The sequence below is a fragment of the Capricornis sumatraensis genome, chromosome 16 (assembly GCF_032405125.1).
Source record: "Capricornis sumatraensis isolate serow.1 chromosome 16, serow.2, whole genome shotgun sequence".
NCBI lineage: Eukaryota > Metazoa > Chordata > Mammalia > Artiodactyla > Bovidae > Capricornis > Capricornis sumatraensis.
This window is the reverse complement of record NC_091084.1, coordinates 67,461,447-67,533,535: the sequence shown is the minus strand read 5'-3', so window position 1 is coordinate 67,533,535 and position 72,089 is coordinate 67,461,447. Positions and strand designations below refer to the sequence as shown.

At 47.6% G+C, this 72,089-nt stretch overlaps 1 protein-coding gene across 1 annotated transcript; it reads right to left on the bottom strand.

The window, feature by feature from the left end:
- Positions 1-13,359: 13,359 nt before the first annotated feature.
- PRR5L (proline rich 5 like) lies at positions 13,360-68,606 on the bottom strand. The gene is made up of 8 exons (XM_068988807.1): positions 68,443-68,606; positions 66,290-66,370; positions 50,512-50,560; positions 36,837-36,894; positions 32,073-32,164; positions 27,469-27,609; positions 23,655-23,781; positions 13,360-14,542 (listed from the first exon to the last, which is right to left on the bottom strand). The coding sequence occupies exons 1-8, from the start codon at positions 68,604-68,606 to the stop codon at positions 14,148-14,150; spliced, it is 1,107 nt and encodes a 368-aa protein (XP_068844908.1). The 3' UTR covers positions 13,360-14,147.
- Positions 68,607-72,089: the final 3,483 nt, after the last annotated feature.

Genomic DNA, 72,089 nt, shown 5'->3' with positions numbered 1-72,089 from the left:
GAGCATTAGGGTAAAAAAGAGTTTATATAATCCACCAGGAAAAGCATTTCAAAACAAAAAAAGAATGTTAGAATAAGATTGCTAGGTTACAGAAGAAACTGGTTAATGTCGTGCAAGCTAATAAAGCCTTGACCCTTGGGGTTATCTTTCCTACCAAATGGAAAAATACAAATGAAAATGTGATTTTGCAGTATCTGCGGAGAGGGAATGGCAGCCCATTCCAGTATTCTTGCTGGAGAATCCCATGGGCGGAGGTGCCTGGAGGGCTACAGTCCACGGGGTCACAAAGAGTCGGACAGAACTGAGTGACTAAGGCTTAACGCTATGCTTGCAGTATCTGAGCTATGATCAAATAATAAATAGTAAAGTCAAACAGCAATACATTCACCCAGAAAATTCAATAATCTTCAGGTGAACTTGTTAAATAATTCCCCAGTGTGACTTTGAAAGAACATACAGCTCAATTTTTTGCCTTATTCAGTTTGGGGGATTCTTTTTTACAGAGGATAAGGACCGCAGAACATGGAGAGGGTGATTCCATTCATGTGGGTGAGAAAAAGTTCAGGAAGGAGAAGATATATTCAAAAACAAGAACCAGTTAATTCAGAAGGAGGAGAAAACTGACTGATACTCAGAATTCATGGGCCACTTCCTTGGATTTATCTTAGACACTAGCCACAATCACTTTCTCCTGCCTTTTAAGTAAGTGATTTGTCATCTTTGTAGCTATTTGGCTTACAAACTAGTCATTCCCTAATCATTCCTCTTAGAAGTTTGTTTTAAAAGTTTGCTACGTTTTCAATATTGTTCCTTTGTTTTTCATCTAAAAGTTCTGGTAGGTACTTAGTTTTAAAAAACATCAGAAGTATCCTCTGATTTTTATGGAACAATTGCCCATCTGGGGGATTAAACTTTGACTGTTAAAAGACATGAAGTGAAAGAGAAAACCATGGGTCCCAACCCGACCTCCATATTTTTCCATAACTTTCTTTTGCCTTTGGAGAGAGAGTTTAGGAATGAATCTCCGTTCTGGATTAACATCTGAAGTTCAGCAGCTTCTTCATTTCAGTTCAGTTCCTTCTACTAATTTCAAGTAAAATTAAAATTTGGTAATTCTTGTAGTCTTTCAATGGGTATCAAGTGAGATTCAGATTTTTTTTCTTCTTTGTACTTTTCTGTGTTTTTCCTTTCTGTAAACCAAGACCAAGTCTTTTTTTATTAAATTAATTTAAAAAAATTCACTTCCTTGATCAACTTTATCACTCTCAGTTACTGATATAACAATATCTATCATTTATTGGCTTTTTAAATTTTGAAAAAAAGTTTTATTTTTGAAATAATTTCATTTAGATATGTTTTACATAGCATAAACCCACCAATTTCTAGATATTTATACAGCAATATTCATAGAAGTATTATTCACAGTAGTCAAAAATGTGCTTAGTCGCTCAGACGTTTCCAACTCTTTGCAACCCCATGGACTGTAGCTTGCCAGACTTCTCTGTCCATCGGATTCTCCAGGCAAGAATCCTGAAGTGGGTTGCCATGCCTTCCTCTAGGGGATCTTCCCAACTCAGGAATCGAACCCAGGTCTCCTGTATCGCAGGCAGATTCTTTACCATCTGAGCCACCAACACAAATGTCCATTGAAGGAAGATAAACAAGATGTAATACATACATACACTGCAATATATCTAATCCTTCAAAACAAAAGAAATTTTGACACAAGCCACAACATAGATGAACTCTGAAGACATTATTCGGAGCAAAATCAGTCAGTCACAGAAGGACAAATATTGTATGATTCCACTTAAACAGGGAGCCCAGAACAGTCAAATACAGGAGATAGAAGATAGAGTGGTGGCTGCCAGGGGCTAGAGGAGAGAAATGAGGAATAATAATTGCTTAATTGGGTACAGAGTTTCAGCTGGGGAAGATGAAGATATTTTTGAGATAGATGGTGGTGATGGTTGTACAACAATGTGAGTGCTTACTTATTGCCACTGATCTATACACCTAAAAAAGATTAAAACAGCAAATTTTATGTATATTTAACCACAATAAAAAAAAATTGCAATGTCAGGTGTACAGTTACATTTTAGTAACTTTCCAGGTGGTACAATCATCATCATAAATCAGTTTTAGGACATATTTATCCCTGTGATAAGCCCACTGATGCCCATTTATCATTAATCCCCACTCCCATTTCCTACCCCAGGCAATCACTCATCTGCCTTCTATCTCTATAAATGTGTCTTTGTTGGACATTTCACATAAATGAATCATACAATAAACAGTCTCTTGTATCTGGCTTCTTTCACTTAGCCTGACATTTTTTGAAGTCTGCCCAAGATGTAGCCTGTGTCAGTAGTTGATTCCTTTTTTGTTGCCAAATAGAGCTTCACTGTGTGGGTATATCTCATTTTGCCTCAGCATTCATCAGTCTATAGATGTTTAGGTTTCCAGTTTTTGGCTATTACACCCAAGGCTGCTAGGAACATCCGTAACTTTACCTAACCCAGAGACAGCCTGAACCTTTTCTATGCCATTTGTATGCATACATGTGTGTGTATGTGAGCAGTATATAGTGTACACATGTGTGTGCACATATATATATTATTTTTTCTCTAATCTTGCAAGGTAGGCATAATTAGTTGCATTTTGTGAAAGGAAAGAGAGCTCAAGTAAGTTGCCCAAAGTCACCAGCTAGTATTGCTGGGCAGAGAAAAAGGTCTGTGTGGCTACAGGGGCAGTAGGCAGACAGAGGAGAAGGAGACAGAGACTATAAACCGGGCCCTGGTTTTCCTGTGGACCTCATTCTCTCCCTGCGCTCACCAGCTCTGAGAGGAACGTGATGGGGAAGCGCCTCAGGGCGCCTCTTGCACACTGGTGGGCAGCCTCACAGAGGGAACTTCCCCCCACGGGGCCACCCAGCTAGCTCTCATCTTTCTCAATCACTGTTCTTTGGTTCAGTAATTTAGGTTACACGTTACAAAGGGTGGAAGAAGAGTTTATCAGAGTATAGTTAAAAGCTAGGTCTCTGGAGCTGGACCACCTAGGTTCGCGTTCTGGTGTGGCCCCTTACTAGCTCTGTGGCCTTGGACAGGCTGCTCAGCCTCTCTGTGCCTCAGCTTGAAGTGAAGTCAAGTGAAAGTCGCTCAGTCGTGTCCGACTCTTTGCAACCCCATGGACTGCATAGTCCATGGAAATCTCCAGTCCCAAATACTGGAGTGGGTAGACGTTCCCTTCTCCAGGGAATCTTCCCAACCCAGGGATCGAACCCAGGTCTCCCACATTGCAGGTGGATTCTTTACCAGCTGAACCACAGGGAAGCCCAAGAATACTGGAGTGGGTGCCTCAGCTTAAAACGTGAATAATAATGTGTCTCCACTGCATTGTTAAGAGGTTTAAAAGAGAGAATATAGAAAGGGTTGAGTGTTACGCTAGCACTTGGTCATAGTTAGCCTTAACTGAATATTAAATGTTGTTCTTACAATTACTTGTTACAGAATTATTCTTGGGGGGGGGGGGGTGGTTCCCAGAAGCTTGGAAGATTCTTAGGGCCCCTGTGTCACCTGACTCCCCATCACCTCAGCACATGATGCTCCAAACATCAGCCTGTCTTCTCTGTAGGCTTTTCCAGTTACTCCTGCTGCTGCTGCTGCTGCCAAGTCGCTTCAGTCGTGTCCGACTCTGTGCGACCCCAGAGACAGCAGCCCACCAGGCTCCTCTGTCCCTGGGATTCTCCAGGCAAGAACACTGGAGTGGGTTGCCATTTCCTTCTCCAATGCATGAAAGTGAAAAGTGAAAGTGAAGTCGCTCAGTCATCTCCGACTCTTAGCGACCCCATGGACTGAAGCCCACCAGGCTCCTCCATCCATGGGATTTTCCAGGCAAGAGTACTGGAGTGGGGTGCCATTGCCTTCTCCGCCAGTTACTCCTACCCAGGAAGAAAGAGGACAGGCAGCTGATGACAATATTCCCTGAGAGAAAACACTCCCATCAGCTCAAAGGCAGAGAGACCTCAGCCCGCGACTGAGCACTTTAGGAAATGCTTCATCTCCTGGTTTCCCTTCAGATTCTTCCCTCCCGCCCCGATGATGGGCCCATCTGTCCCCACTCTCTCTCTGGGTTCCCCCAGTCCCTTCTGCACGAGCCTGCCGCCCATGCTTCCCTCCAAGCATCTTTGCATTTTGAGGGAAGAACAGAGCTAGAGATGAGTTGGGGAGGATTACCTGAGGTTTTCCTGCTCTGGTTCCCACTACCCGCATATGTGTAGATTCAGAAACAAGTCTCTCCTTTACCCTGAGAACTGCTGAGCCTCCTCTTCAATTGCAAGGGAAGTATTTAACAGTTAAATCTGAAACCATGTGAGATGGCACGCCTTAGCAGCCGCCTATCGACTGAATCAAGGATGGATACATGCTTGAAATAGACCCGATTCTTGAGAATTTGGACTGAGAAATTCAAAGAAATCAGACTGCGGGAGTCTGTGAACTGGAAGGCCTCTGTACCTTTCCAGGGTCATGTGTAACAGAAGAGGGGAGCATTTACACAGAAGCTTGTGTGTGCGGGAGTGCGTGTATGAGTTAAGCAGACTCCCTTAGGATCTTAGTTCTTGAAAGGTTCCAGTCTACCCTTCCAGGAATCCCCACAGAATATCCTCCACTTAGGTTACAATGTACTCCTGTGCTTTCAGTGACCCTCTCCAACTGCATACAAGCTTGTTCAAACAAGCATACCATAGGCAATATTGTACTTAGAAAGCAGAGCAGTGATTTAAAAGCTCTCTGGCAAGAGGTCAGACCAAACTACATTTGAATCTCATCTCTCTCATTTTCTGGTTATATGATCCTAGGCAAACTGCTCAATCTCTCTGCACTTCACTATCCTCATCTAATGAGGATGATAACTTTTCTTCATGAAACTTCTCAGAGGATTATACAAAACAATGACTGTAAAATACTTAGGGTGGTACATAGCATATAGTTGATCAATAAATGATTATTTTATTATATGTATATTGTTATTATATCTTTATTGACATTTTATCATTATGAAAGTTGCACGATTCAAATTAGCAACACCACATTTCTTTTGCTACCATTTACATAGTATATGTTTCCAACCTTTCAATCATTCTCTGTTCAAACATTTAAAGTGTGTCTCTTAAAACAGAATATTGTTATCTTTTAATCTGGTCTAACCTTCTCTGTCTTTTCATTGGAGTGTTTAGTTTATTAATATTTAATGTAATTTCTGATGTCACTGTATTTTACTCTACCGTCTTGCTACTGGGCATGACCCTTACTCCCAGAATGTGGGCTTTCTTGGGCCTCAACCAAAAGGTGGGACTTCAACCTCTGTCTCCTCAGCATTCTGCAACAGCTGAAATCTGTTCTGCTCTCTAGCGTCCCAGACGCTGTTTTCTGCTGGGTTTCTTGGAGTTCTCACTGAATGTTCAGCTTGTGTGTGTGTGTGCGCCACGTGTTCAGTCATGTCTGATTCTTTGTGACCCTATGGGCTATAGCCCGCCAGACTCCTCTGTCCATGGAATTTTCCAGGCAAGAATACTGAGCAGGTTGCCATTTCCTCCTCCAGGGGATCTTCCTGACCCAGGGATCGAACCCACATCTCCTGCATTGGCAGGCAGATTCTTTACTGCTGAGCCACCAGGGAAGCTCCATGTTCAGCTCAACAGCTTGAGGGAAACGAGTATGCAGGTTTCCCATTTAGTCCTCTCCATCATTCTCCCTTCCTTCAAGTTCCAGTTACTCTCGAGCCTTAAACTCTGATCTCAGTCCAGTCAGACTGCTGCTTGCTGCTGCCACCCACTCCATCTTACTCACACCCCTGCCAGTGACTTGGGGAAAAACCATCTGGAAAAACCAGGATGAATGTGAAGTTTTACCTCATTTGTTTCTCTTCTCTTAGGGAGGGATCATAGCAGTTCAGATCCTGCCTGTACTGGGTAATCGCCAGTTCCTCCAAACAGTTACTTTATATATTTTATCCAGCTTATATAATTATTCTGGCAGAAAGGTTCATCTGTTACAAGTCATTCCCCTATGGCCAGAACCAGAAGCTATGTGCTATTTCCACTTATTGAGCCCGTCTCAAAACTGCCTTGGAGTGGGCAGCAAAAGTTTCTGTTGGCAGGCGACTGACTTGATCCTAGTTCAGTCTATAGAGAATGGAATGACCTCATAATCTGGACTCCAGACAAAGCTATCTCCAAGATATATAACTGATATCAGACTTAAGTTTAGGTATTTGTTAAAAATTATGTGTTCCTGAGAATATGAAAGAATTCAGGAGATTGTTGGGTTCAAGGTATTCACATTGCTTAGTATTCTTCTCAAAGGTGATTAGACATAGGCCAGAAGAACCAAGGAAATTAAGAACCAATGTAATGAGTCAAGATTGACAGGAGAAATATCAATAATCTCAGATATGCAGATGACACCACCCTTATGGCAGAAAGTGAAGAGGAACTAAAAAGCTTCTTGATGAAAGTGAAAGTGGAGAGTGAAAAAAAATTGGCTTAAAGCTCAACATTCAGAAAACGAAGATCATGGCATCTGGTCCCATCACTTCATGGGAAATAGATGGGAAAACAGTGGAAACAGTGTCAGACTTTATTTTGGGGGGCTCCAAAATCACTGCAGATGGTGACTGCAACCATGAAATTAAAAGATGCTTACTCCTTGGAAGAAAAGTTATGACCAACTTAGATAGCATATTCAAAAGCAGAGACATTACTTTGCCAACAAAGGTCCATCTAGTCAAGGCTATGCTTTTTCCAGTGGTCATGTATGGATGTGAGAATTGGATTGTGAAGAAAGCTGATCACTGAAGAATTGATGCTTTTGAACTGTGGTGTTGGAGAAGACTCTTGAGAGTCCCTTGGACTGCAAGGAGATCCAATCAGTCCATTCTGAAGGAGATCAGCCCTGGGATTTCTTTGGAAGGAATGATGCTAAAGTTGAAACTCCAGTACTTTGGCCACCTCATGCGAAGAATTGACTCATTGGAAAAGACTCTGATGCTGGGAGGGATTGGGGGCAGGAGGAGAAAGGGATGACAGAGGATGAGATGGCTGGATGGCATCACTGACTCGATCCGGGAGTTGGTGATGGACAGGGAGGCCTGGTGTGCTGCGATTCATGGGGCTGCAAAGAGTCGGACACGACTGAGTGACTGAACTGAACTGAGTGAGTAACGTGGTGAGGAAGGCATACTTCTGAAGGTAGACTGGGAAACTAGGCAACTTCTTACAGCTCTTTTAGGTTATGAAGTCATTGATTAAAAATCATAAATAGCACCCAGTGTCTCTTGGGGATACTGGCAAGAATCAAGTCCATCAAGCTGGTCAGCTTCACTGGTAATTTAAAGAATGCTAAGGAACGATCACCAAAATTATCTGAAATGCTATGGTTTCCTTAGGTGGGGGTGAGAAGAATCGTTCTGAAAGTCTGCAGGTCTGGGTCTCACATTGAAAGGAAACTTCTGGTAATGCCTAAGCTTGGTTACCTGGGATGGTTACTGTCTTCTTTAGTAGGCGTGTAGTTTTCAACCCTGGTTCACTGGTCTGGGTCTAGTCAGGGGACAAAAGCCACATCTGTCATTTTAACAGAGAGCATTTAGTAGAACGATTATTAATCAGGTTTTGGACAAATAAGAATAAAACGGCAAAGAGTAGACACCGAGGAATCACAGAAGTAACTACAGGAAGCAAGGACAACCCATAGAAGGGAACGACTGGGAATGACTGAAGTGTCAAGAGTTAGGGGGGTGGGGGCTCTGAGAGCTGGACTGCCAGTGTCTGAGGGGGCCCAGTCCAGGGTGCTGCTGTCTCTCGGAGAGGATGTTAAGGTCGGTTCTGGGAGGGAGGAAAACCTGCAAACTGGAGGTAGCTGCAGCTACTAGACCCAACTGCCAGTGCCATGGTGACAAGACAGGAAGCAGTGACTCAGCTTCCCAGGCTCCCTCTAGCGCCCCCCACTGGCAGAACCAGCAGCGGGCCCCATCTCACAAAGCAGATGGGTGATGTGCAGAGGCCCTGCACCCGCATCCCAAAATACAGAAAAGGCTGGAAGCTAAGCCAACAGCTTAACAACCAACACACCAGGAAGATTTAGGCTTAAGTGGAGAAAGATTTAAAATAAACAAAACCATACCTCTAATATTTTTACGTTAGGAAGGCTAAGTGCATATTTGATATTTCAGACGTGATATTTAAGCGAGTAAGTCCCATTCGAATGTCACTTTTATAACTCCACTTTAAAATGCATGATTGAGTAATTAATTTAGACTTGCAATTTTAAAATAGTGACATCTAAGTTTAAGTAGAGTATAAAAACATTTAAAGTTTCCCTTATTTATAAGTTTAATTTATTAGTTTCTATAAGAATTTAGGATTGGGGAAGATTTTGCATGCTGTCAGAAAAACTGAAGTACTTTAAAAAGAAATAAATATATTAAATTTATAAATGCATTTAAAGCACTTGAAGTGCTGAGCTAAGGTTGTAAATAGGACCAAGCATTATTCAAAGGCTCCTCCAGAGTTATTGCTACAATCTGTTAGACTTATATAAAGAACAATAAAATGTGTAAGCTGAACTTAAAAGCCCCCCAAAAGTTTAACTTGTCTCTTAAATTGAATATTGATTCTAAAGATGAAATGATTAATTGTACTATTTATTAAATGATTACTAATGATTATACTTATAAATATTATTTTTAAAGCCACATTTAAATCTATTAATATTAAAGATTAAAAAAAAAAAACATTGAGGGGTTTCTCTGATGGTGCAATGGTTGAGAATCCGCCTGCTGATGCAGGGGGACATGGGTTCGATCCCTCGTCCAGGAAGATCCCACATGCCATGGGGCAACTAAGCCTGTGCACCACAACTACTGAAATCCGCTCGCCCTAGAGCCCGTGCTCTGCGGCGAGAAGCCGCCGTAATGAGAAGTCTGCACTCCGCAACGAGAGAGGAGCCCCCACCTTCTGCAACTAGAGGAAGTCCTTGAACAGCAACAAAGACCCAGCATCAGTTCAGTCACTCAGTCGTGTCTGATTCTTTGCAACCCCATGAATCGCAGCACACCAGGCCTCCCTGTCCATCATCAACTCCCGGAGTTCACTCAGATTCATGTCCATCGAGTCGGTCATGGCATCCAGCCATCTCATCCTCGGTCGCCCCCTTCTCCTCCTGCCCCCAATCCCTCCCAGCATCAGAGTCTTTTCCAATGAGTCAATTCTTCGCATGAGGTGGCCAAAGTACTGGAGTTTCAGCTTTAGCATCATTCCTTCCAAAGAAATCCCAGGGTTGATCTCCTTCAGAATGGACTGGTTGGATCTCCTTGCAGTCCAAGGGACTCTCAAGAGTCTTCTCCAGCACCACAGTTCAAAAGCATCAATTCTTCGGTGCTCGGCCTTCTTCACAGTCCAACTCTCACATCCATACATGACTACTGGAAAAACCATAGCCTTAACTAGACGGACCTTAGTCCGCAAAGTAATGTCTCTGTTCTTGAATATGCTATCTAGGTTGGTCATAACTTTTCTTCCAAGGAGTAAGCATCTTTTAATTTCATGGCTGCAGTCACCATCTGCAGTGATTTTGGAGCCCCCGAAAATAAAGTCTGACACTGTTTCCACTGTTTCCCCATCTATTTCCCATGAAGTGATGGGACCGGATGCCATGATCTTCGTTTTAGCCAAAAATAAATAATAAATAAAACAACAAAAAAATTGAAATATTTTCTACATAAGGAATCCATTGTCCAGGTTCCCCCAACCCCTGCTCCCCACCCTATGAGGTTTTCTAGAAACAGTTTGAGAAGAGCAAGAAAGGCAGCTTTGAGTGGACATCAAGTTTAAAGGCCCCCAGGCCAGGCAGACTGGTCTCCCTGGACACTGAGACTGGTACCCACCTGCTGGCTGCAGCTCAGTCTTCTAGTGTTCCCGGCACACCACGAGGCTGGCCTTTCCTCCCTGAGGCATCAGTAGAGGGGGCAGCAGAGGCAGTGGTAATCAGAGGCCCATGAAATCTTGACATAAAGATTATCCCAGAGGGCCCAGTGGAATCACAAGGGTCTAAAGAGTGGACAAGGGCGGCAGAATGGAGGCTGGGGTGATGCAGCGTGTGGGGGACTCAACCTATGGTGGCGGGTTTCGTGCTGAAGATGAAGAGGCTGCAAGCCAAGGGACATGGGCGGCCTCTGGAAGCTGCCAAAAGTGAGGAAATGGGTTCTCCCCTCGGAGCCTCCAGAGAGGAACGCAGCCCCACCAACACCGAGATCTTTAGCCCAGTGAGACCAAGGTCAGCCTTCCAGCCTACAGAATGTGAGGTCATAAATGCACACTGCCTTTTTTTTTGGCTGTGCTAGGTTTTTGTTGCAGTGCTCGGCCTTTCTCTAGTTGTGGTGAGCAGGGGCTACCCTTTGTTGCGGTGCTTGGGCCTCTCATTGCGGTGGCTTCTCTGGTTTCAGAGCACAGGTTCTAGGCACAGGGGATCAGTAGCTGTGGAACACAGACAGTTGGCCCACAGCACGTGGGATCTTCCTGGACCAGGGATCGAACCGGGTCCCCTGCATTGCCAGATGGATTCTTAACCACTGGACCACCAGGTAAGCCCAGGGAGCGCTCATTCGTGGTATGGCATTGAGTGGGAACAAAAGCAGATTTTAAGGCTGACCCCAAATTTAGAGCGACCTTCTCCAGCCACCTGGTCTAGGGTCACCCACACGTTACCCATTAGTCACTGTGTTTTGCCATTCTATTTCATTGTGTTGTTCATTACTTGAAATGCCTGTGTTCACCTGACTGCCTGCCTTCCTCTATTGGATGGTAAGCCCCAAGAGACGCAGGCACATGGGTTTTCTGTCCCATCACCGCATGCCCAGCACCCACAAGTGCCTACAATGCAGTGGCAGTTCCACAAATATTTGGTGGGAAGATGAGTGGCTGGCTGAGTGCACCAGTGATGGGAAATCTACCGAGGCAGACCTCTCAGCATTCTTAGTTCACTGTTCCAGTCTCTGAAGGCTCAATGAAAAGTGTGACTGCTCTCCTTGACCTCCTCCAGAGTTTTCAATCAGTTCAGGATACACCTCTTTGAAGGCTCTTACAAAGGCTCCCCCTGGGTCAAACATTCAGGAAAGAGACCAACCTGGCTTCAGAAGAGATCTTGCCTTTGCAGACTCTGTTCGGTGTTTTCCAAGCTCCTCCGCAGACAGGCTGTTCCTCCAGGAAATGACTTGCCAATCCAGATGAGGATGGCAGGCAAAGCCCAGGGGAGACTGGCTGAGGTCAGGCTGCTGCCTAACCCAGGGGTGGAGGCAACAGGAAAAGGGACCTAGAAGCCGGGAAGGAGGGTTTCTCACACTGGGAGTGTGCAGACAGGATGCAGAGGTCTAACGGACGCTCTCAGACTCAGAATTTGCAAATGGACGCGCTTGCAAATTTAATCAAGACACACAGCCCGGGAACAGAGAAACGTACAAAATGATGTTTATTGAATCTGTTTTGGAAACAGCATGAAAGGTTTTTGGTTTATGAGCTCACTCGGAGTTTAAGAGTCGTGATCGTTTCCTGTCATTAAACCTCAGGCACAGAAAGATCCTAGCTTAAATAATGAAAACGAATCTTCATCTCATGAAGGGGAGTTAAAAACACTATAGCTGTCGCTCTTGCAATAGCTCTGATAGCCTGAATGCTCATAAACATCAACAGCTTTTCTATGTACAGTGTGAAATATTTACTGTACAAATATCAGGTGTGTACATCAAAGGTACAGTTGTGAACTAGCTAATATTCATTAGCAGTTAAGTACACTGACTGGGTCTATACTGATGCTCCTATTCTTAACCTGAGGGCTTACACATTTAACTGATGACTGCTGTCCTCATCAGGGGCATTTAGTATATGGAAAAAGCATTTAAAAACATATATATCATTCATGTTGTAAACCAAAAAAGCAAACCCAACCATGATTAATTACTTTGCTGGGATCAGTAAATACTAATCCCAAGTGGTAAGTGTGCCAATAAGGACAGAAGCCATCGGTTAAAGAAATCATTATATGTTACCTACTGATATTCCATTCGCTTATGCATGTTAGTGAATGTGTGGACTTTACCCAACACATCCACAGGTTGTTTTTTTGTTTGAAATTCTCAGGTCTCCTTTGCATATTTTTTCTTCCATCACTCTCTTAAAAGGATGTAAATGAAACAACTTCTTAAACAAAATTTCCAAATCAGAAGCCATCAAAAGCACGACGCTGGTCATGTTTCAAATCTTCACCCAGCAGGGAAATACCGCCAAGGATGAGATGAGTTTAGAAGGCCTCTTCCTCTGCTGGCAGCTTAGACTGTCCTCATCCTCTCTCCAGCTGTATTGGAAGCCAAGCTGGCTCATAGCTCTGACGTTTCATAAACAAAGTTTCTAGAGACTAACAGGATACCTAGAAGGTGCCAGAAGTGTTCAGGGCCTTCTCTTTTTTTTTCTGGAGTTGTTATCAGGGGGCCAGCAGACAAATACAAAAAGAACAGTGGGGTGAAAGGATATAAAAAGCCCAGACCTGTATGGAGGAAGCAGTGTTGAGAAGATATTATATGACTCAGATGGTAAAGAGTCTGCTTGCCATGCCAGAGACCTGGGTTCAACCCCTGGGTTGGGAAGATCCCCTGGAGAAGGGGATGGCAACCCACTCTAGTATTTTTGCCTGGAGAATTCCATTGTCAGAGGAGCCTGGTGGGCTACAGTCCGTGGGGTTGCCAAGAGTCGGATATGACTGAGTGACTAACACTTTTCACTTTTTATATATAAATAGTACCAAAGCCTGCTGATCCAAAGAACATTTCCAGACCCCAAAGGTTAGATGTTCCAGGCACTTCTAGGCACTGCTTTAATCATAGGGAATGAATATCTCTCTAAAAGGTCTTGCCCACATCAGCCCTGGCTCCCCCCACTATAAAGCACTGAGACATCTCATTTGCTAGACCCCTCTGCTCCCAAGGCATGCTAAGTCTCCTCATAATACAACTTTTCCTATAAACCATGACACTCACAAACACAGGGCTTACTGGACTCAAATCCAGCTGCTTCCAGAGCTCTGTAGCCTTCAGGCCCCACCTACCATGGATTGCTTTCACCCTGAACCACTCCTAGTCTCCTTTCTTAAGGGGTTTGCTATTTTTCTGTGTGAAGACCCACCTCCATGGGAAATGAGCGGTGCAAGATCTACATGCAAATATTTGCAAGCGGTTTTATTTTTGAAATGATGTACATTAAACAAAAAATTCAAGTCAAATCCAGGAACAGATTAGTTGGTTGGTATCAGCTGGCCCCTCCCCCATGACAGCAAAAAGGTCAGTTTCTGAAATGAAAGAGGGAGGAAGGCACCAGCTATTCCACCGGGAAGGTTAATTCCTTGTGCTGGGGAGAAAGCCATGGGAAGGGAACGCTGAGGCTTAATTAAAGATGGGGTTCCTCTAGCCGTGTGGCCCTCCTGGGCCAAAAGCCAGACAGCATAAAGGGTCTCGGTACAGGTGAGGAAGAACCCTCGTTGGCCAGTAATTCTGAAACTGAAATGAAAAATGCATTCCCTGCTCAGGCTTGGGAGGGGCTGCAGTCTACTTTTACTCACACGAGAGAGTCAAGAGGTACCTCTCTCTACTGCCTCTTCTCACCCACCAGCCCCTGTATCATGAAGACCCAAGGGGAACTCCACATGCCAACACATCCTTGCTGGCTTTGCGTGTGATTTGGATGACCTCCAGCTATAGGAACGCCAGGGGCGCTGTGATATACAGTCAGGAGGACCAGACAGTCCACTATCTGAGAATAAAAGCCCAGAGAGGAAGATCTGGGTTGAGTCAAGCAGGCAAGGCTGAATCAGGCAGAGGGCAGACAATGGGCAGTTAGATCTGTGTGGCTGCAAAAAGGTGATCACCGTCCTGAAAATGGAGAGGCTTACGACGGATTTCCCCTAGGGCACTCAGACTAGCCTGTATCTGAAAAGGCAGAAGGTGGCGTTGCCCAGAGGAAGCGCTCCCCTTAGCGAGCCTTGGGGATGCAGCTGACCTCATCCTGGTTGCCAGGCAGGAGCTGGGAGTTCTGGGAGACAGGGGGTTCAGCTCAGGGAAGCACAGTTCAGCTCCGAGTCCTCCTGGCTGCCCGTGGCCCCCTGCTCTGGCTCGTCGGGGCCGTCGGTGATGTTGGGCTCACTGGAGCACTGCCGGTGGGGCGGCGGGAAGCTGGGCGGAAGCAGCAGGCACTTGTCCTCACCGCCAGGCTCCTCCCCTAGGCCCGAGTGCATCATGGTGGCCATGGCCAGCAGCTGGATGTCCGAGTGGGCATTGGCCACCGTGTGTCGCCGCACGCTGCCACACTTCTCCAGGTAGGCCTCCCCCTCTTGCTCCGTCAGCGGGGTCAGGGCCATCTCGTTCAGGGGCCGGCTGACGGGGGTTACTGGGGAGGCGTAGTTCAGCAGCGTGACCTTGGGCCGGACCCTGGAGTGGCGCCTGGCTGCAAGAGAAAGACCAGCATAGGCTGTGATTGGGTGGGGGTGTGGGGGGGGTGTCAAAAACTCCTAAAGAATTTGGCGGAAGAGGGAGGTGGCAGCTCCACCTTCAGGGACAGCTTTAGATGAAGGCCTAAAGCGCAAGGAAAGAACTTGGCTACATCTATGTTTCTCTTGTAACTTCACTTTGTTCGTGCCTGATCCTGCCTATGGCCAACATGCCCTCCCATAGTAGGAGTACCAGTGGATGTTCCATGACAGATGAAGGAGCTCCAAGGGACTCTCCTCACATTTGCAGCTGCTGCCTCAGCTTCCTTGGATTTGCCCTCAATTCCCTTCTAACCAGTCTTGTCCGAAGACCTGAGCACCAGCTGGACCAGTTGCCCAGAGATGCTCTGGGCTCCATTCAGCATGATGAGCCCTCTGCAGTATTAACAGAGGAAGTGGAAAAGGCCTCATAAGCTCAAGTTCAGAGGAATAGCTAACTGGGGGGACCCTGGCTATCAAAGCAAAGGCAGTGGGACATCATGGACCAGAACCACCAACACTCCCAGCAGGTTGATGATCTGAGGCCTGCATTCTGTTCAAGTCGATACTCTGGATTCAACCAGCCTTTTGCACCACCAAAGAAGGGGTGAGGCTCTGTAGATGGCCCATGGAGGCAGGCAGAGAGCAGTGGACATGAATTATTTTAAAAACTGCTGCTTCTCAGATTCTCACATTTTGGAAACTATGCTCAACCTTGACATGTGTTCATCTTTTGAATCCTCCTAAAAATTGAACTTAAGTTATGATCATTTTTCATAGTTAAAGTGGGAGATAATATGAGCATCAAAGAGAGAGGAATTGGCCTACACACACACAGCTAGAACGTAAAAGGGCTGGGATGCAAACAAGGGCTGTCTCACTCCAGACTCACTTGTGCTAGCTGCCCACGCAGAGCACATGTAGCAATAGTTGACTAAGCATCCCGAGGGAAGGACAAGCCAAGTACATGAGGTTCGAATCCAGGGAGAAGAGTCAGAAGGAGGAAGCCTGTGTACAAGGAACACCCAGTTGTGAAGGTCTCTCCTCTCCCACCTTTACAAGGACCATGCCAGTCCTGAGACCTCCAGTGTGGCCGGGGCAGGGCCCAGGGCAAGCTTGCATCAGGAAAGCCTCCTTTGTAGGCACCAGCCTCCTATCCCACTGAGGCACCATGTTAGCAGCACAAACTGGATGAAAGACCCCAGTGAGGCAGAGGAGGTGAGGATGGAGGGCTGAGGAGTCGTGGGGTCTGGCCAAAGCCTCTTTTTTCCTTCTGCCCTCTTCCAGCCAGTGCACACACCCTCAGCCTTCCAACCTCCCAGCCCTTTGGCACCTGTCACTGCTTTCCCCAGCTCCCCCCATTCCTAAGACCTGGAAGACTCCTAACACATGCCTCTCTCAGCAGGGGATTCCAGGGGGATAAGTGAGGAAGGCCTGACCTTGCTGGTGCTCCCTCCACCCCTGACAGGATAACAAAGGGTGGAGGGGGAGACCTGATTTCTAAAGGGAGAGAAGACGGCTCTCGCCAGTCACAGACTTGCCTTGGGACACTCAGCCCGTGCTCCTCTAGTTTACTGTTGGGTTTTCCCATGGATCTGGAGGCCCTGAAACATGCCACATGCAGTCATCACCTTGAAAGCTCATGCGCCTTGATGGGCATTGTAGCGAGGATGCCACGTTCATCTGCAAAGTTCTCAGCAGGTCCCATCACTGGATGGTCTTATATGTCCATACGTGCACATATGCATATGCATATAAGGGCTTCCCTTGTGGCTCAGCTGGTAAAGAATCTGCCTGCAGTGCGGGAGACCTGGGTTTGATCCCTGGGTTGAGAAGACCCCTGGGGAAGGCAAAGGCTACCCACTGCAATATTCTGGCCTGGAGAATTTCATGGACTATATAGTCCATGGGGTCACAAAGAGTTGGACATGACGGAGCGACTTTCACTTTTCATATGCATATATGTGTACACACACATGTGTGACTATATACACATACACAAATATGTATATACAATGACAAGAGAATAAAATCCTAACCCTTAGGACTAAGTCATCATGACTACTCACTTGGAGCCCCCAGGAGCTGTTTGATGGTAACAGCAATTATTTCTCAGAATCAGGTAAGAAGACATAGAATTTAGAACTTACTGAGGGTCTTCTCATTCATCATCTTACTGTTGAGTCCCAATTACCCTCTGAAACACTAGGACATCTCTCATCATCCCCATTGTTCAGATGAGGAAAATTGAGGCTCAGCCCAATCCTCTGAAGCCCTAAATGGCAGTGCCCAGACATTCCCTAATACACGCTACTGCGTCTCAGGCCTCCGTCACTGCCCTTGAGCCAGGCCACTCTCTGAACTCAGGCAGCAGCAAACACTGCCTCTAGCAGTGCCAGATAAGAGACTGGATCCTCACGCCCTTCTTTGGGGGAAAAATGATACAGGAGACAAAACGCCAAGGAGCCAACAGGACAGAAGAATCTATGCCAGACGTCGGCAGAGGTCCTCTCTGAAGCATGGGTGCTTGCAGGCGCCAAGTCTCACATTTCTAAAACGTTCCCACATTTTTACAATAACCATGTATTACTTTTATGATCACAAAAATCGATAACTATAAAACAGAAGCACTGGAAGAGTTCAAAGAAGCAGGGACCCCATTAAAGAACCATCCTTTAAAAAAAAGTGCCCTTGAAAACAATTCATCTTCTCTCCTGCTGCTGTTAAAAGCAAACACTCAAGGTTGGCAGTTGGAAAACCCAGGTGGCGGCGGCCCTACAACCAGCCTAGGAAGAAACGGGACTGGACAGTGAGTGCTTACTACCTGCAGATCAAGAAAGAGGAGAAATCTGGAACAAAGCCTGGGCTCAGGACATGGGGTGAGGTCTGGGGAGAGATGTGCATGGTGGACACAAAGCATCTCTGGAGGAAAGAATTCCTTGGATGGTTTCCATCGTTCCCAGTCTGGCAGAATGAGCTAGCACAAGCTGTCTCAGATGGGTGCCTGGATGTCGTCCGTCTCTCTCACACTGTTAGTCCAGCAGCCTAAAGGTTCTGGAGGGTTCAACTTGGGCTTTTGCGGAGAGATGGAGCCAGGGGAGGGTGGCCAGCCTGGAGGAGGGGGTCCCCATGATGGCCCCCTTTCAACAAACGTTTCAACAAACGTCTTGAGCTTTGTGCAAAATGTGTTCGCTGCGGAGAGTAAAGAGGAGCATAAATCTGATATGAGGCCTCACACAGGGGCTGGAGCACAGTGGTGAGGGGTAGGTGGGGGAAGTTTTAGGAGCAATCATTAGTTGGGCATCTAGTATGTACTGTATCCAAACAGGAGAGGCCTCACTGACATGATCTCCTGATTGCTTTGCAGAAAAGGAAACTGAGGTTGACATGCTAAGTCATTTTACAGTCATGGTTAGTGATGAAACTGGGATTCAAGCCCAGGGCTGATAGCAGAGCCCTTGCTCCTGACCTTCCGGAAGCCAGCACGCACATCTGTGTTAAAACCAGGTCAATGCAGCAAATGTCAGGGCAGAGGGTACAAGTGAGAGCAGGCTGGGGAATCAGAGGAGGAGGAGTTATGAAGAGGGGGCTTCTCAGATGGGCCTAGTCCTCTGAGGGTCAGACAGACTGCAAGGCTGTCTGTTCATTCATTCCCTCCCTCAGAGGAGAGGTCTACGCCATGCCTGGCCTACAGGGGAGCCACATGCAATGAGTCTATGGAAGTGAAATGAAAGTGAAGTCGCTCAGTTGTGTCCGACTCTTTGCGACCCGTGGACTGTAGCCCACCAAGCTCCTCCGTCCATGGGATTCTCCAGGCAAGAATACTGGAGTGGGTTGCCATCTCCTTCTCCAGAGCCTATGGAGGAGACCGACAAATAATCAGGCCATGAGCAACACAGCATGGTAAGGTCTGGCATGTGGTTTGGGGTCCGTAGAAGGGAAGGGGAGGCACACACAACTCCTCATCTGGGGTAATTCCACAGGCCCGACCATCCTAGTGGGCCTATAATACAGCTGTTGGCAGCTCTGCCGGGCCCCTGCCCAGCGACAGGGCAGCCTCTTCCTCCTCTGTGTTCAGCCCTCCGCAGCTCAGAGACGTTAAGTAACTTACTCCAGGGCACACAGCTGAAGCCCACCCTGGTGGTTTCCACAGCTCTGCTCCCTCTGCGGCCAGCCCCGCCTCTCTTAGCACAGTTCCCTGACACTGACCCGGAGGCTTCCAGCTCCTCCTCCTGCCTTCTGGGCACAATGTTCTGGCTCCCAAGCCTGGGTGTGGACACAGCAGAGACCTCAGGGGCGGCTGGGCTGTGTGAGTCCCCTGGGCAGACAGTGTATGCTTGCAAAGCTCCCCCCAACACTCAGAGCCGCCTCCCAGAGAAGAGACCACAGGGGCCCCTTGGGAGGCCTTTAAACTGCATAGTAGGCTTGGAGCCGATAGTTAGCTCACCACACTATGGCTGCTTGCCCTCTTTGCCTTCTATTTCTTATTTGCATCAAGGAAAGCTGGGCCCTGCCATTCAGAGCAGGAAGTTGCCATAGGGGATTGACTGAGCTGTGGGTCTCCCGCCTGGTGCCTAAAAGCTGGCCCCTCCTTGGCAAGGGGGCCCACGGAGGAGCAGCAAGAGGGGCTGGACCCTGACACCTCCTGCACCCTCCTCCCGGCCTCCTCCTGTATTTGCTCCTGCCTCACTCCCCAGGCGCCCTGCGGAGCCCTGGCATTCGTCCCCCTGCTCTGAAGCCAGCCCTGGCAGCTCCTTTCAAACCCCTAGAGGGAAGCAAAGCCCGGAGGAGGCGGTTCTTTGTTGGGGACTCAGTTCCCAGGCCTTTGATCTCCCAGGCTTTCGGCCGGGCCCCACCGGAGTGGCCCCTGTCAGGGGGGTATTACAATGCCTGCCCATCAGGTCCACGGTGGGCGTCTCTCTTTAGGCCCCAGCACCTGAAAGTCCATGAATGCCGACTGGTCAAGAGGACAAGTTACCGTATCTTGAGGCAAAGGACCCTCCCCCTGGAGACACAATGGAGAGAGATGAGTGGGAGGCCTGGGCTTTTGTGCGGGAGAAACGAGCACTAACTGAGCCAGGGCAGCGGCCTGGAAACCTGGGAAACTGGAAAGGTAGAAATGTGGGCCTGGCCTCTGACAAATAGGCCTGTTTTGTTTTTGTTTTGGGTTTTTTTTTAAGATTTCACTATTTTCCTCCTCACCCACTACTCTCTCTGCCCAAGAAAAGTGACAGCTTTGGAGGGAAGGCCACACACACACGCTCACTCCCTCATGTCCTGGGACTCATCTTTTCTCTCTGAAGCAAGCCTTGCACATCCATGGGGTGAGGCTTAACTCTCAGACCCACTGGCCTGGCTGGCAAGAAGAGGGTCCACCCGTGAGTCCCTGGCTCAACCTGCCTGAGCCCGTGAGAACAGGTGGGGAGCCCCTAGGAGGCCACTTCTCCAGCTCTGGTCACCTACCCCGCATGACCCTGGGGACATTTATTATCAATGCAGAGTCTGAGGTCACGACAGCATGCATCCCCAGAATCTGGTAGGATTACATGCCAAGTGCTTGCTCAGGGCCTGGAAGGTGACAGGTGTTTTGAGATGCTGGGCCCAGCTGCCCTTCACCCCTCTCACCCTGTCAGGCCCAGAGAGGTCGTGGGAAAAGCCTCCTGAGATTTCTCACGTCCACCGCCTCTGCTCCATCTCTCTCTACCTCGGCCGGTTGTCACAACAGGCAGCTACCTCTTCCACAGACAGGAGAAGAGCTTCTGTTCAACTGAGGGGGAGACTGAGCTGCAGAGAGTCCTCTCTTTATCTAGAAAGGGGTGTCCTCCATAAGGAAGGGCGCTGTGGTGGCCATTTTAGCTTTTTGGTGTCCAGGGGTTGGGATGAGGTCCTGGCCCCAGATACCTCTGGCACTAAGGACCGCGTGGACAAAGAATGCCGCCTGCCATACCACTAAACAAAGGATGCCCTGGCCATCGAGCCAGCAGCCACTGCAGCTACCCTGGACTGTGCACCCTCAGGGGATTCAGGATGGAGAAAAGCTACAGGAGAGCAGGCCTAGACGTTAGGGGATGTATCAAAGGACTTTGAGATCAACATGTACACGCTGCTATATTTAAAATGGATAACCAAAAAGGTCCTGCTGTATAGCACAGGCACTCTGCTCAATGTTATGTGGCAGCCTGGATGGGAGGGGAGTTTGGGGGAGAATGGATCCATGTATATGTTTGGCTGAGTCCCTTTGCTGTCCACCTGAAACTATCACAACATTGTTAATTGGCTATAGTCCAATATAAAATATACAATATACTCCAATATAAAATAGACCCCAATATAAAAGTTTTTTAAAAAAGGAATGACTTCAATGAGCCCAGACTCTTGCATCTTCCCATATGTAGAAAAGCACTAAATTCACGAACTTGAGATATCTATTTTTCTTTAATTAACAGTATTCTCTCGTTGGAATAACAATATTCCAACTACCTGGTCTTCGTTGCAAACATTTCTATATATCCTAGTTCTTCCCTTCCCTCTTTGGAATAGTCCTCCAGAGCTATCTGAGAGGCTGTCTTCTATGCTCAAGTACTTAGTTTGTCCATTGACTAAAACATAATTCTCAGTTTTTAGGGTGGACATTTTTTTCAGTCAACAACTGAGAAGGAAGGACCAGCTTCTCTACGGCCCCTCAGCACCATCAGTCACCTCTTGGAGCTGACAGGGTGGGTGGGGGGCGGGTGGAGTGTGGGAGAACAGCTGGCCAAGGGCAAAGAGCTGGGGGCTTTGAAAGCCTGTCTCCAACAGCCAAATGACCTTGACCTTCACTTGCCTCACCTGTGAGTGGGAACGTGGTATCCAGCCCACCCTGTACAGTGCCCAGGACGTGGTGTGTCCCAGAGCTTCCCCTGCCATCAGCCACTCTGCAACTCTAAAGCTCCCTCAGTTCCTCAAACATTGGACCCTCTTGCTCCCCCCACCCACCTCCCCATAACCTCAAAAGCCTCCCAGAGATCCTTCTCTTTGCCTGGTCAGTCTTCCTTCCCCATTGACTCAGCTAACTTGTATTCATCCTCCAGGTCCCACTGCAGAGATCACCTCCTCCAGGGAGTCTTCCCTGATTGCCCAGTCCAGGTGAAGTCCTCTTGCTGTGGGCCCTGGACTTCCCCACTCAGAGCACTTGTACACTGATGAGTCATCATCTAGTGTTTGTGACTTCCTCATTGGTCCCTGTGCCAGAGGGCAGGGGTGGGTCAGTTTTGTCACAGATATCACCTGCAGCACTTCACGAGGTGCCAGGGACAGGGTCTTCTTAGTACACATTTGTTGAAATAATAATATAATAAAAAAGTAATCAAAAGAAGGTCATTTCCTCCCCCCTCGGGTTCTACTGTGACAACGCCCCAGAGACAAGGACTGTCCTTGGCACAAGAATAAAACCTCAGGCCTTTGATTACAATCTGATGAAAGTATGTATGAGTCTTATTATAGCTGAAAAGTTGAAGGCATCCCCTCTTAGAGCGAGTCCTCACTGAACAAACTTCCAAATCCACTCGTGTTCCCGGCTCCAGGCCCAGCAGATGGTGGGGTCCCTGCCATGGCCCAGCTAACCCGCTGGCACGCTGACATCTCCCTGTATCCTCCTGCGCAAAACTTGGGAGCCAGCTGGCCCGGCCAGAGCAGGAAGGTGGCGCCCAGCCCTCCTCACAGGGAGGGCAGGGGACTGTTTTCCTTCAGCCGGCTCTTGCCAGCTCCTGAGTGGAATCAGGGAAGGAGGGAGGGAGGGTGGAGGACCAGGCAGGCAGAAGACTGGGGCCAGCACCCTCAGATTTGTGGTGACTGTGGTTAAACTGGTGTCTCCAGAGAAAAATGAAGGGCCCTAAAAACTGCGGCAGGCCCTGCTTTCTTCTGCAGTCGGGAGGCCCGGGAAGGGGTGGGAAGCCCGCTGGAGGCTGCTCCTCCCCTCTTTTCTTTGAAGCCCAGCTCTGTCTCCATTCAAGCAAGAAGACGGGATAAAGGGTTTCAAATTCTGGAAATCCCTTTCCACCTCTGCACCTGTGTGTGGGTGCTGGTTACCCCAGCCTCGGGTACCACCCATCCATCTAACAAATAGTTTTTGACTGTCTCCTCTATGCCAGGGCTTCCTAGGTGGCACAGCAGTAAAGAATCTGCTTGCCAATGCAGGAGATGTAGGAGATGCAGGTTCAGTCCCTGGGGTTGGAAAGACCCCCTGAAGTAGGAAATGGAAATCCACTCCATTGCCAGGACAGAGGAGCCTGATGGGCTATGGTTTATGGGGTCACAAAGAGTCAGACGTGACTTAGCGACTGAGTGTGCACACACATTGCATTGCCAGGCACCATTTTGGCTGCTGAAGTTAGAACCACAAACCAAAAGTTCCTGCATTTGCATGGGGTGGGTGGTTCCATTTCAGAGAGTAACTGAGGAATACCTTTTATGATATTCTATAGTTATTTCCTCATCTAGACCATAGTCTCACTGAAAGGAATAGACCCATTTCATCTCTAGATTCTCTGGGGTGACTAGTACAGAGCCTGAATTTTAGCTTTACAGCCACTGAAAGATGCCTCAGTGGGATTTGTCCCCCAGTCCAGGAGCCCCTGTCCTGCAATGTGAAGTCCCTGGCGGTACCTACAGGAATGCAGTGGGCAGCCAGCAGCTGGATCTCCAGCCACACACCCAGTAAGCTGACTTCACGTTTTGAGCCACTTTCGAAAGGAAATTCATCACTGGTGGTTTTTCCAGTCACGAGGGTGTGGGCTGCAGTCAGGCATGGTTTTTGGTATCAGATACAGGAAAATTAACACTGCAGGCACCAAAACAGATCAAAGCCACTGATCAAAGATGTGAATTAGACCAGCACCACCACAGAAGTTCGGTATCCGTTCCTGGGGAGGAATCGCCAAGCAGGGAGGTTACTGCAACAACCAGGCCAGAGGGAAACATGAGCAGCGAACATGCAGAGGTTTGCATGACCCACGTGGGAAGAAAAGGGCTTGGTGGGTCATCAGGGCTCAGGGAAACATAACTGGTACCAGTCACTGAGGCTCCTGGCAGCTTGAGAGCTGGCCCCCTTACCCAATGTGTACGTGGGGCCTGAGAGGCCGCGGTCCTCGCTGATGCCAAGGAAAGGAGAAACCACCTGCTTCACCAGCTCCTCCAGCTGCAAATAACCCTCACTTGGGCCTGTGGGCTTGTGAACACTCTGGAAATAAACAGCCAAGAGAGACAGGTCAGTCCAAGTCACCATGGCCAGCGGATTCTGGCCACCCTCCCACTACATTCAAAGCAGGCTGTATCCTTGTGGCTGAATGAAGGAAACCCAGGCTTGGAGCCCCAGGCACTGGTCCCAGGTAGCAGTGATCAGAACTGTGTGTGGCAAGCACCGTGGCCACTGTGGTAGGATCCCACCCCAAAGCAGGGCCGGCGGGACTGTCCCCACCCCAGCTCCAAGCACCGTGGCCGCTGCGGTGGGATCCCACCCCAAAGCAGGGCCGATGGGACTGTCCCCACCCCAGCTCCAGGGCTGAGGTCTGACCGGGCCCAATCACAGCCAGCTCACCTGCTCCGTCACAATAACTGTTCCACACCAGGCACACAGGAGCTTTATGGAAGCACTTTATATGTTTCATAGCACCTGCAAACAACCCTCACCATCCCCCCTTTTACACACAAGGAAAGTTAAGAGTCAGAAAGCTTATGTAACTTGCCCAGGAAAATACAGCTGGTAAGCGGCCAAAACCCAGGACTGGCACACAAGCTGCCTGGCTCTGAGCCCATCTTACTGCTCCTTGTTAACAGGCTAGAAAAGAAAGCGGGAGAGAATCTGGAAAAGACCAGAACAGCAGAAGAAAGGGAGCATCACTGTGGATCAGACACAGATTTAGTACCAAGATGAAGGGTCAGTTCAAAAGGACGGGAGTCCTCGGAGCTACAAGGAGCTGGAAAGTCACCGAGGTTTTCTAGAAAACCAGCTAACTCTGAAGGAATTCAGTTTCTTGCTGGAAAGGCGTGGAAGCCACATGTTTGTGTGGAGGGCCTGCAAGAAAGCAAGGCTTCGTGGGCGCTGTGCTCAGCCCAAAGGGCCAACTGTCAAAGTCTCAAAGCAGAAGAGATTTTAAATCACCTCGTTTGAAAAGAGAAAACTCTCCCCTGCACTGGAGTTTAGGAGCTGTGACCAAGAAGCGGGAGGGCCAGTCCTACAGGTTGGGTGGAAGCCCCTGGGTGAAGTGCAAGCTCCAAGGAAGCTGGCTGATGTGGTACCTCGTCAGCTTCATCACAGTGAGATGGAGGCAGCTGGGGGCAGTGGGAGGGAGGGGTGGCTTACCAAAACAAAAAAGAAGGCTGAGGAGGGGGCTATGAGGCAGAAGACTTGGTTTCAGGACCGGGAAGGGGTCAGAATTGATGCAGAGGAAATGTGAGTCGAGGTTGTCTGGCACTTGAAGGGGCTGCTAATGGGAGAAGACCTGAGGGTTTTTCACATCCCTCAGCAAGAGCAGAAGCACTGGGAAAGGCCAGCAAGATGCCTCGCTTCATACTCAACAAGGACCTACTGTAGAGCACAGGGAACTTTACTCAGTGCCCGTAATAACCTATATGAGAAAATGACCTAAAAGATAAGAGATTCATGTACACCTGTAACTGAATCACTTCGCAGTACCCCTGAAAGTAACACAACATTATAAATCAACTGTACTGCAATATGAAACAAAAATTAAAAAAAATAAAAACAGGTGGAACTTCAGAACTACTAATATGTGTAATGTGCTAAGTCACTCAGTTGTGTCCGGCTCTTTGCGACCCATGCGCTGTAGCCCTCCAGGCTTCTCTGCCACAGAATCCTCTGAGCAAGAATACTGGAGTGGGTTGCCATTTCCTTCTCCAGGGGATCTTCCCGACCTAGGAATTGAACCTGGGTCTTCTGTGTCTCCTGCACTGGCAGGTGGGTTCTTTACCACTGGCAATGCTGCTGCTGCTGCTGCTGCTGTTAAGTCGCTTCAGTCGTGTCCAACTCTGTGCGACCCCATAGACGGCAGCCCACCACGCTCTCCTGTCCCTGGGATTCTCCAGGTAAGAAAACTGGAGTGGGTTGCCATTTCCTTCTCCAGTGCATGAAAGTAAAAAGTGAAAGTGCAGTCGCTCAGTCGTGTCTGACTCTTAGCGACCCCATGGACTACAACCTACCAGGCTCCTCCGTCCGTGGATTTTCCAGGCAAGAGTACTGGAGTGGGGTGCCATTGCCTTCTCCGACCGCTGGCAATACGGTATTACAAAAACTTCTTTGTTTAACAAAAATAAGTATCTATCACAACTAACTACAGAATTACATGTTGAGAAAAGAAAGGCTTCACTTAGAAAGGCACACGAGACTCTCCACAAAGGTGAGGGGATCCTCCAGGTGGCAGAAGGGAGAGGGGAGCCTTATTCATGCTCCCAGAGACCCACCCACAGCCTCAAAAGCAGAGCAGTTTCAGCCCCAAAACCACCTTGGTTGGGTTTCAGAGCTGAGGACACTTTTATCTCATTTTTTCACACCTTGATATTTCCCATCTGCCGTCTCCCCACAAGACTCTTCCACTCCACGATTCCTAAGCGCTACACAAGAGAGGGATGCAGAACGGGAAGAGGCAAGAAGTCGTTAGAAAATTCTGAGCTGCATCAGAATCCCTGGGCAGAGCACCTGACTTGCACACAGCCCTCTGGGAAGGAGCTGCCCTTGGCTTGGCTGCTGGACTGGCTATGTATTTGCAAGGCTCAGCACAAGATGAAAATGTGGGGTCCCTTGCTCAAAAATTAAGAATTTCCGGATGGTGATGAAAAGTGAAAGTGTTAGTCACTCGGTCATGTCTGACTCTTTGCTACCCTATGGTCTGTAGCCTGCCAGGCTCCTCTGTCCATGGGTTTGTCCCAGCAAGAATACTGGAGCAGGCAGCCATTCCGTTCTCCAGGCGGTCTTCCCAACCCAGAGATCGAACCCAGGTCTCCTGTATTGCAGGCAGACTCTTTACCATCTGAGCCATCAGGGAAGAGAATTAAACCCAGCATGGGATCCTGTTGTCGGGGGGGGGACGGGGGCGGGGGAGGACCCTGGGGCCTCGGCTGGCAGGGGGCACACTGGCTTGATTGGGCGGGTCCCCTCAGAAGGCACCATTCTAGGACAGTCTCAGACCTACCTGCGCCTGCCAGGGAGAATCAGATCTCCAGGGTGGTCAAAGTCTCTGGTTCAGCCTCTTCCTGGACAGCCTAAGAATAGGCCCTCATGACCCATGGGAGGAAAGGCTGAGCCCCTTGTACGTTTTGAGGGGGGAGGGGTTGGTTCAGGGCCATTTTCGAAATGCACTGGCAAAGAGAAATGACTCTTCTCTCTGTAGGAGAGGTAGGCAGGGAAAAACCAGCCTCAGATCTCTTGATGCTGTGGACAGTGGGGGCCCAGGCAGAGAAAACAACAGTTCCAGCTACTGGGGCCCAACTTCCCTGCAGCAGGGATGGTCTGAGGGCAGTACAACCTGCACATTTCCTTTAGATCCAGAAGCCGCCACCCCTGCCACCCAGAGTTAGTCCTGGGCTGGGGAAAGACCCGCCTTTGTCACTCTCACACCCCCAGCCTCTGGCTTCCTGACTCCCAGAGGGAAGAACATGTCCCAGGAGGCCCTCAGGGAAATGAGGCCAAATTCCCCGCGTTACAGGGACCATCGCTTATGGGGGCATCTCCAAGTGTCCTGGGAGACTCCGGGAGGAGAGGGACCTTGACAGTGCTCGCTGCACGCACAGCAAATGGACGAAGGAACTGGAACGTGACCGATGACACTAAAGAACATGAAACCGAGCCAGGGTGCTCCAGCCACAGGGCCGCTTTCCCTCTTCCTGCAGTGATGTCTCCGTCGCGCCTCACCTGCAGGATGAGCAACATCTGGACGATGGATGAGGGCGGCCGGGGCTGCGCTAGCAGCAGCAAGTCCTCCAGCTTCACCTTCAGCAGCACCAGGTCGCGGAAGCCCAGCAGGGAAATCTGGCGGATGGTCAGCTCCTGGCCCTGGCGGAAGAGAAGAGGCAGCGGCGGGAGGTGAGACCTCGTGGGATCTGTCACCAACCACGCGGAAGCCAGGACCACAATCAGAGGGTGGGACCGGTGTCTCCAAGGCCCAAGGGGGCTATTGAGAAGTATAGTTGACCCCTGTTCCTTCAGAATGAAAGTTTCCTTTAAGATAAGGTATGACTCATGGGTTCAAAAAGATCCATGTGCCCCAATGTTCACAGCAGCGTTATTTATAATAGCTGAGACATGGAAACAGCCTAAATGCCCATAGGCAGATGGCTGAATAAAGAAGCTGTGCACACACACACACACTGGAACACTACTCAGCCATAAAAAGAATGGAATTTTGCCATTTGCAACAATAAGGATAAATCTGGAGGGTATTTATACTAGGTGAAATCAGTCAGACAGATAAAGACAAACGCTGTACCTTATCACTTACAAAACAAACTAATGAATATAACAAAATAGAAACAGACTCATACAGAATAAACTAGTGGTTACTAGTTAGGAGGGAGAAGGCCATGGCACCCCACTCCAGTACTCTTGCCTGGAAAATCCCATGGATGGAGGAGCCTGGAAGGCTGCAGTCCATGCGGTCGCTAAGAGTCAGACACGACTGAGCGTCTTCACTTTCACTTTCCACTTTCATGCATTGGAGAAGGAAATGGCAACCCACTCCAGTGTTCTTGCCTGGAGAATCCCAGGGACGGGGGAGCCTGGTGGGTTGCCATCTATGGGGTCGCGCAGAGCTGGACGCGACTGAAGCGACTTAGCAGCAGCAGCAGCAGTGAGGAGAGGGAAGGGGCAGGGGTAACACAGGGGCAGAGGATAAACAGGTACAAACTACTAGGTATAAAACAAATAAGCTACAAGGATGTAGTGTACAGCACAGGGAATATAGCCAGTGTCTTACAATAACTTTAAATGGAGTACACTCTATAAACCCATTGAATCACTGTACTGTAAACCAATATTGTATCATTGTAAACTAATACTGTAAATCAATCATACGTCAACAAAAAAAGTAAGGTGTGACTCAACCTGCCTAAATGACCCAAAGATATACAAGACACATATATTGAGGGTCATGCTGTGCTGTGAGTGGTCAGGAAGGAGGAAGAGGAGGAAAAACCAGAGGAAAGATAGATAGCGCCTCCCTTCACTCAAGGCTGTGTCCTCAGCTTCAGCCATTCAATATTTGTGGACCTATCATATGCCAGACAAAGAAGGAAATATAGGGCCTGTTAAGACTCTTCTGCCAATGCAAGTAACATAGGAAGAAAAATCACTGAAGACGTAGAAGAAAAGGATTTGTTCAACCACGTAGATAGGGGCTGAGGATGAAAACAGTGACTGATAAGAGTAAGAGCTGATCCTTATCTTAGTAAGGCTAAGTAAGACCCCTACCTCTGACAATGTGCTGGGCTTGATTCTCAATATGCTAGATATAAATGGCACATTTAATCCTCATGACCACTTCTGAGATAGATACTGTAATAAAACCCAATCCACAGAAGAACAACCCTATACCCAGACTGACAGGAATTTACCCAAAGTAGAGCTGGATCTCAAAGATAAAGTATTTGATTCTAGAGCTCCTAAAGCTTCCCAAAACAGAAAGGGAAAGGAGGCCCCATTCTCAGATACTCCTTTCACATGTGTACACAGCACATACCCCAAATTGGCTGGTTTTAAAGAAGATGAGATATCATCAGGGTATCCTCCCAAAGGGATGTGGCCTCCCATTCCTCAAGTTGGTCAAGGTTTAAGGAAGTTTTGCACTCCCTATAACTCCTTAGGGTTTACAGAAACACAGGCAAGAGTGGCTTTGCCATTCTCACAGCCCTCTACTCTCTAATCCCAAGAGATACACCCCACCCACACCTCACAGGCTCAGTTTAACCATTTCTTCTTAATTTTTTTTTTCTTTAGTTCTAAGTTTTTTCTTTTTTTGGCTGCTGGAAACACACAGGATCTTAGTTCCCTGACCAGAGATCAAACCCGTGCCCCTGAAGTGGAAGCATGGAGTCTTAAACCCAGACCACCAGGAAAATCTCTAACCACTCCTTCTTGATTGCCTTCCCTGGCCACCCCCAATGGTGGTGATCCCCCCACCTTTCCCAAGGTCCTAGAATTTCTATTCTTTGCACCACATCTTAGCAGTTGGCACTGACTGCCTATCTCATAGGTGTCTATGCCCTTGTTTCCGCCCCAGGACTCCATTCACTCTACAAGATGGAAAAAGGCAGGCAAGTTTCCACACCCTTGAATACAGCAGGCACTCAAACACCTTTATCCAGTAAGCACAGGTCTCACGCAGACACTTACGCAGCAAGTTAGTGTCTAGACTAATAGACGCCCCGAGGGTGTTATTACCAGTAGTAAGAGCCCAGGGGTTCTCCAAGTGGGGTATCTGTATCAGCAGCAGCACTTGGGAAATTGTGGGTGGGGGAGGTGGCTGAGGCAACAGCATATGTTGCCACATCTTACAGTTTTTCTTAAAAAAAAAAAAAAAAAAAAAATTTTTTTTTTTTTACTTAATTATTTAGCTGCTCTGGGTCTTAGTTACAGCATGCACAATCTTCACGCTTCATTGCTGTATGCGAGGATCTTTAGTTGTGGCAAGCGAACACTTAGTTGCGGCCTGAGGGATCTAGTTCCCTGACCAGGGACTGAACCTGGCTCCCCGCACCGGGAGCATGGAGTCTTAGCCTCTGGACTACCAAGGAAGTCCCAGATCTTGCAATTTTTTAGGAGAAGCAGGACAGTGTCATCCTCAGATCCACACAACTGGGCTCCTGCCTGAATCTGGGGCTAAGGGAGCCCTTCTTGACCCTCCAGTACCAGGGCCAAGCCCACTCAGCTTCCTCACTCCCCACTCTAACTCCATCTAGCAGGGAATTCCCTGGCAGTCCAGTGATTAAGTCTCTGAGCTTCCACTGCAGAGGGTGAGGGTTTGATCCCTGGTCCTCTGGTCAAGGAACTAAGATCCTGCATGCCTCGAAGCATGGTGAAAAAAAGAAAAAACCCATCTGGGTATCTCAATCTTGGAAATCCCTGCTGACACAGTTTTAAGAAGGACCTAGGTCTACACCCCTTCTCTAGTAGGGCTGCCAAATAAACCAGAGGCTGTCCAGTTACATTTGAATAACTTTCTAGTATAAGTATGTCCCAAACATTGCATTGTTTATTATTTACCTCAAATTTAACTAGGCATCCTGCAGGTCAATTTGTGTTATTTGGCAACCCTGCCTCCCAGGCGTGTTGTCTTAAGACCCACTGCTGGCCGAGGAGTGAGTATTGCAGCGAAGGGACAAGTTTGTGGACAGAGAGGGTGAGCCATCCACAGAAAAGCTATAAATCCTCTCGTGGGGGCGCAGCAGGAAGCCAAGGATGGGATGAAAACAGCAGTGGGCTGCAGGCCACATGCTTCTACTGGAATTGTTAGGGGCAAACTGGAATTGGAAAATGGGACTCTGAAGGTGTAATCTCCAGATTTTAAAATATTTGACATGTAGTTAAAAGAATCCAGAATTCCTTTAAAACAGCATTCAGAGCAAACAAAGCCCATGGGCCCTTACCCCTGGTACAAGGTAATTCCTACCAATGGCTTCACATCTAATCTAACCTGATTGCATGCAAAGCCTTAACCCCAATGGGAAGAGCTATTGTGAGCACACAGCAACGGAAGCCTATGACGTACACGTACACTTTAGAGAAGAACATCTATTGGTCAGTCTGCCTGAGGGCGTGTCCATTCTGACCATGCACTGACCAATCCTGTTCTTGGCCCCTGCAGGAGAGTGGAGGGAAACCAGCACATGGTAGAAATGAGCTGAGCTCGCAGAATAAGAAGCACAAGAGATGCTGTTCATCTCGTACTTTAAATTCCTCATCCTGCAAGAGATGAAACGGAGCCGTGCTCAGAGACGGGAAATGAGTTTGCCCACATTCAGCTACAGATTCCCAGTCCGCAGTTCTTTCTGCTACATCATGGGCCTTCTCGTCTTCAGGAAATCGCTTACGGAGAGCAAGGAACACTACTCCTTTCCCTGAATTTGGGAGTCACAGGAAACTTGCCAGACAACTGTGCTTCAAAGAAAGCGGGGAGGGGAAAAAAGGAAAGAAAAGGGGGAAAAGTCTCCTTCCCCCATTTTCCCTTACTTCTGAAAAGTAAGAAGAAACAAACCACTCTAAGATACAGACATACTCAAAACCAAGAGGGAAAGGAGAGCCTACAGATTGCTAGGTATGCAGGCACTGTTTGCGGCTTGAGGTTAGATGCTAAATATAGAACAGAGTGCCCTCCAAAGATGTCCGAAGTCCTGATCCAACTCCGGCAGTGCCCAGGCTCCTGGTTTTCCCCCATTCGCTGGCATGCCCCAGGGGGCACCAGTCAAGGAGTAAGTAAGACAGAGTGCCCAGGCCGGAGGAGATCGTTCCCCAGTGAGACTGACCTGAACTGGATAGAATATGGCCTGCAGGGTGGGGAGAGTCTCAGTGAAGAAGTGGTCCCAGACTTCAGCCAGAACCTCAATGCGATTTTCACCTACACGAGGGCGAGAAGATGGGAGGGGAGAAAGAAAGAAAAGAATGTGGTCATTACTCACAGGAGTGGTTGGGAGGCAGTTCCTAGTCAAATGGAGCACAGGCTGGGGTGTTGTGGGAGAAAGCTCATTACCTACATTGGATCTCCAAGTTCTACTACAGTAAACATGGAATTGGATGGGAAGATGATCAAGAATACGCAAATATGCCTTCTCTCCCTCAGTCCACAAAAGGGAGCTGAATTTTGAAAAGCACATAATAACTGCAATCATCATGAGAATGGTTACAGCATGATCAGGCCCTGTGCTAGACTATTATCTATAAGCAATCTCATGAATGGACGCTGTTACCCTGCTTTACAGCTCAGACACGCCAGGCATCTGGGCTCAAAGGAACACAGGTAGAAGGCCAAGCTGGGCTTCCAGGACCCATGTTCTTGCCCATATAATCCAGCAAGATCAAGTGCACAGTTATATATTATCTTCTTTTTGTTTTTGCAATCACTAAGACACTGGTTTTTCAGTCTAGATTTGAGCTATCACTTGAGAAAGATGGAAAGAGGACTTAGAAACTATCACCTGCACCCACTGTAACTCTGAATGGTTATCTGCAAAACACAGCCATCTCCTGATGCCGTGTCTATCCACACCCCCGGGATCAGGAAGCCCAAGTCCTGGCAAGCGCTCCCCCCAGGCTAGATGGACACAGGTCACCCTACACCACCGGAAGGCTGTTTGAGGAACTTCTGCACTTGCAGGAAAGGCGGGCACTGGCAGAGGGGAGTCTGCACGGTGGCTGCTGTTTAATGACCTAGATAACAGAGCTGACTGGGCACTGTCTCTGCCCAGCTGAGGCAGGGAAACTGGGTCAGCCAAGATTAGACACTGAGAGATGCGTCTGGCAATACGTTGCCAGAGCCACTGAACAGATCTTGAAAGATTCACTTAGCGATGTCCATCTATTAGTTTAACGGACAACAAAAGCAGTGGCTGGGAGAGAGAACAGAATGAAGCCATGACTTTAGCTGGCAGGACCAAAGATGTGCCAATTTTAAAAGTCAGAGTGAAATACACCAGGGAAAATGCAAATCCATAACACCCTCTACTCTCCTTTGTAAATTACACTCTGTTGGAATCACTCATTCACTTCTCTGTCTCCTCCACTAGAACGGGAGTAAGGGCACCGGCCCTGTTTTCCTGTTCACCTTTCTATTTCTAGTGCTTAGCATGGTGCCAGACACATTGGTAATTCACTGTTTGGAAATCTTTGATTGAATGAATGGCAAGTATTGAGTATATGCTGCTGTTGCTAAGTCGCTTCAGTCGTGTCTGACTCTGTGCGACCCCATAGACGGCAGCCCACAAGCCCCCCCCCCCCCGGGATTCTCCAGGCAAAAACACTGGAGTGGGTTGCCATGAGTGTATATGTTTTTGTAAATGCCAGGGCTGCTGAGTGGAAGGAGGTTACCTTTTAACCTGGGACAGGTTACCTTTTAATATGGGACAGGACAGAGCAGGCAGGATTTAACAGTCAGCTCCAACATTTTCCTTTGCTCTTAGATAAAGAAAACCACACCATGGCAACCTGGCTGGGGAGAGTCTGTTTCCTTTTTCTGTATCTTCATCCTCATCTGAATTCCCCTTCTATGTGAATTTTATTTCAGCCCCTTACACTCCCCATCCTCCCTACACGCCACAGGGCTTTTGCACATGCTAATCCCTTTGTTGAGACTATTCTCTGCCTTCTCTCTTTGCCTAACCTACATCTGTTTATCTTCATAAACAGATGAAGTGTTCATCTTCTTCATAGTTTCAACTCCAGCATCACTTTCACAGAAAAGTCTCCCCCATTGCTCAAACCCCCCCGTTATGGATTGTATTCTTAGTACTTGTCTCAGTGACGGTTTTATATTTGGTGGTGATTTGATTAATACATGTCTCCGCTACCAGGCTGTGAGCACCTTCAGGATTTATAATCTTATGAAGTTTTGCTCACCACTGTGTTCTCAGCACCTAGCAAAGCACCTGGCATAGTAGATAATCAATAAATGTTTGAATGAATCAATCAGTCACCATCCTCTTTTCAAAGGCAGGTTTGCTAGTTCACTGCAGGGAAGAGTCAGGAAATCAAGAGGACAGTCTGCAACATTAGGTCACGCTGGTGCCTAGAGCCAAAATGAACCCCAACACTTGGAGAGAGTGTCTCAAAGGAGAAAAGGCTATGCCAGCTCCTTTACTGATGGCCCTTACCCCGAGCCTTCCATCACAGGGGCAGAGGCCCTGCCGACTAGAAAGGTGGCACAGAAAGCCTGCTGCTCAGTGCTCCCCCTACTTTCTCCCCTTCACCTCCAAGACGGAATACTTATGGCACATGCAGTCATCATTCAACCCGGCAGTGGGAAGGTGCCTCTCCTGGGAACCTGGGTCTAATTGCTGGCTGCAAACTTCAGAGAGGGATGGAGGTTTTGGAAAGTGTTCAGAGAAGAACATCAGAGAGACAAGCTAAACAGAGTAGCGTGGGGAGGAAAGAGTTAATGGGAGGAGGTGACTCCACCTCCAAGAACAGCCCCCAGGTCAAGGGCTTAGTCCCCTACAAAGATGAAAGGGGTCTGGATGGAAGCTTCTAGATGATTATCTTATTACAAACTGTCCTCTAATTGCCACAGAGGTTTAGATCACCAGAGGTGTACAGAAGTCTGAGAAATTCTTTAAAGCCAAGGTTACTAAAGCTCTAGAAAAGATTACTGAAACTAACAAGGTATATTCTGCCTACGAAAGAGAACCACATGTCTAGGGGCTGCCTCTGTCCCTTCTGCAGCCATCAGTCAGGGTGGACGTGTAAAGTCAGGTTGATAAAGTACAGGTTATTCAATGATAAGACAGGTTCCAAACTTGATTTTATAGCAAAACACTTTCATCCAATAAAATCTTTCTTGGAGTTATAACATACAAAATTAACATGTAGAGATGTTCTGGTTGAAGATGTAAGAACGCCTTCACTGTGCAGAAAGGACCCTGCCTCCCAACCCGCAGGACAAGAAGGGACCCAGCAAGAACATCCTGGCCACTGCCCTCCAGTCGTGCTTTGGAGCAGAAACACAGAAACTTGGATACTCCTGTTTCTCCTATCAAGCTCTGCGCCTCAGTTTTCACTCTGAATGTAGCTATGTTGAGTGTCACCTGGGTGACAGACAGTCAACTTTCCCTTTTAAGGTCCCTTGAATCTGTTTTGCTCAAGATCTTGTTCATAACTCTGGTTATCCACACTTCCAGGAGCATATAACTCTCCAAATGACTTACAAACTATGTGGTTGAAGACATGGAAGCCACCCACCTTTCACGCCTGGGTACTAGCCCCACTCCAAAATGCAAAAAGGCCATGAAACTCTCAATGCAACTGCATTCGAGGGAAACACGGCTGCAGGTTCAGTCAACTCTTGAGTAGACAGAGGTTAATTTCGAACCTCTGGTTTTTCAAAGTCTTGGTGAGCACTCATTGTGTGCCGGGCCCTGGGACTTTCCAGGGTCAATTTCTCATTTTTTCTTCCCTACTTTGTCTTTCTAGGAGACACGGACACAAGTGTCTTTCCCAGAGAAGGGGAGGAGAAAAAGGGATGGTCTACTGCCTGGTATGTCTGAATCTAGAAGTAAATTTGATCAACAGATAGAGGTCTCCAGGCTAGAGTAGAAAAAAAAGAAGGAACCAGTGTGCACACCTACTATGTGCCAGGGACAGCACTGTGCTCTCTTATATCCACTCCTAGGTCCCCTACAATCCCTAGCTCCATTTTATCATTTAAAACACTATTTGAAAAACCAAGACTCAAAGAGATGAGAAACTCGCCAAAAGTCACCCAAGAAGTAGGGGGCAACCAGGATCCAGGTTAATGGGAGCTGACAGTAACCATCAGTGGCACCATGGGGTCTATTGGCCAACTCTTGCCTTCATCCCAGCTCCCAGCTCCATTCAATGCCTTTCTATCAGTTCGACTCTAGAATCTTTTAAGGCTGGGGAAATGTTCTTTGCTTATTAAATCTTACCCCATTGAGTGGGTGCCTGCTAAGTCTCCATCAAATGAGTGAACCATCTGACAGATACGACCTCAAAAAACAATGAAAGTCTGCTCAGTCACGTCTGACTCTTTGTAACCCCATGGACTGTAGCCTGCCAGGCTCCTCTGTCCATGGAATTCTCTAGGCCAGAATACTGGAGTGGGTAGCCATTCCCTTTTCCAGGGGATCTTCCCAACCCAGGGATTGAACCCAGATCTCCCACATTGCAGGCAGATTCTTTCCCATCTGAGCCACCAGGGAAACCCCGAGAAACAGTACAAAGGTCAATAGGAAATAGCCTAGATCAGACCAGAGGGAACAGGATCTACAGTATAATGTTATTCCTTCAAAGGAGACCCCTGGCATACATCTTGTGAAAACCAGCCCTTACAGGGGTCTCCCAAGAGGCCACCCTAATTCCCCCTCATTTCTCAAACAGTCTGACTTGCACCGCAAGGAGTGGCTGACTCAAACTGAAACGCTGCCGCCTAGCTGGAGAAGAGGCGGCTGGGGTGACTCACGTGCTTGGAGCCTGCCTCTCTTGGACAGACTCATTTCAGCTGTCCAAGCATCAAAGGCTGAGTCAGAGTTCCTGCCAGACGGAGGCTGCCTTGTACTTGCCTTCACACAGCTTGATCTTCTCCTCCACGAACAGCAGTCCTTTTGCTAGAAGCTGGTTCTGCCGAAAGAGAACAAAGGACACAAGACTTCACTGCGTGACTAACCCTTGTCCGCTCTAGGTGGGTGAAGGCATGGAGTTCTAGGCACTTGGACACTGTCATGCCTCCAGACTGAAGAAGCCTTTGGTCCTCTAGGAAGGCTGAGGCTTCAGGAGGAGTCAGGAGGAGTCTCACGACAGTCCGTCACAAAGGATGGAGACGAAAGCCAAACCCAACCGGCATTCCCATCCCTCCAACCAGGGAAGATGTGACCACAAGCTTGGCTGGACTGTCTGGAAGGACTAGGGTGGACACCCAATGTCCTTTGAGCCCTTCATATAAACTCAGAAAGTGGAGCGTGGAGGCAATGGGAAATTATGCAGAAATGATCGACTTTTTATAAAAACTGACAGTTTCTCAAGCTAGCATGAAAGAGACGGCAGCAGTGAGTATGTGTCCCTCAGTGAGTGTGTGCATGAGGAAGTTGTGGCAAAACAGAGTAAGATGAAGCCCCTTTGCGATTGCAACTAACAACTGCTGGGCATTTTGCAGATATCACAGGATATTTATTCTTCGTCTCATCTAATTCTGACCCTCCCAATAATCTGATCAAGTTGGTGCTATTACCCCCTGACTTTACTGATGGTCAGGGTAGACTTGCCCACAGGAGACAGACTCAATCTTCCTGGCTCCACCAGCCATGTTCTTTCTACTCTGCCTTGCTGCCTTCCAGCAGGTCTTCCCACCCAGATCCCCTTCTTCCCTCGAAAGGCTACAGCTGGTCCCACGCAATGCAGGCAGCTTTTCCAAAGGTCACAGAATCTCAGAGATGCCTCACCACTTACCTCACACCTTTAGATGATCAAAGGCCTATGCTTATGGCGTGGGGGATCCACAGTGGTATATATCCTACCCAAAACCTATGCATTTCTTAGTGTTCTCCTTTAGAAAACCCTAAAACCCTGTTACCATGATGGGGAGAGTGTAAGACAGACAGGTGTTCAAGTCCAGCTCAGCCACTTTCTAGCTGTGTGATCTTGGGCTTCCTTTCCTGAGTCCTGAGCCCCTCATCTATAAAATAGCATCACACCAGCAATATCATAAAGTTCTTATAATATTATAAATATACACACAGGGACTTCCCTGGTGGTCCAGTGGTTAAGACTCCGAGCTGCCAATGCTGTGGGCGTGGGTTCGATCCCTGGTTGGGGAACTAAGATTCCACATGATGTGCGGCACAGCCAAAAGATTAAATACATACACACATACACACATACATGCACACACACATACACACACACGGTAATCAGTGGTAATGGGCAGGAACGACAGTAGTTGCTCTCTTAACCCAACTATCTTCACAAAAGGATAGGCGGGTAAAGAGATTCAATAATGAATGGACCTACATCAAACATATTAAAGTAGTTTATCAGAGGCACTATCACATTCCTGTGACTAAGACACATATATGGAATTTTATAGACCCAATTAAAATTGCCAAGCTATAACCTAATTTGAAAAGTAATTAGCCATCATTTAGTTTCAAGATGGAACCCCAACTCAAAGTTATAGTGACATCCTATAGGAGTCCACCAACTCTTTTAAAGGGAAAACGATCAATTCCTTTCCCAGGAATGATGGAACAGACAAGTAATGACGGTGAAACTCTGTGTCCTCTACCTTCCACCAAGCACATGAATCCCAGAAGCAAGAAAAACACCACAGCACCACTGAGATGATCAAAATCAGGACTTTGTGCCACCGTAGCTGGGCAGGAATGGATGGCACACGTGTTTCCAGATGTAACCAACTGCCACCAAATGGCTCTGAGCAAAAATCCCAATTCAGGCCTGAAGTCTGTGCCCTGATTCCTTTCACTGGCCCAGAGGATGGACTTAGGAGGTCCCCAGGCGCTCTGTGCGAGGTGTCCTGATGCCTTGCTCTCCATCATTGCCTCCATTGCCAACACAGATACCCCAGCCTTCTTCCAAAATAGCCACAAATCCTCCTTAACTTCAAGTTTCTGAGATTTACCTCCAGATGTATGAGAGACTCCTCCCTGTGATGCAGGTTTCATAATTATGTTCCTGCACTGTAATTATTTACATTTTAAAGATGGGCCGTGTCCAAGGCACCGAGAGAAATAAAAGCCTAGTCCAGGTTATATCATGAGTCAGTAATAGTCAATATATCCCATGTGTCAGGATTTTAGGTTCTTAGAGGTGAGGACCATGTAATTTAGGTTACCTGGCTTGGAGAACAATGCTTAAAACATGGTAGAAGCTAATAAATATTCACTGAGTACATATTGCCTGTTTGGATGTTACAAACCATTTTTGCTTTTAAGAAATCAAGGTAAGAGATAGAATGTTTTTAAGAAGAGAGAAAGTGATGTAAGTCCCTAAAATCCTAATATGCAATAGGCTGTGTGCTCAGTCGTGTCCTACTCATTATGACTGTAGCCCACCAGGCTTCTCTATCCATAGAATTTTCCAAGATAAATACTGGAATGAGTTGCCACTTCCTACTCCAGGGAATCCTCCCAACCCAGGGATTGAACTCAAGTCTCCTGGGCTCCCGCATTGGCAGGTGGATTCTTTACCACTGAGCCATCGAGGAAGCCAAAATTCCAATACCCTTAGGCATTTGTACATTTTGCTCTTATTTTATAAATGGCATTTTCTTCCTTTGATGAAAACTACTTTGCATCCTACTAGACAAACTTTTAAAAATGGCATAGGCTCTCCTTCCTGCTCAGCTTTGGGGAAATTTTTTTAAAACTAAGGAAGTCATTAGTGCATTATGGAAGAAATGGAAAAGAAAACATTCTTGTTAAATTTCTCATGAAATTTAACCTCATGAAATACCACAGAAATTCTGTAGCTTAGATTAAAATAAGAGTAAGAAAAACCTGAGGTGAAAAGGGGCCTTCAGAATCATCTAGTCATTCTCACCTCTCCCCAGCCCTGTGGTCCAAATCAAATGGTCACACACAGTTTCAATAATTTTTTAGGTTGGACCCATTTTCCAGAAAGCTAAAACACCTTTCAAAAGCATCTTAAAGAAAGCATTTTTACTCCTCGGCTTTGTAGATTTTGCTCTTATTTTACAGTTGAATAAACTGCAGCTATAAGTACAACCTCCATCTTTTATTTGGCACGTGCTAAGTGAATTCAGATCTTTTGGGCTAGGCTGGCCCTCAGCCCCACCTCTCTGAAGAGTCACCTGCCACCTACTCAGTGGCGCTGGGCCCCCTCTTGCATGCTTGAGCCCTTTGAACCCAGCCTGCATCTCTGGCTATGCTGATTTGCCGGGTGCCCACCCTCCGACCCACTTGAGTCTCAAACTGAGCCAATCACTTGCTCTCCTGGGAACTGTAATCAACCAGGCCCTGCCTTTGATCCAAAGGGCCCTGTAATCCTAAGGTCCCAGTGCTTTGAAAGGACTTATGCTCTTCAGTTGCCTTCCTCACTTCGTAATATTTTTATTTCTGAATCTGTGGGGTTTTTTTAAAGAGAAGGCTGATGGGGCCGTGGAGCTCACCCCAGGCGCTTGACTTCAGCTCACTTGTGGTCATGTCTCCTACAGCCACCCCAGGAGGTCCCTGCCCCCCACCCCCTGCTGTTCCTTGCCCTGCCAATCTCCCCTGCCCTGCCCCACCACTGCTGTCATCCTACTCCTAAGGCGATGACAGGGTCACATCGGTGGGGGCCCAGGCCCTGGTGCCTTACAGCAGCTTGCAGAAAGCCAGGCAGCAGACCTCCCTGCCCTGGGCTGGCAGAGCTCTGGCTGGAGTGCTGGTGACTCAGTGGGGGCCTCTTGACCACCCCTGATCTATGTACCGAGACCATGAAGGTTATAACTCTTGCGGGTCCCCTGTCCATGGTGGGTTGCAGCTGCAGGTCCATGGGAAGGGAAGTGCCTTCCACGCCCCGGCAGCAACCACATTTGCATTCTGCACCTGCTAATGATGAAGCCCTCCCTGTCTGCTGATCACTTCACCCGAGGACACGCCGACTGGACATCTGTGCAGCTTAAAATGGCTGAGACTTAAAGAAAAAAGAAGAGAAAAACAGCCTGGGTTCAGAGAGCTCTCTTATCTTTCTAAGCGTCTCTTCCCCCTGGCCTCACCTGCCAGTATTCCCAGCTCCAGATAAACACCTGGCTCTAGAAGGTGCTGAGAAAATGTCTGTATGGGAACAGAGCTGGAGAAGATCCCGACTTTCCTCTTGTCCCACTTCCTGCCCAATGGCACCAACCTGATCACCTCCCAAACCAAAGGCTTCGAGCCAAAAAACCAGTTATATTCAATAGCAGCCACCTAGGAAATGGGCCAGTTGTTACTTAATGCAGCCCCCATAAATGAACTTGGACGGGGAATACATAGCCCTCTACTGAAGTGGCAGAGGATCCAGAAGGAAAAAAAAAAAAACAGCTGACCTGTGTTTATGAAGATGTTGAAAACGGGCTGCCAGCAGAAGAACAAGTCTCCAAGGAAAAAAACGCAAAAAAATAAAACAAAGCAAAACAAGGATGTCTGTGGAAAAGCAGCCAAAACTATGCAGTCTTCAGTGGATTGAAAAGATTCAGCTCATCCTGGGTAATCCTGGAGAGTGGGCAGAAGGAGTTGGGGAGGACAGAGAGAGTGGGCCTGTGACAACTGCAGGGCCGCTCCCTGACCCGGCCCGAAGGACTCTGGAAGATGAAGAACCAACAGGCTAGGAGTTGGGGTGAATGATGCTACTTCCACACAAGGTAGGTGCTCTGTAAACGCTTAAGGCTGCTCACCATCCATCGCATCTGGTGCTTTAGCAGCGATGATGACAGTAAGAACAGCAAGGATGACAGGAGGGATAATGTTGGGTTTTACTCTTTGTCAGGCTCTGTATGGTACCCTTAGAATGCGTGATCTCACGTTACCATCGCCACAAACTGACACCCTTTATACAGAAGAAGAAACTGAGGATCAGAGAAGCGAAAGTGAAAGTATGTTGTACCTAACTCTTTGCGACCCCATGGACTGTATAGTCCATGGAATTCTCCAGGCCAGAATATTGAAGTGGGTAGCCTTTTCATTCTCCAGGGGATCTTCCCAACCCAGGGATTGAACCCAGATCTCCCACACTGCAAGCAGATTCTTTACCAGCTATGCCACAAGAGAAGCCCAAGAATACTGGAGTGAGTAGCCTATCCCTTCTCCAGTGGATCTTTCTGACCCTGGAATCAAAACACGGTGTCCTGCATTGCAGGCGGATTCTGTACCAACTGAGCTATCAGGGAAGCCCTGAGGTTCAGAGAAGCAATTAGCAAATGTGAGACCAGAACTTGCATCCAGGTTGGTTGGAATTCAAAGCCCAAATCTTTCCCCCAGCATATGACTCTGTTTTACTTCAGTAATGATGATTTAAAAAAAATACTAAGGTGAACAGCTATCATTCCTTGATGGCTCACTTTTATTATACAAAGTACTTGATATATGTCATCTCCTCTAGTAACAGGCAACAATCTTTTGAAGTAGGTACTGTGATTACAGCCAGATTATCACTAAGAAAACTGAGTTTCAGAGAGGCTAGGTAACACGCCTACAGTCACATAGCCAGAAAGTGTTCTGGCACGGACTGGGTTTCAGACCTTCCTGGCAGAAAGGCTGGTGTTTTTAGGCATCACACTCTTCTGCCCTGTCAGCTGGAAAGGTTTTTAATGCCCTTGCCCACAAAGGAAAATAGATGAGATCCATCTGGTTCAGATATGGTGGGGAGGTCGGCTTGGCAATTTCAGGCTATGTAACTAGGTTCCACCAAAACTTTCATTCTTCTGAGTCATTGCTGCTGCCTAATCCTGCTACAGCTTCTCAACTTCTGCCTCTCCAAAACGGCTTTCCTGAGGCCTCCCTCTCCGCTGTGCTAGGTTGCTTCAGTCGTGTCCAACTCTGTGAGACCCCATGGACTGTAGCCAGGTTCCTCTGTCCATGGGATTCTCCAAGCAAGAATACTGGAGTGGGTTGTCATGCCCTCCTCCAGGGGATCTTCCCAACCACATTCTATATCCAGAATACACCTGGCTCCCAGATGGATTCTATCCCCAGATAAGACATTCTTTCCTACCCCAGAAGAATTTGGCAGTATGTCACTCTGCCTACCAAGAACTTATATTAACCAATAATTCTAGTCCAGGCATTTCTTTCCAGAGACAGCAATGTCTACAGAGGTTGTTGTCATTGGCATCAAGCCAATGATAGATTCATGGGCCACCTCCATTTTTTTCCCCTTTTGTGACTTTGAAAGTACAGCCATCATCTCTAAGGATGTCTACATTTCCTGTGAACCTGGATGTCTTCCTAGATAAGCAATAAAAAGTCTTATAAACAAAACTCACCCCCAGGCCCAGGGAGTTCTTAATAAACCAATGTGTAGGAGTGATGAGACCAGAGAGAAAGACCCAGATGGGAGACTGAAGACAATTTAAAACTTGGTACAAATGCTAATTCTTCATTAGCATCATTTCGCTGGTAAAATTCACTGAAAGGGTGAATTGGGGCTTTTTTCAAGTTATTTTATGAGGAAGGAGGGAAACAGTCCCATGTCTGTTTTGCTAGATACTGAAAATATAAAATTTAAAAGCATTGAAATTTTTCTTCTCCAGGGTTTTTCAGGGGATGTCTCCAGGGCATTTTTAACACTTAAATTATATAATCCAAAAGATTTTTTTCTCGTGGCCAGATGGCCTGGGTTTGATCTATGCTCTACCTTTTACTGGGCTTCCCAGGTGGTACTAGTGGTAGAGAAACAGCCTGCCAATGCAAGAGATACAATAGACACAGGGTATGATCCCTGGGTCGGGAAGATCCCCTGGAGGAGGGCATGGCAACCCACTCCAGTATTCTTGCTGGAAGATTCCATGGACACAGGAGCATGGTGGGCTACAGTCCATATGGTCACAAAAAGTCGGCCACGACTCAAGCGGCTTAGCCTGCACGCTTTTATAAGCTGAATGATAGTGGATAACCTCTCTTTCCCCAGGTTCAGCTGCAATACGTGCTAAACGATAACAGTGAAAATTTCCTCACCCTCTGTCAGGAGGTCTACATGACTTAGTGCAGGAATGGTTCTCGGATCAGTTCTCAAGACTTGAGCGCACACGAGAATCCCCGAGGACTTGCTAAAACACAGACTGCTGGGCCGAACCCCACAGTTTCTGATTCAGTTCATCTGAGGAGGGGCCTGAGGATTTGTTTATCTGACACTTTCTCAGGTGATGCTGAAAATGCAGGTCTGAGGACCACACTTTGAGAAGCAACAGCTTAGAACAATGCCTGACACATAAATGTTGGATAATATTAGCTTTTGCTAGTATGATGGTTATTTTTGTCTTCCTTGAGTTGTAGAACAGCCTCCGAGAAAGGGCCCCTGCTGCTTTCCAAGCCTAACAATACTCTTCGGCCCACCCACCTCAGTCTTTACTTCTCAGGCCACTGAAGTGCTAGGTGTTCTCATGTGTCCAGCATCGAGCTCTGTCTTCCATCCCTTCTCACACTGGCTCCCTAAACCCGTCTCCTACCATTTCCAGCCTAGTCACCCAATTTCATCCATAATGGGTTTCCAAAAACACATATGCATGTGGGACAAGACACTGATGTGTTATAAGGGGGAGTTCTGTTCCCATAGGGCATTAGATGATAAAATCCCTAATTACACCTCATTTTTGGAGCTCATCTTCGAGTGATATATTTGCGGCATTTGGTATGTACATGTTCCTTCTTTAACAGTTGAACGTGTAATAACCTCGTCTGACGAGGCTAAAGAGGTGCCATTTCAGCATGTCCACAGATTTCCATCTTTCTCTCACTTATATTAAGATTTATGGTTATCCATTTCAAGACTCATTTTTCCATTTATGTCCGTGAAATTGGAGGAAAGTCCAATAAAAATATTCAAATAATTCCACAAAATTCAAGTAATTGCCAAGGAGATTAAGCACAGCAAAGAGTCTGGGTGGAGGGCAACCCCACAGAAGGCACCCTGAAAGAGCTAGGGGTCCTACTGGAAGCCCCCAGACTATGCCAACTTATTCTCTCCCTTCTCAGCAGCCAAGGGAAGTGTTAGGTCACCCCAGTGTTCATAGACTCTGTACGTAAGTAAGGCCTCTCTTCCAAGAGCTGGCCAAATTCAAAATGCAACCTCTAATGACCTTCTCACCTAAAGACATCATCCTCGTCCCATCTCTCCCATCTTCATCCTGGAGTTCGGCTCCTCTTGTTTAAAGCCCCTCTGGATCCTGGCTCCAATTTCACCTTCAAAGCACTATATGGGAACTGTCCCTCACTACCTGTGTGCTTGCATGCTAAGTTGCTTCAGTCATATCCGCCTTTTTGTGACCCTATGGACTGTTGTCCACCAGGCTTCTCTGTCCATGGATTCTCCAGGCAAAAATACTGGAGTGGGTAGTCATTTCTTCCTCCAGGGGATCTTCCCGACCCAGGGATTGAACCCAAGTCACTTATGTCTCCTGCAATGGCAGGCTAGTTCTTTACCACTAGCGCCACCTGAGAAGCCCTCCTAATTTATCTTTTTTCCCATTTCAGGAATCACTCTAGCCTTCCCAAGTGGATTAAAGAGTTTAAACTTCTGTACCCTATTCCATTTGGGTTTGGAAATTGCAAAAATTATTTCCCCCACTCTTTATTGTTTCTCCACCCTAATTTTTCTGGATTCTTACAAGCCCTATCTTTGTACCTAAACAATGTATTTATTTGGGGCCTGTTTTTAAGCCTTTACCTTCCACTCAGGGCTTCAGTTAACAAAATGTTCTGTATTACCTGTATGGATGTATCTACAGCCCTGCACTTCAATTTCATACTCCATGGTGACCAGGACGCTTCTATGGGTCTCTCCTTCAGCTTCCTGCCACGTGCCCCATGCCCTTGATGAATCCTCTCTGACAATGGTGAGTTAATGGGAAACTGGCCTCCTGGGACTCACAGATATGAGAAGAAGATGGAAACATTCGTATCACACACTACTAGGCCATCTGTGACCTATTGCCAAATGTGGTTGCCAAATTTCCCCTTTTGCTAGGTAGGGTCTTGTTCAAGGGCTTCACAGGTAGCTCAGTGGAAAAGACTCTGCCTGCCAATGCAGCAGATGCAAGAGACGTGGGTTCAGTCCCTGGCTTGGGAAGATCACCTGGAGACGGAAATGGCAACCCACTCCATTATTCTTGCTGGGAAAAATCCCATGGACAGAGGAGCCTGGTGGGCTGCAATCCGTAGGGTCACAAAAGAGTCAGACATGACTGAGTGATTAACAAATCTTGTTGAAAGTCACTGACTACACACTGAGTTTCTGTATCAAGCAAAACTCTGGTTCCACCAAAAATAATTTAACTTTCTGGGCTTGAGGAAAAGCTTCCAACAGACACAACACAGCCAGCAGATGCAGAAACACAGAAAGTGCTATCTGCCACTCTTCCCATCCCCACATCCCGAACCACCAAGGTACCTAATCAGTTAAGAGAAAAATGCAGAGCATTTCCTATCATCCATTTCCAAAGTTAAAAGAAACCAATCACCCCCCCAGGGCTGTCTCTAGGATAGAGTTCCTGTCGGAAACCCCAATTTTCCTTCTGGGCGCATTCAAAACAGACCAAAGAAAAAAGAAAATCAATACTGCAAATGTCAAAGATTTTTTCTGGCCGGTGTCTTCTGGAAATCTATCTGTGCTTTTGCCAATCAAACGGGCTGTCTTCTCTGTGTGCAGGCATAAGATAAGCACCATTTTCCCACCTGCTTTCCCCTTCCCTCACCTCAGGTCATTTTCATTACTCTTCCCTGAAGACCGTCTGTTTTTAAAGCTGCAAAATGAGAATGTTCACTTTCAAAAGCGGAGCCCCAGTGATGGATTTTACAAACAGTGATCTCTGGAATGGGGGTTTAGGTACCAGGAGGCAGACCTCACTGCTGAGTACAGATGTCTGGGAGGGTGGTCATCTGATCCTCCACACAGAGGAGCCCACTTGTCACTTTACCCAACAGCCATGTCCATGGCATGGGGGTTGCAACAGACCACTCCCGGATTTCATTCCTCACTTGTCCCCAGACCTTGCCCCCTCCTTATTTCTGGAGGAATGCTTTTTCTGGAGCCCATCCTGACTGTCCCTCTTAAAACTACAGCTGATAACTGAGTGTGAAGGCTGAGGTTGCCTCTATCCGCCTTCCCTCCTGGATTTCCCTCTTCAGATGAAGAACTATTCTCGGCGTGGCTTTGAAACCAGCCCATTACCAAGGGTGCCTGGCGAAGGACTTTCCAAACCTGAGTCTCTCTTGAACCACCGTCACCAGTTGGCCACAACCAGGGCCAAGCATTACGCTGTTATTCCTGTATACTATTTTTCTTCAATCAATCCATTTTTTTGTTCTTTATTTTTAAATATATATTTTTTTAATGTGGACCATTTTAAAAGTCTTTATTGAATTTGTTACAATATTGCTTCTGTTTTATGCTTTGGTTTTTTGGCCCCAAGGCATGGAAGATCTTAGCCCCCTGACCAGAAGCCCATACCCCCTGCATTAGAAAGCGAAGTCTTAACCCCTGGACCCCCAGGGCACTGAGGGAAGTTCCCCTCAATCCACTTTTTCAAAATATAAATATGTTTAAAAAAGAAACCATAGCAACCCCATTTACCATAAACAGAACGTAACTCAAGGATCTACTCAGTGCAAACTAAACGATGTTACGTAACTCGAAGTGCTTCTGGCTGAAGACACTAAGTGTGAAACCTGCTCTCTCTTCCTTAAACAACAAAGATCATCAAGTCTTGCAGGAGTATAACAGGCACAAGGGCGCAAACCAAGACTTTCCCTGGCAGGATCAGAAGTGCCAAAGGAAAATAAGGAAACATCACAAAGGCAAAGGCTGCTCCATACCATACGCCTCCTCAAATCTCTCATGTATCCACGGTGGACAACCCCTTCCTCTAGCCCAAGAAAGTTTACTGGGCATCTACTATGTGCTAGGCAATTTCTAGGGACTAGAGAATCAAACACATTTTAAAAAATGGCTCTGTGCTCGCATGAGACCTAAAACCAACATTTTAACAAACAAACAGTGTCTAGGATAGCCTTTGTTCCAATCTAGCACCTTAAACTAAGGAAAAACCCAGATGTGAAATCATGAAAAACTCCCAGAAGGAGACTCAATAGTCACCAAGCAGTCTCTCTGATTAAGCTCTAGATAAAACATGACATGTGGTTACCAGCTGTTAAGTGTCTGGCACACTTTGTAAGCAGTACTAACTGCCCTTGAAACCTCAGGGCTTCCCAGATAAACAAATCCCCACCCCAAAGCCCTCCACCACTCATCCAAGGGGGAGCCCCCAAAGCCAAGCAATGACTGACACTTCAAACCTGGTTGAAACCACACAGGGAACCTTGTCTATTTTAAATGTCAATGAGGAAGGCAGCTGGGCCTGCAGGTTTCTCCAGGAGGGACTGAAAAACCACTTCTGTTGTGGGATTTAAAACTCAGTCACTAGAGACAGCCAGAGAAGAGAGTGTGGACAAGACTGACCTCTGAGTCAAGGGCAATTGAAATGATTCACATTTGTGACTAATTATCTCTTCTTTAATCTTTGTTTGTCTCTCTCCCTGGACAGGGGTTGTCTTTCAAGCTTCTGAGACTTTTGACCTGACTGAATTCCGGGCTTCTGTTGGGTCTTGCTTTGTCCAGACTTAGAATGGCCAAGTGGCTATTTTCTGGTGTGTGTGTGTGGGTGTGTGTAACAACTGCCATTTGTCATTCTTGCAAAGTGCACATAAAAGTTTAAGCTTCCTGATCTATGCAAAGAAAATGAAAGGCTGCTTGTGTTGTTTTTAAAACCTACAAACTCTTTATACTGTCTGAAAAGTATGCTCACCTGGGACACAGAATAACATCACCAACCTGAAACCAATTTGTTATGGATTTTTATGTCACTTTCCCATTAAAATGGGTGGATTACACTTTAGAATAAAGAATATGTATACAGCTGATCCTTGAACAACATGGGAGGCTTTGGGGAGCCAACCTTCCACGTGCTTGAAAATCTGCATATAATTTATAGTCAGTCTTCTGCTTCCCAAGATCTTTGATCTTCACAGATTCAACCAACCATGGATCCTAGAGTAAATACAGTAGTATTTACTATTAAAAAATCAACCAAACGTGTACAAGTGGACCTTTGTGATTCAAACCCATGTTGTTCAAGGGTCAACATTATATAGATAGTTAATGAACACATTATTCTGTTTTACTCTGTACTAATCACTATTCGAACACTTAACAAATAATAATTACCTTAGTCCTCACAACAGCCCTATAAGGTTACAATCTATGACCCCTGTTTTTACAGAACAAGACACTAAAATAAGAGAGGTAAAGTGGCTTCCCAAGGTCACACAGCTAGAAAGTGGCCGTGCTGGGCGCTGAGCCCAGGCAGGCTGGCTCTAAGCACTCCTCTCTGCTGCCCCCCGCCCCAGCCCCTCACACTATGTGCTGTGTGCTTTGCATGCATTATTTCATGTGGACCGAGCAGGGACCTGTAAGGTAGATCATTTTTTTAAATTCCATTTTACAGATGGGGAAACTGAGGCATAGAGAGGTGAAGCAGCTTGCCCCAGACACTCAGCTCTGACTTCGTGGAAGTCACCCACTCAGTTAACATGACACCTCCCCACGCCCTCCCACAACATGCCTTTGGCTGGAGTCAGGAAGCCAGCTCGTGCCAGTGGGTTAGAAACCATCTGTGACTGAAACTGGAGTCTTGAGTTCACTAGCTGCATGACAACAGTGTCTAGGCAGGAGGGATGTTAGCTTGTCTGATTCAATTCTACCTTTAACAGAACAGACTGACAGGCTTAATAACAAGAAAGAACTTGACTAAAGGGACATATCATTACACTCAATTAGGTCCCATCCACTGGGTGGGAGGGAATGGCAGTAGAGAAGCTGTTCTCCAAGTGTGGCTCAGGGTCCCCTGGGGGATCACCCAGACCTCTTCCACATGGTCAAAACGATTTTCTTAACAACACTAAGCTGTTATTTGCCTTGCATCCTCCGTGAGTGTACTGTGGAATTTTCCGGAGACTGTGCAATATTTTCCAGATGTGCATTATCACAATAGACTGATGATGAAGCCGATTCGAGGATCCAGTCTGCAGGCAAATTTGCAGGCATATAACACAATGCCACACTTCTGCATTTAGTTTGAAAAAGTTATTGTTCATAAAAATGTCATTAATGCTAACACGCAGTAGGTTTATTATTTGAATGAATTAAGGCACACAGTAAAGTTTCTCATGTCTAATTTCTATCATGGTGAAGATACAGTTAATCCAAATCAATGATCATTTTAAGAACATAAAGGGGTTCCTGAGACCAAAAAGCCTGAGAACTGCTGCCTGAGACTATAATCTCCAAAAGAGCAAGGACACCTGTCCTGTATGCCCCCACAGCCGCTGCACCACAGTGCCCAGCGCACAGGAGGAACTCAGGATACGTAATTTTGGATGTTGAAGGTATGTCCTGTGTACTGTATCAGTCACCCCTTAGGGTCCATGTACCCACATGCAAAATACAACCCATGCTAAGATGCACAGAACTTACCTGGAAATAATCTGTAATGAATGATCCAAGTTCACTCTTCAGCAGCCGCCTGGAGAGACAGAACAACATCGTCAAGCAGTCCTTGATGTCACAGCTCCTGGAGTCCAGTTCAGGGACACACAATGAATTGGCATGCTTGCCAGTGACACAGGCGCTGAGACCAGGCCTGGGAAGGGACTGTGCTTTCCTAGGCCCTAGGAATGCCCTGCCCCAACCAAGGTTATTAGAGAATGGGGGAGGGGATGGGAATCCTAGAGGGACTTCTGCTCCTTCATTCACTTTATGGGTAAACCATCTCCAGAGGGCAGCCACGGGGATCTTATTTCTAATAGAAGTGGAGGCAGGCCAGGGCACCTTGCTTCACGTGCAGCAAAAGATAAGGAAGAGGAATACCACAACTGTGTAATTAATTCTCCCATGTTTGCAGACTTCCTGGTTTAAAATGCATTTTGCATACATTCTTCATCCAAGTATTGGAAAGTATGTGTGTGGGGGGAGCAATTATAACCCCTCATGTATAAATAAAGAAATTGAGGCACAGAGAGGTCTCCCAAATAAGTCAGTGGCATCGTTAACATTCAAACTTCTTCTGCAAATTCAACATTTTTGCATAACTCTACCCTGTCTTGCCTCGAAAATTCATAGAAGAATATATTCAGGTACCACAGTTTCGGTGGTCTCACTGCCCATCCCAAGCAGCTGAAAAGTCCTTCAGAGGAGAACGGGTCTATTTTATTTGTCCAGCACCAACATTGATTCAGCTGCCCTTTATGTGCCAGACATTGTTCTAGCACCAGGCGAGAAGAGAACAAGACAAGAGGAAGAACAGACAGGCAGGGTTTCTGTTCTCAAGGAGCTTACATCTTTGCAGGGAGGGTTATGAAGAGACAGTAGGTTAATCAATACACTCCCAAGATAAGTTCAAAGAGCCTTAAGAGCTACAAAAAAAAAAAAAAAAGAAAATGAAAAACGGGGGTATGGGCACCAGACCTCCTTCTCCCTCAGACAAATCATGCAACCATTGCTACCGCTCTTCCTTTAATTTAACCCAAACAAGGTGAGGAAGCTGAAGCCAAGAATGCAGTGAGTTCCCTAGAGAAGAAAGCCTTCAGAACATCCAATGACTTTATTTATGCATCCCATCAGCCACGGTTACTAAGGAGCAAACATTCAAACTTCTGACCACACCGACTAGGTTTTAACTCCTCAAAACAACGCGTTCCCACGTATCGGATAAACAGGAAGTTGTTACAGCAAGATGTCACAAGGTGCAGAAGATAGACACAACAAGATTGGGTCACAAGAAGAAGAAACATCCATGACCTAAACTTTTGTACCATGAAGAACACTGGAATGCTGAAAATCCACACTGAGCAAGGAAAATACCTTCTTTTTCCTAGGACTGAAGATGTGTCTGTGGTGGACACTGCATTTTGAGATCCAAGAGAACTGCATTTTCTGATCCAAGAGATCAGAAGGCCACCCCACCCAGAGAACCTAAGGTTCACCAACATGTGGGAAGGTTTGACCGAGCCGGGAAGTCTTCCTCGGTCACCAGGCCAAGATCTTGCAGGTGGCTCCCAGCTGGTCTTCGAGGCTAGAGGCATCTCTCAGATCGGACACGGAAATCAAGTGGGCGGTCCCAGGGGGAGGCCCTGGGACAGGAAGAGGCAGGGAAGCTGCTTCCGGCTGCTGGCTCCCAACAAGGTCTTCATGGCCACTGGGAAGTCTCAAAACCACAGGTGAAGGAGCCAAGCTTCATCAAAAAGTGGGGGAAACAAGTCCCCATAGTCAGTTGCTACTAACAGAGCTGCTCAAGTGTATCTTTGGGGCCCACAATGTGGAGGGGTCAAACGGTTCTGAGACTAAATTGCGTGCTATGGAACTGGTGTCCCAAGGAAGCCACACTGGGAGAACGCTGTGCTCATGCAGACGCTTCAGGTAAAATTGAAAAAGAGAGTTCAGCGGTAAGAGTAGGCCTTCAAAGTCAAGAGCTATGGAAACCTCCTGGAGCATGGCAGGGGCGTAATCACTGTTGACTGGGACTGGAAGTGATTAAGCAGGTGATTATTGCCCTGGGATTTTCACAGTGGCACCCTGGGAGCATCGTGATGCTACCCAACTGAGGACTTCAAGACATCTCCTCCCCTGCCAGTGACAGGAATGGCACAGCACCCTAAGGTTTCAGCCAGGGCTCCATCAAGCCATGGCCAACGTCAGAGTTCCGCAGAGCGTTACAAGAAGACAGAGCTTGAGATCGAAACCAGCTCATAAAGGTGCAGAGACTAAAGTGTGAACTTGCTGCGACTGCCAAGACAAAGGCATAGCAAAAAGGACTCAGAAGCTAGCAGCAGCCATGCCAGGGCAGCAAGATGCCGTGGATATGAATAAAGAAGCAGAATATAAACAGGTGCTCCCACCACACTGATGAGGGTGGTCCTCAGTTCTTTACTGAAGCGGGAGCAGACACAGGTGTGGAAATCCGCTTTACATACATTAAACGTAATGGACTATAACCAGGTCTTGTAAGAGAACCGTGCAATTGTCCTTTTATCAAATCCCAAGTTCAAAACCCTCTCCACGAGGTATTTTTATTACAGTTACCAGAACAGAATGGACCTTACCTGATCATTTAAATCAACATTCGACTGGCCTGGGTGGGTAAATCAGCAAGCTATCTGTCCCTTACAAAATCTTGTCTTATTTCTGTCTCCACATGTTACTGGTTAGACAAGGTCAATGGATATATGTAGAAGGTTTTGCTGCAATGAAATATAGGGATTAACATAAATTGCACCAATAAAGTGCTCATAAAAATTTGGTTCACTCATACAATGAAGTTCTAAGTAACCATAAAAAAAAAACAAAAGGAAATAAAGAATTGCTCTTAATGATGATATGAAGATGCCTACGTTACATTAAGTTTTTTTAAGTAAAAAACTTAAAAAAAATTATACATGCTGTTTGCAGAACAGTATGTATAATATGTGAAGAGAAAAGAAATATATATATCGTTTCTTATTTACACAATATCAACAAATTCATCTGTCAAATCTGTTCTAACTTGCTGTTCTGTCACAACTATATGGTTTGGTGTCCAAGTGGCCCTTTGAACTAAAATACATGGTACCTTGGGGCTTCCCAGGTGGCACTAGTGGTAAAGAACCTGCCTGCCCATGCAGGAGACGTAAGAGACACAGGTTTGATCACTGAGTTGGGAAGATCCCCTGGAGGAGGGGACGGCAACCCACTCCAGAATTCTTGCCTGGAGAATCCCATGAACAGAGGAGCCTGGCAGGTTACAGCTCATGGGGTCACACAGCCGGACACAAATGAAGCGACTCAGCATGCGCGCACACACACACACACACACACATACACACACACACACAGTACCTTAATTTTTAAACAGGCAAAACACACATGCATTTTCAAAATTATCTGTAAATGCACTGTAAATGTCTTCTCCCCTCTATCTCTCCCAAAAGAAGGCTACAGAAGGTTGAAGCTGTTACTGGAAATTGTCGGGCTACAAAACACTTCGTTGGGGCTTCCCAGGCGGCTCAGTGGTAGAGAATCTGCCTGCAGTGCAGGAGTCACAGGAGACACGGGTCCATTCCCTGGGTTAAGAAGATCCCCTGGAGGCGGGCATGGCAAGTCACTCCAGTATTCTTGCCTGGAGAATCCCCATGGACACAGGAGGCTACAGAAGTTTGAAGGGGAGGCAGGTGGGAGGCGGGGTTCAGGATGGGGGACATATGTATACCCGTGGCTGATTCATGTTGATGTATGGCAAAAACCACCACAGTATTGTAAAGTAATTAGCCTCCAATTAAAATAAATATATTAATTTTTAAAAAAAAGGTTGAAGCTGTTACTAGAAATTAAGTCGGGCAACAAAGCACTTTAGCAAACTTTATTCCTTGAAGTTGGGAGATGAAGTGCTATAGACACCAAATCACCTCATCAGACCCCAGTTTGTGGGCCTCATATAAAGTGTCAAGTAAGTATCCCCAGCTGCTTTTCCGTAAGTATTCCTTCTGTATGTATAAAGGAACTCTGGAAGAATAGCCAATAAACGACAATAATAAAAGTGATCTTTGGCAGGGGCGTAGGAACTGGGTTTCTGGAGTACAGGGAAGGGAGATTCCTTAGATATTTAAAATCTGGGAGTACATGGTGAACATGTCCTACTCAAAAACCCTAAAAACGATGGTTTCTAATTAACGATAACCACCACCAAGGTTACCAGTGGATGGCTCGAGGCCGAGAAGGAATTGTGGGAATGTGTTCCCACATCAAGTACCGTATCAGGAAGCAGACTGACCTCAGGGAACAGAATCCCACAGGGCCTGAGAATCTGCCAGTGCTAACCCACCCCAGGGCGGGTAACTCGAGATCTTAACACAGAGAGCGCGGGGTAAGGTGAGGTCAGAGCTTGCTGGCCAAGCTGAGAGCAGTCAGCCGCTGAGTCAGTGTGGGATCCGCCATTGATTTGTATACTCTGTGTTTGCTCTGCTTGCACTTGGTTAACAAGGAAAGTGCACTTCTGAAAAACTCTACCCTGGCCTTAGCTGAAGTGAGAGAAAGGGATTTTCTGCCTCTCGGTCTTGAGGCGTCATCTCAAGGGGAACTTGGCAGTAGCTTCTCCACCAAAACAGGAACAGGGGCCTGACAGAGCATTGGGACCCCAGGAGTTAATTCCACCAAGTCACAAGCATTTCCTGAAAACCTACTGTGTGTCAGACACGGTGTGAGGTGCTAGGAGAGGAGGATAGAAGAGCTCAGACCATGATTCCTCCCCGTCGGGACCACTCTCTCAGGAGACAGGGTACCATCTTGTCCCCAACTGGAAAGCATCAAGACATTAGGGATGCACAGATCCAAATCCACAGAGGGATCACTCAACTCCATAATCTTCCTCACTAAGTCTTCCACTTTAGCTTGTGAAGTACAAGGAAGAAGAGAAAAGCAGAAGACAGGATTAAAGAGCCTGTGCTTTGTGGTCCCCTCCATACGGAAGAGATGGCAAACCTGGTTCCCAAAACCTTGGATGCATGTTTCTCCTGGGCACAGAGGCACAGAAGTCAGCAGCCTCCCTTCCTCTTTTTCCATCCTTTTCTACAGTTTCTTCCCAGGAAACAGGAAAGTAATTACATATTGGAGCAATTAATAATAATGAATAAAAAACCAACTGCTCCTAGGAAGGAGCCTGACTTTTTTTTCCCAATTAAAGTTTACTGAGCACTTATTAAGTGCCAGGTGCCACTGTCAATAATGTACATGTGTTTCCTCATTTAAGCCTCAAACAAAACTGTTAGGTGATAGTGATATTTGTTTTTTAGACACAAGAAAATGGAACCTCAGAGGTTACTGAGGAGGGTGTGCAGTGGGCTTAGGATAGAGAGGAGAAGAGTTTCATTAAGAGTGCAGTTTCATTAAGACCTAGGTCTGAACCCTGTGGTTAGCAATATCTTTTACAAGTTAACTTACAAGTTAATCCCTTGTACCTGTTTCCTCAACTGGAATTTGGGGATAATAAAGCTACCCACTCCACAGAATTACTGCAAGGCTAAATTAGTTAATCTTTGAATGGTGAGTTTATAGAACAGTGCCTGGCATACCACAAAGCTTGGCAAGTGTCACCACCACCATCACCCCCATCACCAATGTCACCACGAACACCATCACCACCACCATCATTACGAGCACCACCACCACCATCACCACCACCACCATCACCCCATCACCAATGTCACCACGAACACCATCACCACCACCATCATTACGAGCACCACCACCACCACCACCACCACCATCACCCCATCACCAATGTCACCACGAACACCATCACCACCACCATCATTACGAGCACCACCACTACCATCACCACCATCACCACCACCACCATCACCACCACCACCATCACCAACACCACATCACCACCACCACCATCACCAACACCATCATCACCAACACCAACACCATCACCAACACCACCATCATCACCATCACCACCAACACCACCATCACCCCTGTCACCAGTGTCACCACAATCACCATCATCACCACCATCATTACGAGCACCACCACCACCATCACCACACCACATCACCACCACCATCACCAACACCACCATCACCAACACCATCATCACCAACACCAACACCATCACCAACACCACCACCATCACCATCACCACCAACACCACCATCACCCCTGTCACCAGTGTCACCACAATCACCATCATCACCACCATCATTACGAGCACCACCACCACCATCACCACACCACATCACCACCACCACCATCACCAACACCATCATCACCAACACCAACACCATCACCAACACCACCATCATCACCATCATCACCACCACCATCACCACCACCACCATCACCAACACCACCATCACCCCCGTCACCAATGTCACCACAATCACCAACATCACCACCATCACCAACACCAACACCATCACCCCCATCACCAATGTCACCACGAACACCATCACCACCACCATCATTACGAGCACCACCACCACCATCACCACCATCACCATCACCCCCATCACCAATGTCACCACGAACACCATCACCACCATCATCATTACGAGCACCACCACCACCATCACCACCACCACCATCACCAACACCACCATCACCCTCATCACCAATGTCACCACTATCACCATCACCACCACCATCATTACGAGCACCACCACCACCATCACCACCACCACCATCACCCCATCACCAATGTCACCACGAACACCATCACCACCACCATCATTACGAGCACCATCACCACCATCACCACACCATATCACCACCACCACCATCACCATCACCATCACCACCATCACCACACATTACGAGCACCACCACCACCATCAATACCCCCACATCATCACCAACACCACCATCACCACTCGTTACAAGCACCACCACCACCATCACTACCCCTGCATCATCACCAACACCACCATCACCACCACCACCATCACCACCATCACCATCATCACCACCACCACCACCACCATCACTACCCCCGCATCATCACCAACACCACCATCACCACTCGTTACAAGCACCACCACCACCATCACTACCCCTGCATCATCACCAACACCACCATCACCACCACCACCATCACCACCATCACCATCATCACCACCACCACCACCACCATCACTACCCCCGCATCATCACCAACACCACCATCACCACTCGTTACAAGCACCACCACCACCATCACTACCCCTGCATCATCACCAACACCACCACTTCATTACTATCACCACCACAATCATCATTACCATCACCACCACCAGCAGCCAGTGAGCTAGAACGAGAAGGAAGTGGGGACTTCAGAGTAATGGGAAGTGAATGTTTCTGTGGGACTCAACCCAAAAGGGAAACAGGGCATGAAGTTCAGTCAGAAGCCAAAAGGGCCATAATAAGGAGAAATGGGGAACCACTCACTCCCTGATCTGTGATATCTCACCCTCTCACCCTCCAGGCTGACCGGGTGAGACAACACCCCAGATGACAGAATTTCCTGTTATTACACAGGCCTGCCATCTCACCCCACACCATCTTGTCAACTCAACTTCCCACTTCTGTGGGCTCGATGGTAAATGAGGCACAGAAGCTGGATTCTAGCCAGTTGAGAGGCAGAGGGATGACCGAGTGGCAGGCAGGGCAGGAAGTGGAAGAAATGACGCAGAGAAACCACCTTTGATATGAGCCACAATCTCCCCTGAGCACAAGCCCCAAAGTAGCAGAATTCCAGAGGATGACGAAACAGCTTAGAGAGAGGTGCCTTGGGGTTAAAGTCTAGCCAGCATGACTGGGGAAACCGTTTATCAGTTGTGTAGTATTTCTGTGCCACATGACAATCGGTGGCTGCCCCAGGCCCCTTGGCAGGATCTGGCCAGACACCCTCAGGGTCCAGGAACAGAGGGGACCTTACAGGATTCTGATCCTAAGCTAGTCAGTGCCTCTCCGATTTGATCATTAAATTCTCCCAAGATCACCCACCTCGCATCTACAGCAGGGGGTGTTTCAAGGCAGCGGCATCCTTTAAGCAGGAAAACATGGAAACGACCTTTCCTTGCAGGCCCCCATTCTAAAAGGGCCCATCAGAGATCGTGTGCATGACTCAGATAAAACGTTAGGACTCTCACACCTCTTTATATTCTGCACCGCATGGGTGGCAGCGGGGAGAGTGAAAAAGATGGAGAGAGCTGACAGCGAGCATTTCCAGAGCTACATATTATGTCGCTCGTACTGTGCTTAAGCAGCTGGCACAAAGCATCTGGAATTCTCCAGTAGCCTTTAAAGTAGGAATTTATCTTTGATTTGAAGACAAGGAGACTTGACACTCATAGCCTTGCCTGAGGCCATACACACCAGCAAATCCCAACTCAAACAGAGGCCCACCTGAACATCAGGCAGTGGTACCCGCCCCCACGCCCACAGGGGCAGGCAGGAAAGGTGAGTGAGGGACACAGACGGACACCAACAGTGGAGCTGCAGCAAACTCTGCAGAAGCCAGCAGCCAGATCTCGGTCCCGCCGACCAGTTGACCAGCTCCAAGTCCAGCGCTGCCCAGTGTAAACTTTCCAGAGAGCCCTGGGTTTTCAGGGCAGATGTCCAGATGCTGTGCAGGCCAGCCACCGCATGGGCTGGCCCTGGAGGTTTCTCATGAGCTCCTTTCCTCAAATTACTCTTCCTGCCCCCAAAGATAAGGCTCTTTCTCAACCAGAGCAGACACACGGTGTCAAATCTGAGCGACCTGGGCCAGAAAGAGATCTTGCCTGAAGGGCTCTCAAACGAGGGTTCTCAGAAGACAATGCCCCAACCATTTGATGATCTGTTCATGAACCTCTGTCCAGGGGCATCAGGCTTAAATCTGGACAATGCCCATCATGCGCCTCTTGGAACCCACTTACCATTTTTTGGTTGTTGTTGTTCTTATTCTTCTGTTTGTTTTTTAATTTTATTTACCTATATATTTATTTGGCTGCATAGGGTATTAGCTGCTGCAGGCAGGAGCTTTTGGTGCAGCCTGGGTTCAGTAGCTGCCACGAGTGGGCACGTGGGATCTTAGTTCCCCGACCAGGAATCAAACCCACATCTTCTGCACTGGAAGGTGAATTCTTAACCACTGGATCACCAGGGAAGTCCCTCACTGACTGTTTGCTAAGGAACATGGGAAGCTCAAGCCCAAGTCAGCTGCTAACTAGCTCTGCAAACTCTGGGCCAGTTATCCCACCTCTCTGTGCCTCTATTTCCTCATCTGTAAAAGGAAAATACAGCAGCACCCAGATCACAAGAGTGTGGTGAGTTTTACCGTTAACACACAGAGCCTGGCACGCACTAAATCAATGTTCTACTGAAGTCTGCTATTAGGTCACGGAATCTTGACTCAGACCGGTCCCCTCTGCCAGCCTGTGGGCTCCATCTGGGTTCTCTTCTTCTCCCCTCCCAGCTCTTGCCCCAGCTGCAGGTCTCAGTTGGGTCAACAGATTCCTCCCAGGGCCGGACCCAGCTGAGACGGAGCTCCGCTCTGGGACTTGGGCGGCCAGCTGACTCAGAACAAGGACGTTTCAACTCCAACCTGTCAGCGATGGAGCTCAGTTCTTGGAACCTCCTCTTTCCTTGAAAATCTCTGGGGTTTCCTTCACAATGCCTCCCTCCCAACAAGAACAGAAGCAGGGTGGTTGGAGAGAGAAGGAAAATGTGAGTTTCCTGCCTTAGGCCAGCTGCAGATAACTCATCTCTGGTTTCCGGAAACCTCCATCTGTGAGCATTTATTTCTGCTGAGAAAAAAAAAAAAATCTCCCCAGGAAGAAGGAGGGGTGAAAAGGTATGGAGAGACGGGTGGCAAGATTGTTCTCTCCTCACGTGCCCTTTCTACCTGACTCTCACCTACCCCATCCTACAGATTTCAACAGGGTGCCCTCTCCCAGATCTAATGGTGCCCACTCTCCACCTCACACCTCCCCAGGACTCTGGACTCTCCCACCACCTGACTTAAAATATCGCTTGAGAGCTGCTGATTCAGTTCCTTCATCTCAATCTGTGGTACGTTCCCTAAGAGCAAGAATTACCCACCTCAACGGCTGCCCCAGGATCTGGCAGACAGTCCACAAATATTCACTGATGAAATGAAGGAAAGCATCAATGACCCCTCTCTCTATGTCTATCCCCCAACCTCCCACCAATCACAAACTGAAAGCACTTTTAAGAACCTACTTGCATAGATTCCTAAGAACCAGGACACATAAACAGTAGCTTTCTCACACTTTCCTAACTTTACAATCTGTGGACTAGTTACTGAAAAGAATGTTTTAGCAGGAGCATGCTTCCATGTCTTAGTTTGGCCATTCTTTTTCCTGGGAAAGCTCCTGAGACCCAAACCTCTAACCCAGACTTGTCCCCACTGTCAAAATGAAGCCACATTAGGATGGAGGCTGGAGAGGGGCATTCAAAACCACACTGATGCCCCATAGAGAATTTAACCCAAGAACACACTCAGGTCCAGCCCAAGCCAGGGCAGACAGAATTGTAGGTTGTGATAACAAGGGTTTCACTAGACTATGTCTATTCTGAGGGGTCATTTTCTAAGGCAGTTTCAACAGAAAATAATCTGATTCATAGTCTTCACATTGACAGACCATGAGCCCTGGCTTTAATTTAGGGAAAATTTGCCACTTTATTGAGGTGGCCACCTGATGTAAACAGCTGATTCACTGGGAAAAAAAAAAAAACAAACTAGATGCTGGGAAAGACTGGAGGCAGGAGAAGAAGGGGGCTACAGAGGATGTGATGATTGGATGGCATCACTGATTTAGTGGACATGAGTTCAAGCTAACTCCAGGAGACAGAAAGACAAGGAAGCCTGGAGTGCCACAGTCCATGGAATTGCAAAGACTTGGACACAACTTAGCGACTAAACAACAATTCCTAATGAATTTGGTCTTAAAAGTTCTCCGCATCCTTCTCTTGATCTAATGATCTATTTTAGAACCTGACCATCCTTAGTCCAGAGTTCTTCCTCAGAACTACCCCAAAGTCTATCTGCCAACGTTTAAACTGGAGTTCATTTTTTAGACATGGAGACATGTCTTAGAAAAAAACACCAATCATTTGTAACAACTGCGTTTCCGGACCCAGTTATATAAAACTTACCTTTTTTGTGATCCTTTGCATTGGCTAATATTTACATGAATTCACGTTTCCCGGGGAACACACTAACTCCACAATTAGGAAGATGGCCAGGGCTGGCTGGGGTAACCTGGGGAAGCTGATTTAGGTTTCGACATTGGACTTGGATAATCCATCAAAGTTTATTACTGTTTGGCTGGAGTAGAATGAAGAACTGAGAGTCATTTCCTCTTGGTCTTTCCTCTGCAGAAAGGAGAAACAGCTGGCTCTCCCTGTAAGAACTTAGCCTCACCCTCACTCCCAAGCCAGCACATTCTTGGAGGGGCCTGGCCTGGATCTTTCTAGTTCAAAGTCAGCTCACCTCATCCAAACAATAAGAGAACTCGTTATACAGTACTGCTCACGAGGCAATTGGTCACACTGCCCTGTGCTTGCATGCAAGGTACTCAGCCAGCATTTATCACTTTATTATTGCTAAAATCTCACAATACGAATAATAATGGCTAACATCTATTAGACACCAGCTCTTGTCCTAGTAACACTTTTGGCATTATCTCAGACCCCCCAATCACTATGATTCTGATGTCATTTTCCTCATTTCGTAAAACAAAGAGCAGAGACTTGGGTAAGGCATGGTCACATAGCTGGTCTAATCTTCATCCCTTACCAAGAGCTACTCTCTGAAGTTAAACAGTTCTCTGGAATCTGGCAGGAATCCTCCTGCACATAGAACTGTCATACCTGATTGAATAATGGGGTTGAGAGTAACAGCCTTCTTTCCCTCCACATCTTCCTCCCTCATCCCTACTGCCTCTGCCCCTCATCCCACCTGGTGGGGTCTCAATGCTGGTGAGTTGGCACTTGCATTCTGTGAACAGGTCTTCTTAGAGAAAGAGAGAGAGAGAAGAAAAACCAAAACCTGTCTGTCTGAACGTAACCAGAGATTAGCACGCCTGTTTGGTGTTTTAATTCCTGAAATAAAGGCAGCTGTGTTTATTTCCATGTTGCCTCTTGCAGACAAGGGTTCACTTATTTAACTAGGGACAACCAGGTCCTACAAAGTCTAGGATGCATTTCATGTTCTCAGGTATACTCTGAGTGTCTGTGCTGGGAAAGCCCACATCCATTCTAATGACCAGCCTCAAGAAGGACAGAGGGTAGATGGTCCAGAGCATGGTCATTGGAACTCTGGTTTTTGACAGCTCTGATGTATTCTGGGCCCAATTCACATCCGGGCAATTAGCTTCAAACCCCAACCATATGTGTTTCTCATCATGCTCAAAACAGACAGAGGAATATCCGACACCTAACACTAAACTCAGTACTGGAAAGGAGCACTGGGGGAGTGGTGTGGTCCTTGGAGGGTGTTAGGAATCAAAGCTCATGGTGAGAGATGGGGCCTTGGAGGCCTCAGGAATGGAACCATGGCAGAAAGAAAGATCAAGACCACTGGCTTAACCCTTCTTCCAGCTAAAACCTCTCTCTGACACTGTCATGCAGTGCAAAGAACACAGGTTTCACTGCAGGCTGACTTGTGTCTCCACCCCCCAATCCCCCAAATTCATATGTTGAAGCCCTATGCCCACAGTGTGCTAGTATTTGGAGATGAGGCCTTTGGGAAATACTTAGAGTTTGACGAGGTGATACAGGTAGGGCCCTCAACACTCATGCTGGGATTAGCATCCCTACAAGAACAGACACCAGAGCATGCCCTCTCCTCCGTGCACACAGAGGGGCTGCGCCAGGACACAGCAGGAGGGCAGCCAGGGAGAGAGCTCTCACCAGGAGCTCAGTCTGCCAGCACCTTGACCTTGGACTTCCCAGCTTCCAGATCAGTGAGAAAGAAACATCTATTGCTTAAGTCACCCAGTCTATGGTGTTTGTACGGCAACCCGAACAAACTAACACAGGTGTCTAAATCAGACAAGGATTCATTCTTGTTTGTTTTTAATTTTTAATTGGAGGGTAATTGCTTTACAATGTTGTATTTGTTTCTGCCACAGAACAACATGAATCAGCCATAAGTATACACATATCCCCTCCCTCCTGAACCTCCCTCCCACACCCGCACCCCATCCCATAGGTTTGTCACAGAGCTCCCTGTTATACAGCAACTTCCCACTAGCTCTTTATTTCACACCTGGTGGTGTATATATATGTCAGTGCTACTCTCTCAATTCGTCCCACTCTCTCATTCCCCACTGTGTCCACAAGTCCATCCCCTATGTCTGCGTCTATATTCCTGCCCTGCAAATAGGTTCCTCGGGAAAAGGTTCACATTCTGACTCCGCTTGTGACCTTGGACAAGCTATTGTGTTTCTCTTGCCCATCATTTTGTGGGCAGACTACACACTGAGAACAATGGTTGTCTGACAGCTCTGTGAGGTGGGTTGAGAGTGGTGGAGGTGAAAGGCACCCAGCACTTTTCCTGGCACCTCCATCCATGTCAGTTCCCTTTCCCCCAACTCAAGGGTCCTTAGTGCTAGAATCTGGGATGCACCATTCCCATCAGCCTCCCATGCATGTTCTGGCTGATCTCACAAATGGGCACCTCCTTGGTCAAGTTCAGCCCACGGATGTGTTTTGTTTGCCCTGTACCGATGTTTGGGGACATCTGGATCATTTATCAACATTTAAATGATATAAAATTTCACATAAAGATCTCAGTCTCTGGTTCTTCTTGAGAAATAAGATGTCATGACACTGGACCTGCATTCTTCCAGCGGGGAGGGGAGTGGGATCCCCTCGGGCAGAGGGTTAGCCCTCACCTGCATCCACCAGGCTGGCTTCACCCACTTGGACCTGCTGGCACCTGCGGGCCTCTCAGTGAGTGGCCCATGGGTTAACTGGGCTGGTGCAATCTGGCATGAGCCGTACTTTTCCTAACTGCCCACAAACAATGGTTTTTAAGTACAGTTTCAGGATCTGTCCCCTGATATAAGGAACAATTAGCACATTCCTGAGTCACTGCTTTATTCATTTATATATCTATTGTGAGCTAAGGAACATTCATAGAGAGGCGGGGATCTTAGTTCTTAGAGTGAAACTCAGTTTTTGCAACCGGGGGGTTGGCTGACCCAGCTTTGCTCCCGTCACTCAACTTCTTGGGGCCTCAGTTTTCTCCTCTGTAAAAAGCGGGCCCTGAGTGAGATGATCCCTATTGTGTCTTTCCATATTTGTGTAATTCTTATGTGAAATTCAAGCACATGGCTAAGAAATTTAAGACAACTCTCTTTATTTCTGAGCTTTAAAGGTTTTCATGAAAGCAGAGCTCTTAAAACACTTCACTGACCCTTAATACAGGTCTTAACTAAATGTAAACAGGACTCGAATAATGGCCTTGTTTAATGTTCTGCCCACTCCAGGCTTGGGTCTTTAGCCCTGATGTTCTGCACTTAACACACCCAAGAGGAATGAACACCAGCCCATTAAGAGTTGATGTCCAACTTCCTGTCCCCAGGAGATCCTGGGGCGCTGGGCTATGCTTGTTTCTCTGCCCTCATTTTACCAACACACAAATCCAACCACACCACCACCTACTCCCCGGTGCTCTGGACAAGTGGGCTTACTTTCAGTTCCGTGCTCAGGTCCGTTGCTACCACAGGACCTTTGCACCTGCAATTGCCACTACCTGGAGCCCTCTTCATTTAGTTAATATCCACTGATCCGTCAGATGACAGCGCAAGCATCACATCACCATCCCTGGCCTCCTTGGCAAAACCGAGTCCTACTAACGCCAGCTCTCATCATGTCAACTGTGTTGTGATAGCTGTCACAGGCACATTATTATTAATACATTTTACATGTGTGATCAGTTGACTAACGATTATTGCCCCAACTGAACATATTGGAAATTCCAGGAAAAGCAGCGTCTACATCTATCTTTGTTCATTATTGTGTTTCCAGTGCCTGGCTGATGGGGAGGCACTGAAACATTTCATGTATGAATGAATGAACGAGTAGTGGACACTACTGGGAAGATTCTGGAAGACAAACTCTTCAAGGACCATATCTTATCGAGAGTTTTATCACCAAAACCTAATAGCAATGACGGTGACAATGATGGTAAGAGCTCCAAGTAAGTACCAACTCTGTTCTTATAGACTATTTATGCAGTAACTCAATACATCACAAGAATCTTATGGAAGCAGGCACATTTCCTATCCCTATTTCACGTAAGAGGAAGCCAAGGCACAAAGAGGTTGGTAAAACCTCTTAGTAAAAGAAGAACAGCTATAAAATCCTAAGTGGTGTAGTCCCAACCACTAGACCATCCTGCCTAACATGGTCAATGAGGCATAAGAAATGTTCACAGAGTAAATGACAGCTGCTAGATGTCACCCTCTACCCCCTGTGCCCCAGCCACCCACACATGCACTATATACATGGACAAATGGACAGGGCCTCTCTGGAGCAGAAGTCTAGACAGACAAGGGCCCCGGAACTTAACAGTCAGAAAAGATTCAGAAAAGCCAACAGAAGCAGCAATAAGAATCAAGCAGAAAGCAGAACTTAAGGTGAGGCTCCCGGAGTGATGGTGAGGTGCAGCTCCCTGCCCCAGTTCAGGCCCATGGAGGGGAGGGTCCCCAACTGGCCAGCCACGTACCTGATGTTTTCATTCAGTGCATAGAGCTCATTGCTCTGCAAGCCGCCCCCTTTAAAGACGTTGATCACGGCAGTCTGGACGCTGCAGGGAAATAAAAAGACCCCCAATGAGTGGATCTGCCTCCCCGGGGCCACCTCCACTAGCAGCTCAGAGCCGAAGGTGGGGAGAAGGGCCAGGAAGCCCAGGGCACAGGCAGGCCCACGTTTTCTCTCCCTGGAATCCATCACTTGCACATGAGGATCCTCGGAAAGGGAGGAAGACTGAGGCCAAGAGGACAAAAAGAGGCCCTCTCCCCGCATTTTCTCGCAGGCTGGCAGCCCTGCTGGGGAGCAGCCTTAATGAAGGGCAGGCAGTGGGATCTGCTCTCAGGAAACTGCGTGGCCAGCACCTGCGGGTCTGAAAGAATCCCACGTGGCACTGGCTGCAAGCAGTTCACCCCAGCCTGCAGTTCTCTCACTTAGGGGGCCTCTGTCTTCACAGCCTGGAAAGGATCATGCCTTGCCTTATCTTAATGTTTTTTAAATTTTGCAATTATGGATTTTAATTGTCCTCGCCTTTTATTTTACTTTTTTAAAACAATTGGAATATAATTGCTTTACAATGGTGTATTAGTTTCTGTGATAACAATGAAGTGAATCAGCTATATGTATACACAAGATCCTTTCCTTCTTGGACCTCCCTGCCAGCTCCCCCCTCAATCCCACCCATCTAGGTCATCACAGAGCACGGAACTGAGCTCCCTTCAGAGCACTGAAGCCTGAGCTGCACACCGGCTTCCCACCAGCGATCTCTTTCACAGCTGCTGGTCTGTGTATGCCACTGCTCTCCCGATTCATCCCACCCTCCCCTTCCCCCTCTGCGTCCACACATCACTTCTCTATGTCTGCGCCTCTGTTCTTGCCCTGCAAATAGGTTCATCTGGACCATTTTTTTCTAGATTTCATATATATGCCCCAATATACGATATTTGTTTTTCTCCTTCTGACTTACTTCACTCTGTATGACAGACTCTAGGTCCATCCTTTTAATAGTACTTTCTGGGAAGAATTCCAGAAGGGCTGGCCTCACTTCCCCTTCCCCTCCCGCGAGTGTCCAGGCAGAAGAGTTGATCCCTTGAAGGACCCAGGTAAGTCTCTGGACCCAGCCCAGCATTTCAGCAAGGAGCTGATCACAAGCTTGTCTTCACCCCAGGTTTCAGGCTTTATTAAAATGAACCAGGTTCTACTTAACATCAAAACATTTCAGATCTCCCCTCCCTCACCATCATGAGGTGTGCATTCATTAAAAAAAAAAATTGATAATGATCCAAATGACAAAAAAAAAACCCTCAGTAATGCTTTAAAGTAACAATGCATTTGATTTATCCAAAGAGGAACCACACGATTTGAAACACAGCTCCAGGAGGGTGAGACATAGTACAGATTCAGTCTCTACTCAGGACCTGGTACACAGATTGGCTGGGCACTTTATGAAGGCTCAGAGTCTCCTCTCCCAGCCACCAGTAGCTTCCAGGTGGGGATCAACCCTGGTCTACACTGCATTGCTAGCTTGTCACAGATGCGTGTCTAGTCTTCTTAAACAGGTAGCAGGTGACTGGAGGTTACTTAAATGTTCCCACCCTCGGGTTGTCTGACAACTGGCATGGGCCTAATGTTAAGTTCTGATCCAACTGTCCCAGGCTGGTTAACTGATTTTAAGAGCCCAGAAGCCCCCAGTGGTCCGCTTCCCCTCTATTCAAACAAGGAAAGACAGGGAGAGAAAAAGAGGGACAAACTAAGAGTATGGGATTAACAAACTGGGATACAGCAAACAGATAAGCAACCAGGATTTACTGCATAGTACAGGGAGCTATGTTCAATATCTTGTAATAACCTATTGTGAAATATAATCAGAAAAAATAACTGAATCTCACACAATACTGTAAATAACTGTATATCAATACAAAAAGAAAAAATACATTAAAAAAAAAAAACAAGAAAAATTGACGGATACAGTTGCCATAGGGAAACGGGCACACTGTATCAGTCACCCCTATACCCATGACCTGCTGGCGCTGTGATTTCAGGAGATGCTGAAGCTCAGCCAGCCCCTGGCCCTGGCACTCCAACCCCTACCCCACCACCACCTTCCCGCCCACCCAGTGCCTCCCATACCTGTTCCAAGCAGAGTTGGAACTCAGCTGCAGAGCCTGGCGGGCTGCCTGGAAGCGGGGCAGGTCGCTGAGCGCTGGGGAGCTCATGAAGCGCGGTCTGGGCCTGCGGAAGGAGCCCATCTTGGGGAACTCGACGGGCAGGCTGGGGGCGAAGCCACGGGTCATAAGTCCAGGTGAGGGGGCAGCTTCTCCTCTGGACCAGAAGGTTCCGACTGCCCACTCAAAGGGCTCCTCCCACGGCTGTCTTCCAGCCCTCAGGCGTTCTCAAAACCACGACGTTGGCCAATACCTGAAAAGAGAGGCCAGCTTTTCTTGAAAACACCTGGGCTGAGCAGATCCCATCATGGGGGAAGCTGGCTGGGACTTCCTGGCCAAACTACCCTAAAAAAAAATTCCAGGACCCCAGAGTACTATCTATAACTTGCATGGTCCCATTCACAAGTGTGCACAAGCCTCCTTTTGGTTATAACCTTGTGGTCACCCCCAGGTGGAGAGGCACTCACAGTGGGTTGAGGCCAGTCCTACAGAAAAGTGATTGCTAAGCTACGTTTGACTGTGGTCCCCATGCACAGCTATCAAAGTTTGGGCCCCCACTGAGTTTCTGTAGCTTCTACCAAGTTTTTCATTGAGATTAAAAAAAAAAAATAACAAAAACAAAAATAGAGCACACAAGAGCTCCTTGTCTAGGCACTGAAGATGGTCCATGACACACCCTGACGACCAGAGCAGCCCACGTGCATCGCTCAGTATTTCCCAAAGCATCAGTGCCTCTTCCCTCAGGCTCATCTCCTCACCCTCCCTTGCCTGCCATTCATTCATGTATTCTATCAGAACATATTTATTAGCTACTATTTACTAACCAGGCTTCCCTGGTGGCTCAGTGGTAAAGAATCCACCTGCTAATGCAGGAGACATGGGTTGGAACTCTGGGTCAGGAAGATCCCCTGGAGGAGGAAATGGCAACCCACTCCAGGATTCATGTCTGGAGACTCCCATGGACAGAGGAGCCTGGTGGGCTACAGTCCACGGGGTCGTAAAAGAGCTGGACACAAATTTGTAATAAACAACAGCGATTTATTAACCATGTGAGCTGTGTAGCATCTGAAGATTTCTAAGACCTAGTCCCTGCCCTCAAGAGGCTCACGGTCTGTGGGAAGAGAAGTTGTCATGTATTTGCTCATGCAACAAACATTATGAAGCCCCTGCAGTGCTTTAGGCACTCAGGCCTTGGGGATGCATGTGGCCTTGGAGAATGTGGTCCCTGCTCCATGGAGCTGTTCCAGGTGAGGCTGCAGGCTTTCGATTGTATCTACTATTTCCCTTGGGGCTTCCCTGGTAGCTCAGCTGGTAAAGAATCCACCTGCAGTGCAGGAGACCCCGGTTTGATTCCTGCATTGGGAAGATCCACTGGAGAAGAGATAGGCTACCCACTCCAGTATTCTTGGGCTTCCCTTGTGGCTCAGATGGTAAAGAATCCACCTGCAATGCAGGAGACCTAGGTTCGATCCCTGGGTGGGATGATCCCCTGGAGGAGGGCATGGCAATCCACTCCAGTATTCTTGCCTGGAGAATCCCCATGGACAGAGAAGCCTGGCAGCCTACAGTCCTTGGGGTTGCAAAGAGTCGGACAAGACTGAGCGATGAAGCACAGCAGAGCCCTGTTTCCCTTGCCTAGAATCCCCTCCCTCTTCCTCTCTGCTTATCTGAATCTAACTTACCCTGCAGGGTTGGGTTCAATGATATTGTCTCCTGGAAACCTTTATGACTCCATGGTTAATGACTTTGAGTGAATCTGGGTTCAAATTTTAACAAGGTCACTCCCAAGTTGTGTGACTTCGGGCTGATTGAGTCTGAGAGTCCTCAGCCGCTAGCAATGCCAACTTCACAGGACAGATAAGAGAGGAAACGAGATGGTGTGACACGCCCAGCAAAATAGTAGACCCAAGGCTCTCAAGCACCGGCTATTTCTATTCAGACCTGACTTTCTCTCTTTTCTGGGCACTTTTGAACCTGCTGTTTCAGTCTTTTATTCTTCGGTCAGCGTCAAGCCCAAACTGACGATGCAAAGTGAGTTTGGGAACTGGTCAGAGGGAAGGACAAAAGGAAATCACCAAGATCACAGTCACTTTTTTCTTCCAAAGCTTTAGGGTTAGCCCAGAAGTATTTTCAGTGGCACCTCACCAGCTTATTCTGCTGTGTCCCCAAAACCAACACTGAAAGAAAAAGATATTCCAGCCACAAATGCCAACTTTCCAGCTGGCAGGGGGAGCAGGTTTTGCAGGCCCAGCTGCGGTGTTGGAAGAAGGAAGAATCCAGGTCCCTCCTCCCAGGGAAACAAGCTGCCCTTGTCGGCGAAGCACTAAGGCTGCTAGCTGGGCCCTGAGACTGTCCATCCAGAGGGCGCGGGCAGGGCTATCACTCCCTGTAGACAGTGGGCACAGTGACAATGAACTTGTGAAACCAGGAGCCAAGAAAGGAATTGCTCATCCTACCTCTGACATTTTTTAAATGTGTCCCACTTTCTCTGACAGTCTGCCCTTCACCCCATTCTCAGAATGAGCCAATGATGACTAAACTTTACCAATAAATGCTGAGGAAGTCATGATAGGCCTTCTCACTTTCAGAGGGTCTCAATAACCCCACAAGTGCCCCTGGAAGGTGGAAAGATCTATGCAAATAAATGAGTGGGGCAATGCAGTAATAAAACCACGGGAGCCCTTCAGACACCTTAAACTAGCTGGCTTTGGGATTTAACTTGCCTGGTAAAGGTCACATCATTAAGAGAGACTCTGTTTCACCGCCTTTCTTTAAATGAGCCTGTTAAGTGCAATTCATCTGTGTAATTATGGGATATTAACTCCATTTACGAGGATCCTAAACTCCAGGTGATGGAGCTGCCTCCCACTCAGGGGCACCTGTACAGGGAAGTAAAAAGGTGAGCAGAAGGCATCATTCGAGTCTTCTGGTTTCCGGCGGAAACATCACTTCTCCAAGAGGCTGGGCAACACAGCGGACCCCGGGGGCAGGCTCCTGCCCCTCATCCCACTTCTCAGTTACTGCCTCCCGCCCCACTGCCAGGCTTCCTGCTCCAAGCCGTGTGCACATCGGGAAGCCTCATGGGCAGCCCCATCCACATACGCAACCCTTTTAACTACGGGTGACTTTCAGCCAAAAGGATGATGACCGCGGCGTCCTCGGCCTCGCATCAGCCGCGCAGGAACACACAGCCAGGAGCGTCTCTGACTCATTCGTCCCCTGCAAAACCTGCCACCCTCAGATCCAGACATTCCAATGCTGTCTTCATCCACCATGCCTACTTCCGGCTGGAGCCAAGAGGCCTCCCCAGAGCACCGAGAGGAAGCTGCTGGGCGCGTTGACGAGAGGGGCCTAAAAGGGAAAAGCTGGCACACCCGGTATCCACCTGCCATGGCACTGCCTCCTCACAGCCGGGCTCGTCCCGACCTAAACAGGGCAAGGCGGAAACGCACACGACAGGCGAGGCTTCGGCGTGAAGCCAGGCCAGGCTCTCGCTTACAGGGGGCAAAAGTGAGGCTCAGGGGAGCAGAGCAAAGTCTGATGATCGAGGTAGGAGAGAGGCGGGACTGGCTGAAAGTTTCCCAGCCCCCACCTAGGCCATTCTGTAGGCTC

What these genes read in the sequence shown, in the direction of transcription:
- PRR5L (XM_068988807.1), bottom strand. Translation starts at nt 68,606, where the DNA reads ATGACCCGTGGCTTCGCCCCCAGCCTGCCCGTCGAGTTCCCCAAGATG. An exon ending in AGATGTTGCTCATCCTGCAG is followed by an intron (nt 23,782 to 27,468) that starts GTGAGGCGCGAC and finishes GTTTATTTCCAG; the next exon opens with AGTGTTCACAAGCCCACAGG. An exon ending in AGGCCCCACGTACACATTGG is followed by an intron (nt 14,543 to 23,654) that starts GTAAGGGGGCCA and finishes TTTCTCTTGCAG; the next exon opens with CCAGGCGCCACTCCAGGGTC.